Genomic DNA, 72,089 nt, shown 5'->3' with positions numbered 1-72,089 from the left:
TTTTCATATGTTTGTTGATAGATTGTAATTAAAATAGAAATTGTCACTTGCATTAACATGGATAAATCTGAGAACACTATGTTCAGTGAAATAAGCCTGGCACAGTAAGACAAATAATACATGTTCTCACTTACATGTAAAATCTAAAAAGGCAGAACTCACACATGTAGATGATAGAATAATGTTTACCAGACATGGGTTTGGAAGTAATAGGGAGATGTTGTTCAAAGGGTACAAAGTCTCAGAAAGGAAGAGTAAGTTTTTGGAGATCTACTGTATAACATGGTAACTGTAGTTGATAATAATGTACATTTCAAAATTGGTAAGAGAGCAAATTACAAATGTTCTCACCACAAAATCATCTGACATGATAGCTATGTTAATTAGTTTGATTTAATCATTCAATATGGATATGTAAAGCATCACTTGTACCTTATAAATGCATACAATATTTTGTCAACATGATCAAAATAAAGCTTTTGAAACAACATTGTCTGTGCCAAAGACATTGGTTAGGAAAATTAACCTGTTACCCTTTATAAATATGGAGGTAAAATATTTGATGGAAAACATCAGAGAAGGAGAGGTGTAGTTGAAAACAAAAAAACAGATCAGGAGTTGAGATATCAGCACCCCTTAAGCCTAAATGTTGAATAGCCCTACATCCTTAATCTGGGTCCAAAGTAGGTCTCAGTAGACTGAGCAGAGCTCTGGGCCCTGGGAACCAGAGGAGAAAGAGGCACAGGAAAAAAAGTGTTTTATTTATTTCTGTTCCCTTGTCCAAGAGCAATTTATTTCCTTAACTTAAATCGACCTGACTCCATGAATTTATTTAAATAATAAAACCTTGGGGGGAACGTTAAATTTTGAGAAGCTGGTATTATTTCTATGCAAAACAGGATTATACCTTTCATTATACCTTTCATTGGAACTATCTTTCAGTAATTTCTGGAGCAGGCACAGTGGAGATCAGAGTCAAATTCCAATCACAGAACCAGAAGAGGAGCTGTTAACTCTCATATTTCAAATTAAAAATTATTACAGGTGTAAACAATTGTCTTGAAAAATTTAAAAACTACATTTGTTGCTTACTTTTATTGTCTGCATAACAGAACAGACATTCTTATCAACTGTCTCTAAAATATTTCAAAATTATTTTTTCATTATTTTATGAGCAAAACCAACCTTCTACAAGCCTCAATATGTGCACTTGAAAAAAACATTCAGAAACAGAAACCAAAGGTAGGCTAAAATATCTAACATATTTATTGAGGTAAAAATTCTCTCCCAAATAATTGAAATAAAGACTTTAAAAATTGAAATGACAATCATATGTAGTAATTAATGACTTATGCCCCGAAACACAAGACACCATCTAATACACCTGAAAGATTCTCGGATTTCAGTTCATCTCCTGAAGTGTGGATTAGAATAAAAATTAAATGTAAAAAAAAAGGAAAGAAAATGCGCGTGCGTCCTTAGAAGCAGAACTTTGGTTGCTAAGGGCAGCATCTCTGCCCTCCAGCTGGTTCTGGGCCTGGCAGGGTGAAGTCCCCGGAACTCAGTCCAGTGTGGTCTCTGTCCCCTGGGTGAAATGGGGAACAGAAACGAAAATCAGGCTCCAGTGGGCGCTAAGATAAAACTGCACCTTCCACATAACATAGTTTTTCATCTCGCATTTGGCTTCTGTTGCCTCACAGACAGCTGCAGGTCCTGCCTCATTACGCATGAACCTCCGACCTCGGAGCCCCACTTGGACCGCTCCAGCCCAGGCCAGAGCACAGCTTCTGGGGACGCAGCTCCTCTCCCAGATTCCGGCTCCGCCTCGCGTAGGCCCCGCCCCTCCGAGGCTATGACTCCGCCCTTGGCGAGCGGTCCTGCCCCAGACTCAAGCGCAGTTGCCTGCAGAGTGGGAAGTGGGTCCTGTGGCGACCTTCCCCTGTTCAGTCTCGGTTTTCAGCTTGACACCTGCCCCGCGGGCCCCAGCAGCGCATTTGCTTCAGATGGGCCAACGGGATTCGTAGGCCAGAGCCCGGCCTTCCTGAGTCCAGCCGCGGGTGTAAGTCCACGCAGGGTGGACGCCCCTAGTCCCTGCAGGGCTGGAGATCCGATGGAGGAGAGCCGAGCAGGACGGACACGGGGAGCTGGAGGCGACCGGGCCCTGTCGGGAGAGAAGGGAGGGACAGGCAAAATGAGCAGAGACCAGGTGGATGGAAGGAACCGGGCGAGATGGCCAGCACAAGGCGTAAGCGGAGGTGATTGCATGTAGTACATGAAGTTGGGCAGTACTGATTGGGCACCGCGAGTCCTTTAAAATGTGTTAGATTGTTTCAATCTCGCCGAAGAAAATGAGAATTGCAAAAACAGTTGTGTGCGACGACCGCACTTTGTACCACTGTGTTGCTGCAGAGGGCTATGCCATTGCACCCTGTTCAGCCAGCTGGCAGAGGTAGTGCCCTCGGTTCAGGGCTCTCTTCCTTTCCTCGCTTGGAAGAGGAGAGTGTAAACTAGGAAAGATCTCTGACACCGCCGGTACTTTTTAAAAGGAGTATTACATGTTATACCTGCTCCCCGCCTCCCGCTTTTTGTGACTCATGGCATTCTTTTCTAAATTTGATGTTTCAATTTAATCCTGGAATTTATTGATTTTAAAAGAGAGTTCCAAATTATTTTCCCTCATAAGTGTATTGTTCAGATGATGAAATTTAAATGCTTTCTACACTCTCTCATATACTGAAACTATTCTTTGATATCTGCTAATTGATTTTATAGTGTTTCATTATGCATCTGTAAGGATGTTGATAATCATTAACACTCAAAACCTAGTTAACCATTACTTTAATATTCAGTGTCTTTCTTCTCTTATGTAATCTTTTAATTAGCCAACTCTGAACTAAATCTCCAACTAAGTAGGTGTTTTCCCTTGAATCCTCTTTGTCCTTTCTATGCAGAGGTTGAAGGGCTGGATTAATGTGTAGTTTTCTTCCAGCAGAGCCCATCTGCTGGGTTTCTGAAAGCCCAGAGATTGCTCAGAGCTAGTCTTCATAGTTGACCTGTTTTTATGCTTTCCAGGGATAATAGCTATTTGTAATTTCATATTTTTAAACATTTTTCTGGAAAAAATTAAATGGTTGAGATTGATTAAACTCACAAAATAGAAGCTTCTCTTATTCAGGAATATGAAGGAAACCTTTTGCACTGCCCTATGCAACTCACCCTTTCGGAATGTAGTTACATCAAGTTCTGATCCCTCAACTTAGACCTCTTTGGGTGACTTACTGAAGGGACTCCCTTCTCTGAGCCTCAGTGTGTCTATCTGAACAGTGGGTAGAACAGGAATTCTAAGCCTGAGTGAAGGGCATCCCTGAAGTATTTTCAAAATTGGGTCTGTCTGCGTGTGGCTCTTTTTTGAGGAAGGTGTCCTGGATGATGGGAATCTTAAATGACTCTCAGTTCTCCAAAAATGATGAAAACCATTAGGAAAGAGGCAGGGCCATAGGCTCAGAGATAAGAAATCTGCCTCTCTTTCAGTTTCTCCCTCTCTTTCTCTTTCTGCCTCAGAAATAAGTCTAAAGTTTGTGTCTTCTCCTGAAACTGAATTCTTTTATGGTTACCCCCATGCCCTCTGGACAAATCTAAACTCGATATGACTGTGGCAAAGAGCTGTGGAACTGGGTTGACTCTTCAGAATTGGTGCAAAATGAGGGAAGTGATCAGGTTTTTGTATCCTGCCTTGAGTGGTCATTCCATGTTCAAGCAGAGGTCATGAACTTGGAGAGGCAATTCCTTTAGCTCAGTGCCAAGTAGACAACAAAAGGGTGGAACCTAGTGTGAGTTTCAGTGGAAGGGGGAGGGTTTGGATTGAAGAAACTCACTTATTAATCTCATTGTAGGAGTTTATTATCCCTGAATCATTCCTCTTACAGTAAACAGCATAGGATCATTTTTTCTCATATTAAGTTTCTCCCTGTGTGTTTATTTTCAACAAAGGAAAGGGGCAAGTGTGTTCTAAGCATTAAGCAACATATATTTGACACAAACTAATCTTACCTGAGAAACAATACCAGAAGAAGGGGGTAGGAGGAGGAGGAAGAGGAGGAAAGGAAGAAAAATGAAAAGAAAATGGCTATTTCCAGGTATAAATGATTGTGGTTGGTTGTTCTGTCTTCTTCCTGAAATGCCAGTTTTTGGACTTACTAGTCTTCTTTGACTCTCAGGTGTCCAACGGTACACATATGCTCACACCCAGAACTTTCTTATCTCCATGTAGATTCCATTTTACAATGACTTAATGTGGCACTTGGGAAAATGCTCCATTTAAATAATCATTCTTCATAGTGTTTGCATTAGTTTATTTTCAGTTACTATAATGAAAGGGTTTCCCCCCATTTGGGATAACACTTAATGATACATAAAGTTCTCTCTCCATTGAATCATTCTATAAGGTAATGTTTATTTTGTTTTTTTAATCATTTTTTAATTTTTTTATTTTTTATAGACCACATTTTGATTCATTGTACACAAATGGGGCACATCATTTCATTTCCGTGGTTGTACACATTGTAGATTCACACCGTTCGTGTAATCATACAGGTACATAGGGTAATGATGTCTTTCTCATTCCACCATTTTTCATAAACCCCTTCCCTCTCATTTCCTTCTGCATAAAGTTCCTTTATTCTTTTCTCAATCCTCACTCCCCACCCCCATTATATATCCTCATCCACTTATCAGGGAAAACATTTGCCCTATCAAGGAATTAATTGGAAATGGGTAGTAAACTCCATGGTGTCAGGGATTGTGTTGAGACCCCCATCTGTATGCCCTGACAGCTTTTCATGAGACAGGATTAAAAAAAATAATAATATATGTAAGCTCACAGGCTGTGACTGAAAGTCATAACTACTGACTGAGATCGGCATGTTGACTGTTGAGTCCACTGCTTTTGTTCTTGCTTACCCAGGTGATGTAATCATGCTCATTCCTTCATGTAGCATGACAGTATCAGGCCTCTCAGGTATCAAGGAGCAGGGATGGTCAGGCAGTCAGTTTACTCTCCCCCATGGGAGAACCCATTAACCATGGATCTCATGGTGCTGCACCTAGCTTGTGGGAGGAATGAGACGGGAAGGGTGGGACAGTCCCTACGTATTTTAATGTGTCTACTTTCTGTGCTTCCACAGGGCTCTAAACTCATTTGCATTCCACAAGTCTTGTAAAGATGTTTTTGCCCATGCATGACCATTAAAGCACTTTTTCTGTGGGGTAAAAAGTGCTAGGCTCTGTCAATGTATCATCCTACTGAGGTCTTTCTCTAAACCATAGTCTTAACTTTCAGATCAAGAAAAAATGCAAAATATTACAGAACTTTTGGAAACAAAACAAAATCACAACAACCCAAAACTTATGAGATGCAGCAAAAGGAGTGATAAGAGGGACTTTTAGTTGTAAAAACATAGAGTCATACTTCAGTATTGGTGGAGGATTGGTTCCAGAACTTCTCTCTAATACCCAAATCTGAATTTTTAAGACCCTTTTACAAAATGGCAAAATACATTCATCCCTCTGTGCCATGGGCACTATATTGGTGGATTCAGCCAACCACAGGTGGAAAATATTCAAAAACTGTACCTGTACTAAACTTTATAGACATTTCTTTTCATGCATGTGGAACTATGGGTACAGAGCCAACTTCACATACTAAAAAAATAAGAAATATCTTAATTTAGTAATCTGACTACACTTTAAACTGCTAAAAAGAGCACAATAAAATAGCTAAAGGAAATAAGAAAGATTAAAGCAGTGATAAATGAACGAGAGATGTACATCACTGCCTAGTGGGATTTATCCCAGAAATGCAAGGATAGTTTAACATAAGAAATCAGTTGCTGAAATATATCACATATGTAGAAGGAAAGAACAAAAATACACGATCATCTTAGTTAACCAAAAAAAGCATATGACAAATTCCATAACCTTTTGATAATAAAAACATTCAAAACTAGAAATAGAAGAGAATTTCCTCATTGTAAAAAGACCATAGGTTAAGAATTCACAGCTGAGATAGTCCTTGGTGAAGGAATGAGAAGTTACCTCTAATATCAGGAACAAGATGAGGATGTCCCCTTTGGCCACTTCATTTCCCTTGAGTCAGGCTTTTGAGGCAGGAGGATTGCATGTTTGAGTCCAGCCTCTACAATTCAACAAGCAGGATGAAAATAACCTAATTAAAAAATGGTCAAAAGATTTCAATAGACTTTTCCCCATAGAAGATATTTGAATACCCTGCAAGGATATGAAAAGTTGTACAGCAGACTGAGTCATCAGCAAAATCAAAACCAAAACCACAATGAGATATCACTTCACATCCATTAGGATGGCTGCTATAAAACAGAAAATTATTTGTTTGGGTAAAGATGGAGAAATTAGAATCATGATACCTTGCTGGCAAAATGGAAGAGTCACTTTGGAAAATAGTTGGCACATCCTCCAAAGTTAAACTGTGTGACCCAGAGGTTCTCCTCCTGGGTATACTTAGACTCAAAAGAATTGAGGACTGTGATAATGGTACTTGTACATGAATGTCCACAGCACTATATACAGTAGGCACAAAAGGTAGAAACAACCCAAATGTCTATCAGTGGATGAATGAATTAATAAAATATAGTGGAGTCATACAGCAGAATATTATTCAGCCATAGATATCAATATACTACTGATACGTGCTGTATCATGAGTGGACCTCACAAACATTCTAAGTGAATGAAGCTGAACACAAAGTGTCACATATGAATTCATTTATGTGACCTCTCCAGAATCAATTCAGAACCAGAAAGCAGATTAGTGTATTCCAGGGACTGTGGGGTTTTGAGAGTGACTGCTTATGAGATCTAGAATTTCCTGTGGAGCTCACAATGTGTTTTTGAAAATAGAGGTGATGTTTGCACAACATTGTAATGTGCTAAATGCCACTGAATCATACACTTTAACTTGAATTTTACCTCAGTTTAATATAAAATAAGGGACAAAACTGCTCATATTATCTCACATCAATCAGTCAGAACACTCATCCAGACAAGTCAATCCTTACATGAAGATTTAAAATCTTTCATGTCCACTTGGTGAAATGTGTTTCCTTTCCAGGGTCTGCTGACATTAAGGGATGTGGCCATATATGCTGATGCTTGCCTGTAATCCCATTGACTCAGAAGGCTGAGGCAGGAGTATTGCAAGTTTGGGTCTAATGTCAGCAACTCAGAGACACCTGGTCTCAAAAAAAAAAAAAAAAAAGGTGTGGGCATGTGGCTCAGTGGTAGAGCACCCCTGGGTTCAATCCCTGATACAAAAAAACAAACAAATCCTCACATACTTAGTTCATAAGTTACTTTTTAACCAAATGTAGCAGACAGTTAAAGAGCTTATACCTTGACAAAATCTTCTCCTAAATGGTTTCTCTTTCATAGCCATCCTGTGGCTGTGTGTCATCCATGGCCACCCATGGTTACCCTCTGTTGCTGTGCCTTTGTATGTTTTTTTTTTGTATCCACCTTTTTACACAGAGTGAGTTCATCTGTTTTTGTGATGTCCATTTCCAGGTTTTTACTGTGGGTCCTGTTAAGAACTTTCTTACTGTCTTCTGCACTGTAACCTTGGGGATGTGCTTAGAAATGGGATTCTGTGATATTGACCTTGACTAGTGGTAAAGCAACCACTGCAGGGACTAGGGAGATGAGAACCTGCCATCGGGGCATCCACGTTCCCTTCCATGCTAATCCCTTCCACTAGGGCCCAGGAGCATGGCCTGCTTCCCACAGGCTGGCTCAGTATCCAGCCACCTGCCAAGTCTCTTCCTCTTTCTGAGGTGGGGTTGTAGCTGTGGCAGCACAGTCCCTCCATGGACTCCATAGGCTCCATAGGCTCTGCTCCCAGGTTGCCTCACAGTCCTTAACTCTTCACTTTTGCTCTTTTGATTCCCAGTTTTGGCCTTTCCTCGAGGTTTTGTTGATCTAAATGGATTACACTCGTAACTCCTAGTGTATTAATTTTTAAAAAATTTTAAATTTGTTTTAATTAGTTATACATGACAGAATGCACTGTGATACATCATACACAATGGAGTATAATTTCTCATTCTCCTGGTTATATGTGATTTAGAATCTCACCAGTCATGTAGTTATATATGTACACAGGGTAACAATGTCTGAATCCTTCTAACTATCCTTCCTATCCCCACACCCCCTCCCCTCCATTTACTCCCCTCTACTTAATCTAAAGTAACACTATTCTTCCCTTGTCCCTCACCATGGTGAAATAACATCTACTTATCAGAGAAAACATTCTGTTTTTGGTTTTTTTGGGATTGGCTTATTTTGTTTAGTGTAAGCTCGGGGGCACAGCTTGTGGCCAAATAAAAATTGGTCAGAAAGCGGCCAAAGTAAACTTTATTGGAATTTGGCTCTCGGGTGAAATTCCCAGTCCCCTGGGTTATAGGAAAGGATAGGGAGCTGGATAAAACCGCACGAGGCACTGGCTGCCCAGGGTCTTTATTGTCCACAATGAGTGGGGGTCCTGCTGATTGACAGGAGGCAGTAAGGTTCAATGGAGTTTTCCTGCCCATTTGATTGGTTGCCATGTGGAGCTGTGCCCTTTGCCTCAGTTCCTCCACTATCCATTTTGTAGTCACCCAAATTCCAAACTAACATCCAGAACTTTTGGTGATATAGGGTACCGGAGTCCATCTGGTTACTTCCTTCATGTTAGGGGGAGTCATGGGGAAGGAAAGGTTCAGGTTCTAGGTTGGTGGGGAGGTGACTATAAGAGTGTAGGAGCATCTGGTTGTAGGTCATCCTGGCAACCTCACTCATGTGGTTCCAGGCAAACCTGAGAAGACATGGAGCAATCGTTAGCAGAAATCCTATCACAAATAGGGGAGTCAGGGTAGGGGTCAGCCAGGTGACAAGAGTGGAGTTCAGCCATCCTGGCCAGGGGTCATTCGATTCTTCTTGCTTCAGCCTTTCATTCAGATGTCTGAGAGTTTCAACGTTTTTTTCCATTGATGCAGCAACAAAATTCTTCTTTTAGGAACAGCCTTTTGTCAGATCCAGGGCTCGACGGTTCTGCAAGGAAACTTGAGCAATAAATGTTATTCATCTTTGCAGGGATGTCAGGGGGGCAGCAGATGCCTCTACTGCCTTCTGGAGTTGCTGTTCTAGCTTTTGGTTGGCAGTGACTGCATAACCAAGTCCTCATGTTGGTATAACCTGTTTAGTAGAGATCTCTACATTCCTGTGACTTAGGGCTAGATAATCATACTAGCAAGCATAGATTAAGCCTACCTTTGTAACTTAGGAGGATCTGTGGGCCTTAAACTGTCTAAAAACTCCTGATTCTGGAAGTTTCTCTTGATACTTAGCAGGTACATCTGCCTAAGAATCTCTCTGTTGTAGCTTCCAGTCTTTATTTTTTCTAGGAGGGGTTAACACAAGTGTACATCTTAGGTTGCATTTAACTATTTTTTCTTTTAAATGCCCAAGAATGGCTATATTTCTGTTTTAACTGTTTTGCTCGGTGTTTAAGACCAAGTTGGTCAAATTGACCTGTTCCTGTCTGTTAAGAGTCGACTGAGTTCCCACAGGGGTCACTCATAGGGAACTTAACTGCAGTTTCTTAGCTCCATTAGTGCCGTCCATCAGGCAGGGTCTCCTCAATGAGTTGGCTTTCCTTGGAAGAATCAAATCCCTTTTTCAATGACCCTCCTCTGCAGCAGGTGCACTGATTGGCTTTTCATCCTCCAGTGGTCTCATCAGTCTCCCTGATTGGGAGTTTGTGTGGCCCAGAGTTGCAAAGCCCCTTAGAGAAGTTCTCTTGTTCCCTGGATTCAGGCTGACACTGAGGGCAAGATCTAAATACTGGCTTTTCTGGGCCTCTGTATTTAATCTCAATTTCTAAGTTTGATCTTAAACATCCAGCAAGTTAGTCTCACCAGTCATTAAGTAAGAGTCCTGGGCTTTAATTTTAATGTCTATGACTTTACAGTTATTCACCCCCTTTTATCTAATTGAGGTCTACATTATCTGTCCTATTGGTGATGCCTTACTATTTCAAGTTAATTCACAGTGTTTGCTCTTGAAGCAGTACTTCTGCAAAAAATTAATCAGGCAACAGTTATAGAATTTACAAGGAAAATGCAAAATGGAATCACCAACAGTAAAACATTGTTTGTGCAATAGCTATCTTGAATTTTGACTGAGTTATTCATTAAATTCCCTGTTTGAGATCACAGTAATCTTTACAACAAACATCAAACTTTGAACACAACTTCAAATGAGTTAAATTCTGTCTTACTTTGGATCCATTCTAACAAGCAGCAGGATGAGAGACAGAGCCTTATCTCAGGTAAGGCAGGGCTCTTCACAAATCTTAGGTAAAATGTCCTAATTGTGAAGCTAATTTTTGCCTCTTTTCCTATGACTAGCATGACCAAATTCTCAAGTTCAGTGAGTTACAAAGAAGGATTAGAAAATAAAGATTTATAAGCACAGATTTTGAAGATTAAGCTGAGATCAGATGGAGCTCTGTTTTCTGATGGAAATGCAGATCTAAAAAGAGTTATGTTGGCAATCTTTATTTATATATATCTTATTATCAGGTTAAAGACTAAGCATTATTCTTTGATTTCAGGAAAGTTACAGAGACTAGGACATCTATGTAACTTTTTCACAGTTGTAAAGTGCAATGTTAGGAGCTCCGTGTAGCTCTCAAGAAAGTCCACTGTTCAAAGTTGCTGTAAGGTGAGCAGGAACCAGAGAAGGGAGCTGATTAATCACTGGTTATCTAGCAAAAGAATTCCTTCCTGCCCAAGAGCTGTGTGCCTGAGATCAATGCCAGAGCTGATAGGACTTCTGCACAGAGCCTCCCCAGGAGGGTACTGCCACAGCAGTTAGGCATCTTGTGCCCCTGCACAGGAACACTCCCAGGCACCATGCATGCCACCGGCATGAGGTCATCAGAGACCCCAATTTCAGTTACTGTTGTCCCATTTTCCTATACTACCCTTCACACTCTTTCTTAAATGTCATTTTAAGAAGTTTATAAAGAATAAATCTTAACAGACACAATATCAAGGGTAAATTAGTGTTTTTAAAGGAATCCTTGTTATTTTAACATATAGATTAATCTTTGGTTTATATTAGCGCATTAGTATTTCGCCTTAGGAAAAACCTTAAATAGCTTTAACTGATTGTCTCATGTACATATAACCAACATGCAAAGTTACATGCAAAAGTTGTTGAAAAATTTGCCCTTTTCTTACACACAGACTTTCTTAGCACTTGCTTAAACCACACCAAGACTTTCTTACCCAGAAACATTTTCTTTTTCCTTCTACTGAATACATTCCCATACTTAGAACATTCCATTTTTCTTTCCTATCTGGTGACCGCTTTATGGTGAAAAATCCACACTCGTTCCAAATAGCCAAATGTGAGGGAGCAATCAAGAAGGCATATTTGGAATCTGTATAGATGTTAACCTGTTTACCTTTGGATGGAATTAGTGCCTTAATCAGAGGAAATAGGCTTTTTTGGAAGTGGTCCCTTCTGGAAGGCATTTGGCTTCCAGAACTGAGGCAGGGGTGACTACTGCATAAGCAGCTCTACACCGTCTATTGGGACCCAGCACAGAACTGCCATCTACAAAAATGGTTAGGTCAGGTGAGGAGAGTGAGTAATCAAAGAGGTCTTGACAAAGTGAACATAGGGCCTCCAGCACCTGTGGGAGTGGAAGGGATTTATGGCTTAGGAGGTCCTGTAGTCAATGGGTGTAAAACATAGTTTTTGGTTGGAGTAGGGTGAATTTTAGAGCTTCCTTAGTTAATTCTGCTGCTGCAGTCAGTGCCCAGAGACATGGTAGCCACTCAAGAATGGTAGAATCAAGCTGCTTGGAGAGATATGCCACCAGTCTGTGGGAAAGTCTGGTTGGTTGTGCAAAGAGACCAGTAGTAACACACTATAAATTAATTAGGTGTTTCCAAGAAACATATTTGAATAATCCCACACATGTCAATCCTTATTTTACTGTAAAACCAAGATATCAGATAGGTATATTGAACAGTATTTGTGGTCTCTTTTCTGTTGGAGACAAGTTCTAGAAACAAATGATTAATTCCATTGCAATGTAACAGATACTCAAAAACTACTCAAAAACTTGAGTTCAATAAAAGTAGGACTGATCAAAACATCAATGTTATGAGCTCAAAAGTTATAGAATTTAAGAAAAAATAAATAAATAAAGCAAGAGTCCTGGAAAAAATGATATGGCCATTAATTATTACCTTGTTGGAGTTCTGGTAAATGGATTTTTTTTTTGCACCTATGGGGAGAGTCATGTTTGTTAGGTGGACTTGGTTAGCAAGATCTTGTGGTGCCTGTTGGATACAGGGTGGTTAGTCTGGGGTGAGAGTGGAAGAATGACATGCTAAGTGAGATCATAAGTTTGGGAAAGATATCTAAATTCCTTAATACAAGTAGAGGAATCAGCAGAGAAAGACCCTAAACATTTCTCAATCTGGGAAAGATCCTGGAGTGAGAATGGATCTTGGATTCACACAACACTGTCTTCACCAGCCACCTCCAGAGGAGAAAGAAGCTCTGGGTTAGAATTTTGTAAGGTCTGATGAGATCCTGTGTGAGTGCTAACAGAGGAGGAGAGAACAGAGTGGGTGGAGGGATATTCTGGAGGAGGACAAGAAGGGGAGGTGGGAAAGCTCTGAGGAGGAAGAGGAAGTAGAAGGGGGCAGGTTTGCAAGAGGAGGACAGGAAGAGGAGGGGAATTTTGGCCAGAGCATGGAGGGGGTGGGGTTTGGGATCACCCCTGGAGAGGAGAATTTGGGTGGTGGAACAGGTAGAAGAAGGGGTGGGGCGAGCACCAAATTACAAAAAGATAAGCTTGCAAATGGTCTTGAGTGCACTTTGGTGGCCATCTTGAGATCTAAGACTGAGGCCAGACCATGTTAGAATTAAAAACTAGCCTTTTATACCATAAGTCTTGGGGGAGTCCCAGTTTAGCAAAATTATGGTAGAGACAGCCCAAAGGAGTTTGGGGGTCAAATGAGTTACCGGTATTTCCCATTAGCCATCCAGTTTTACCCAGATATATGTACAGAAGCACAAAAAGGTGTCTGAATTTTAGCTTATGTACACCAGAAAAATGGTAGATGGACCAAAAGTCAAAATGTCTTTCAACTTTCATGTTTCTGGAACAGAATAAATGGGGGACTAACTGGAGGCTAGGATGTCTCCAAAACTACCAGAGCCCAAACAGAACGGGTGTGGGGGTCTGTAGTGTATGCAATGGACAGACCCCATGTGGATCAGATGGTAAAGATTGGAAAGACAAATGGTAAAAACCCCAGGGAACTTACCCCATCTGTTGCCAAATAAAGGGAAATGGGATGGAGCAGAATGGAGCAGAGCTGAGTGGAATGGAACGGAATCTCCTGGTTCTTCTGAGGGAGGGTATGGACCTCAACCACGATGGGGGAAGCCCAAACACCCTCCCAGGTTTCCGCATCTAATGGAAGCTTGGGGGGCACTGCTAGTGGCCAAATAAAATCGGATAGAAAGCGGCAGAAGCAAGCTTTTTTGGAATTTGGCTCTTGGGCAAAATTCCCAGCCCCCTGGGGAACAGATCAGGGTAGAGAGCTGGAGAAAATTGCATGTAGCCATGGCTGCCCAGGGTCTTTATAGGCCAGAATGGGCAGGGGTCCTGCTGAGTGACAGGGGTGGTAAGGGTCAGTGAAGTTTTACTACCTGTTTGATTGGTCGCCATGTGGCGTGCTGCCCTTTTTGCCTCAGTTGCTCCGCTCTCTGTCATATAGTCACCCAAATTCATACCTAACACTTAGCATGATATTCTCCAGCTCCATCCAAATTTACCAGTAAAAGTGAGCACCTCAGAAACCCAGTTTTCGTAAGACCTACTGCTTCCTGCACAGCACACACTTGAAGGAAAGAAATCTGCTCCCAGGCTGAACAGACTTAACAGGAAGGAAACCTGATCTAGTCTACCACATCAATGTGTGCAAGATTGTGGTGCCTCAAAATCCTGTAACCCACTGGGTGGCGCCATTGCCCTAGGGAATCAGCTCATGTCTTGTATTTCTGGAAATGTTTCTCCTGCACTGTATTTGCATGACCTGCTGTAATTCTACTGCTCTGATTGCAATGGTTTTTCATGTATATGAACAAGGCATCTCAGCCTGCTTACATGTTCAGATCCTACTTCTATGTCTGGATTCCAGATGAGGTAGGGATGCATATATAAACTTATTGGGCCTTTTGTTTTTACATGAGAATGTGTGATAATTTGCAAAGAACTTTTTAGTGAATTAATGCAGGGAGACTGAGGTGGGAGGGTTGCAAGTTCTAGGACAGCCTGGGCAACTTGAGAACCTGCTTAAAATAAAAAATAAAAAGGCCTGGGTAAACCTCAGTGGTAAAGTACCCTTGCTTTCAATCCCCAGTACCCTGGAGATGGAAAAGAAGTCAACTTTGAAGCCAGACAACAGGAATCCTGATTCAGGGACTTACTGGGAAGTGACTGAATGCATCTCTTTCCTGTGTTCTCGTGAGTATGAGCAACAACACTTTATTCCGTTGAATATTCAGTCACCATTTGTGACTCTTCTCAAGTGTAAAGGATTATACGTATGCAAGCAAACATAAGGGGAGGATCTTGACTGTCGGTTGCCAGAGTAAGCATCACACAAAATTCACATTCTTACAAGATCCTTTGGTTCTGGATGAGTTTCTGCATCACTGGGAACCTCAGAACAGCCTCCAGGCATTTGGGGATTTGTTAGAAGTAAGTTGGGATCCTGGGTACTTTATATCTTCATTTGCCTTCCTGGAGGCTGGTTAGCATCCATATGCTTGTGTTCAAGCACCTGACCTCAGCCAGTTCCAGGCTGAGACTTCACCCCACCATCTGGCTTCACTCCAGTTCGTTAACTGAGTTAGACGTAACTTTTTCACAAGGTACCTACTTTGTACTAATTGTTTTCTTGATGCAATTTTATATCAACAAGTCTCAAAACAACCATAAACTTGTGCATCCCCTGGAGTACAAGGGAGAAAAATATATTAGCCTGTTTAAAATGTGAAAGAAAAAATATGGGAAGAAAAATTTATATATAAAATGTTTTAGAGCCAGGTGCAGTGGCACATGCCTGCAACCCCAGTGACTTAAGAAGCTGAGGCCGGAGGATTTCAAGTGCAGGGTCAGTGTGGGTGGCTTAGCAAGATCCTGTCTCAAAAAGTAAAAAGAGATTCAGTTCAGTGGTAGAGTGCCCCTGGGTTCAATCCCAAGGACCAAGAAATAAAGATTTATTACAATTGAGAATAAATCCTATAACAATGCTTAATGCCATTATTCAACATAAAGCACTTTTCAGTCATTTGTACTGTTGCACACTTGTAATCCCAGTGACCTTGGAGGCTGTGACAGGAGGAGCATCTCAAATTCAAGATCAGTGTGGGAAGGAAACAGATAAACTTTTTTTTTTTTTTAAGTTTAAGAAAGGCAGGGAAGGAGGCTGTGAATGTAGCTCAGTAATAGAGCATCCTGGCTTCAATTCCCTGTACTACTTAGTATACTCTAAAAATTACCTCTTTTATATTCTTTGGAAGTTGCTCTAGTAAAATTGTGCAATAATGTGTAATAGCTAATAAATATTTCAACACATTAAAGTTTCATAAAATCAGTGTGAAAACAGGGAGTATATCTATACATTATTTTACAAGCATTTTTACACTTATATTGTGCAGTGAAACCTGAGAGTATGGCATGAAAAGGAAGGTACTAAGTGAATGGCATAAGGAAAACTCTTCTTTCCAACCAAGAATTCAGGAGATCCAAGAGTAAACATCCAGGATCGTGAGAGAGTCTGGCTCCAATTTTTGGTGTTTGCTACTGGCACCTCTTTAGCCTCACTCTTTCCTCCTCTCATTTACCCCTATGGGAAGCTGAGAAAAGCCTTGTCTTTACCCTCTTTTGGCACCAGCAGGAAGATGCAATCAAATGAAGCCCACACCCATTCCCTATAACCACAGCACCAAAGTCAGGCCCCATCCATGAGTGTGTTTTAGACCAGGATTAGGAGGTCTACACTTCTCTCCTCAGAAAAGCTCATTTTCATTTTCCAGCATTATGTAATTACACCAAAAAAGATTTTTATCTTTATTTCTAAACTTTTCTTTCCAAATACATTTCATATACTTAATCACTGCATGGAAATCAAGGTATAAACAAGGAATCTTAGCACATTTGGGGCATAAATGTTTATTATTGGTATATATTCATGGATTATTTTCTCTATTAGGATGTAGTGGCTTTCTTGTCTTTTTCTGATTATTTTTACTCAAAATCTGGTTTGTCAGATAAGGGAATTGCTACTTCTACTCATTTATTTGTACTATATGCCTGAAATATTTTTTGCCATTCTTTTACCTTCAATCTGTGGGTGTCACTGCCTATAAGATGGATCTCTTATAAACAGCATATTTTTGGATCATGTCCTTTTATCCATTCTGCTAATCTGTGTCTTGTAATAGGGAAGATGAAACCACTAATGTTCAGTGTTAGTAAAGATGTGTTTGTAGTTTCCTGCCATTTTCGTTTTTTCTATATTTATCCCGTCTTGATTCTCACTTTGTGGATTATTCTTCTGTGAAACTTCCTCTGTTTGGGAGTATTGCAGTTTAGTTCCTCTTTGTGCAGTTTGTCTTTGACTATTCTTAGTAGTTCTGATTTTGTGTTTATGAATACTTTTAGCTTTTTCTTCTCATGAAAAGGTTTTTATTTTTGCTTTGAATTTGAAACTGAGTTTTGCTAGATACAATAACGTTGACTGGCAGTTGTATTTTTTTTAGGTCTTCAAATATTTCATTCCAGGCCCTCCTTGATTTTAGGGTCTGAGCTATGAAATCAAAAGTGAACCTTATTCATTTGCCTCTAACTCTGACCTAGTATTTCACTATTGTGAATTTTACTATTCTCTTTATTTTCTATAGGCATTTTGATAATGTTGTGTCTTTGAGAGCATCTTCTTTGACTACCTCTATTCAGGGTCCTGTAAGGCTCCTGTATGTGAATGTCTATCTCATTTCTGATATGAGAAAAGTTTTCTATAATTAACTCATTGAAAATGTTCATGTATTTCATTTGTATCTTCATGTTCTCTCCTATCCCCATGATTCTAAGGTTTGAGCTTTGAAAGACTGTCTTATAGTTCCTCACTATTCTGGTCATGTTCTTTAATTTCTTTCCATTTATTGCCTTCTGTGTATTCAAGATCATATACCCTGTCTTCAACACCTGAAGTCCTGTCTTCAAGGATCAGATTCTATTTTCTACATCATCCAGTTTTTAGTGATGTCTTCAAGTGAATTTTTAATTTGATTGATTGTGTCTTTGATTTCTAGGAGTTCTGCTTGGTTTCTTCTCACCATTTCAATTTCTTTCCTAAAGTGGCATTTCATCTCCTGCACTTGCTATTTTAATTACTTCCTTTGATCTTTTAATTCATTGAGCATTTAATAATCATTTTTTTGTAATCTTTCTCTGGAATTTCATCTACTTTGCTATCAGTTGGATATTTTGTTGTGTGATTGTGGATTTTGGGAGGAGATTTGTTTGCCTATTCCTTCATGTTTTCAGAGGTCTTGGACTTTCACATCCATTGAGGTGTATTTCCCTACCACTTTTTTGTGTATGCCCTTTTGTATGTAATTATCTTATTTTTTCTGTGATTTCTCTCTGTTTTTGATATATGAGATAGGACCCAAGGTCCCATTGTGATTGTTCTTCCTTGGCTCCTTGTTGTTTTGGGGCTTTTTTCCTTCACTTCTTTGAGTTGAAGTAATGTCAGATGAAGTAAATTGTGGGCTTAGTGAGAGTAGCTGTTGCTTATTTGAGATGTAAGTACTTCTCAGTTGCAGGATGTCTTCTTTGTGATCAAGAATTATCCTAATCTCTTTCAGGCTCTTCATGAGGGAGGAGAAGCAAGGAGTGACCCTAACATAAGCAAGAGATGTAAAGCATTTTGATAAATGTCCAATATGTACTTTAATGTCTATAACACTATTTATCATCTACATAAGATGGTGGGATCAGCATTTAATGGTAGTACCAATAATAAAAAACTGGTAATTAGACCAAGAATTCAACAGCAGTTGTCTGCTATGTTGTATAGTATATTATTGGCCACTTCAACTTAAATAGGGTGGAGATTACAGAGTTTAATCATTAGTTTTGGTTTTATCTTTTGTATTCTCTGTATTAAAGTGCAGCTTAATGTTGAGTGTCATTAATTTATTTGTGGAGTAAGGTGTACTCTCTTTTGGTTGACTTTAGTTCAGCAGTTTATTCTCTAACCTAAAAACTTTCAAGTTCCCAGCACCTCACACATAGGATCAGATAAACAAGAGTAAAAATAGTTGCAAACAATTCACAGCTTGAAAGTAAATACCCAGTTCTTACTATGACTTCAATATTAATTAACACCAAAAAACAGGAAAGGTGTAATCAGCAGTTGTCAACAGTAAGAACAATAACCATAAACTAGATCTGGCTTTAAAACAGCAATTGTCAGCTATGCCATCCAGAGCTGTAATGATTGCATCAGCTTTAGTGGTAGTGGCAAGATTTATATAGACCAATCAGTTCTGAAAAGTTGTAAAAGTACAGTTAATCAGGAGAAAATAAAATGTGTTAGGAACCTAGGAAAGAGTTTACAACTTCAAAAAGTGATCAGAGAGAATGCAGAAGAGGAGTGGCAGGTGATGTTTATGAGGAAGGAGCTGAGCAAAATAGGAGGAGCAAAGTAATGGGAGAGAGGAAGAGAGAACCATAGAATTTGACCATTAGCAGGAGAAGAATGAGAAACAACTTAAAATAATACCAAACAAAAGCAAATTACACAGAAAAACCTGAAACCTCAAAAGAAGAGGCAAGACTAAATACATTTTAAAATAAAAGAAAAAGGAACAACTGATAACAGAGTTAAAAAGTAAGCAGATGTTTTATCCTGGGTATTCCATTTTGGTTTTGAAGTTGAAAAACTTTTAGAGATATGCTGGGTAACACTTTGAATATATATAACATTAGTGCACCAGTATGTATGGTAATTAAGATGACAAATTCTATATTATGTGGTTTTTGACAACAGTTAAAATTTTAAAATACCCAAAAGAGACATATTATTACAGAAAGTGTCAAGGAGCCCCTCAAATCACAAGAGTTTTCTGGGCTTATACAAATATAGATTCATCAATTACATGGTGCAATTGACAATAATAATGAGATGAAATATTAAGATGGGAAATATTCTGCCATGTGGTTTTGTTTATAATTAAAATTTAAAATACTAAAAGGAAATATAAATTTATGTAATTTTCAAAAGATAACTCCAATCACAGAGTTTCTCTCATAGAAGTGAATATGGATTCTTCAATGGGCACATGTGGAATCAAGAAAATTTATTAGAGGACTTGCCTAGACAGGAATGATCACCATCCATGAAAAGAAATATGCAAGTCCTGATGTCAGGGAACCAACACCAAAAACAGAAATGGAACAGCTATTGATTTTTTTATGTGGATTTTGTATTTTTTTAATTCACGGAATTTGTTTACCAGCTCTAGAAATATTCTAGTGGAGTTTTTGGATCTTCTATATACCAGATCATAACATCTGCAAATACAGATAATTTTACTTCTTTTTTCATATTGTTATCCTCTTAATTTCTTCTCTTGTCTATTTGCTCTGGTAAAGATTTCAAGAAATATATTGTACAAAGGTGGTAAGAGTAGATACCATTGTCTTATTCCTGATTTTAGAGAAGATGCTTTCCTTTATCCTCTTTCAGAATCATGTGAGCTTTGGTTTTGTCATATAGAGCCTTCTTGATGTTGAGGTAAATATTCCTCATTTTTCTGATTTTTACATGAATGGATCAATAATTTTTTTTGATATTTATCCTGCATCAGTCAAAATGATCACAGGAATTTTTATTTTAAAACTTATGTGATGAATTACATTTATTGTTTTGCATATGCTGAACTAAACTTGTATCCGTGGGATGAAACTGACTTGATCATAGAGTACAGTCTTTAAAGTGTTTTTGAATGTGTTTTGCTAATATTTTGCCATGGATGTTTCATCTACTCATTATAAATATTGTTCAGTTTTCTTTCCTTGATTTGTCCTCATCCAGTGTTGGAATCATGGTGATAATATAGTGTTTGTAGAAAAAATTGTCCCCTTTCTATTTAAAGGAATAATTCAGGAAGGAGTCACTTAGTTCCTGATTAAAAGTCTGGAAGAACTCAGCTGAGAATCCACCTTTTTCTGCCTTTTTAAAAATATTACTTAGAAGTTGATAGATCTTTATTTTATTCATTTATTTATATTTGGTGCTGAGATCTGGACACAGTGCCTCACAAATGCTAAGCAAGTGCTCTACCACTGAACCACAGCCCCAGTACCTGTCCTGGCATTTTCATTGTTATTGTTGAAAGGATTTTTGTTATTGCTGATTTGGATACCAAGCACCAAAAGCAATGTTTTGGGGGTCAGAAGATGTAGCTATGTTGTACAGTGGGTGATCATCATGTGTGAAGCCATGGATCTAATTCCCAATATTATCCCGAAATATTGAAGAATACCATGAAACTTTAGGTATTCAAACACATTGAAGAATGATGTTTCCAAATGTTTCACCAAAAATTTAATGATTTTTTTAAAAAAAATTATTTTACAGACTGCATTTTAATTGTCCACAAATGGGGTACATCATTTTGTTTCTATGATTATACACGATGTAGATTCATACCATTCCCGTAATCATACATGTATATAGTGTAATGATGTCTGTCTCATACTTACTGATATTTTCAAAACTATATTTGATGAATCTATGAAATCATTGGAATTAAAAAATACTGTAACTAGTGTAAGCAAATGAAACAAAGGAGATTATACTGGGACCAAGTGAATCTCATATAAGAACTGCAATAATTATTGCTGTTAGGAAATATGTAAGTATAATCCATCCCTTTATGAAGATAAGTTGAGAGACATGATTGTCTGGATAGATGCAAGCAAAGTGATATGGCAGTTCTCATGTTCAGAAGGCAGCATGGAAGGAAAAGTTGACTTATTATTAGTATCAAATGGCAGTTGACAGACTTCAATGAATCTTGTTGCATTTCCATGGTCTATGAAATTCTAAATTTGCATTCTCATGTGCCCAAAAATGATAAGTTCATGAGCTGGTAAGTATGTATAAATTTATTGCTTGATACTTTCAAAAATGTATTCATAGATTAAAACATGACATTTTCTCCCCAAAATATATACTATTATTTGTTGAAAATAAATATTTCATGTTCAATACCCATCTCAAAAGCAACCATTTAAATACATAATCTGCATTGAATCATCCCTGCCTTAGAGCTTTCATTTTACATTATGTTTCTATTTGAATATCTTTGTGCATCTCACCTTGTTGCTAGCTGTTTTAATTAATTTTTGCATTAATTGTTGAATATGTAAACTGAGTTTGTAAACTCAATCTCTAACGTCTGTACTCTATCATTGGCTACTGACATGGTTTAGGGTGTCAGAAAGTACAATGACTGCTCTGGTAGGAGCTGTTTTACAATGTTTCCTGGAATACAAGCAAATGTGTCACTCTGTGGCTCTGGGATACCTCACATTCATTAAAGCCACTCTGATCATGGGGCTGCTACTTGTAAATCTTTACAGAAATCAAATGATTTATCAAGATCTTTTAAGATTTAATTTTAAATGATAATGGCTGATAGGATTATCATTTACAAATCAATACACCTTTTTTAAAGCAAATATAAAATTTTTATGTAAAATGTATGCATGTGTTCAGTAAAATTAAATATATATATATATATATATATATATATGGATAACTGGAGAAACTCTACAAATGAGGTTTGATAGTAGATCATGATGTTTCAATGCCCCCTTCCAAATTAGCCCATGATACCCCAACCAGTGTGGATTTGAAAAAATCGGATATCATCTCTTAGGTTAAATATCCCTCATCTTTATAGTGAAGTACCTGTCTCACAGAATGTAAGAAAATGTAAGAATGAAAAGGTTATATACATCTTTTCTTTATAATGGTTTTTAACACTTTTCAATATATTAAACAACAGATGTTTTAGTGATAGAATCCTTTTAATAATAGAAACACTTTTAAGTATGTGCTCTTAATTGTGAACTAACAGTAAGTGCAAGCAATGCACTTTAGTTGACATCTTAATTGTAGCCCTTGCCTCTTGTCCTCATGCAGGCTCCTGTGACTCTGAATTAGTCTGTGAGAACTGGCAAATGGCCCCAGGATATTTGAAGATGGGTGTTATCTTCTTTACCCAGACTGTGGTTGGGATTCTGGGGAATTTCTCTCTCCTTTGCTGCTATCTCTCCCTTGACTTCTCTGGGTGTAGGTTGAGATGCACAAATTTGATTGTTAATCACCTGATTGTAGCCAACTCCCTATTCCTGCTCTTTAGGGTAGTCCCACAGACCATGGCAGCTCTTGGCTTTAGACATTCTATCAGTGATCTGCGTTGCAAATGTTTTTTCTATGTTCACAGGGTGGGCAGGGCTATGTCCTTCAGCAGCACCTGCTTCTTGAGTGTCTTCCAGGCCATCACCATCAGCTCAGGGACTCCAGGTAGGCAGAGTTCTAAGTAAAAGCTCCCAGATACACTGACACCTCCATATTCCTGTGCTGGATTCTCCACCTGCGGGTAAATATCATTTTTCCTATGTATGTGACTGACAAGGTAATAACAATAGCATAAAAAGAAGAGATTCTGGATATTGCTGTGGTGGTGATTATGACAAAACTGGAGAGGCAGTAAATATAACTTTGTTGTCTTTCTCTGATGGGGGATCATGCCCTGGGCCAGTGGCTAGATGGTTCTCATTCTGTACAGGCAGGAGCAGAGGTTCCAACACCTCCATGCAACAGTTCAACCCCAGATCCTCCCAAGTCCAGATCTAATTAAACCATTCTTCTTTGGTGAGTACCTTTGTGTTTCTGTATACTCTCCCATTCACCTTGCAAGTTTGGTGGACTGTTTCTAGTAATCACAGTTGTTGGTGAACATCTCTGACTCAACCAATATGTGATTCTCTACTCTCAGCCCCTTTACTCTTATGAGCAGACACACCAATGTGTCTCTGCTCTGCTGAAACAGACCTTCTCCTAGTGTCCTCAGAAACATGTGACATGTATGCACCTGTAACATGTTCTGCTGGTTATTTACACATCTCTCTAGAACCATAAATACAATCATGTCAAAATCAGAGCATAAAAAATTGTCAGTGTACACACGATGTATAATTGTGTTACTGTTTGTGTGCATGTATTATTATATGTAAGTAGGCATATCTTATGAGACCTTTCTTATCAAGCAATATTGAAAATTTACATGTAACAATTTAAGAAAATATGAATTATATCAATAATGAACTGCTATATTATTTTGCACTTTTATTTCACATATATACCAACTGTGGTTTCTGATGAATGGCTAATATCTCTTCAAATATTTGACTGAAAATATTTGTTCTCTACAGTAAAATTTTATGTGTTAAGTAAAATAATGGAAATAGTTGGAGGTAGAGTTATCAACTTACTGTGCTTTTTGTTATTCCTGCTATGTTCTTTTTAATCTTAACCTCTTTTACTTTCAACTCAACAGAATCCTACATTTCAGATATTTTTATTTGAAGGTGTATAATTATAACATGTTTAATCTAGTAAATAGCTTATTATAAAACATGATAAAAATATTAAGGAATTTTATACCTGTCGATAATGATAGTTTTACTAATTACACTATTATAGTATTTTTATTTTACTTCCTTTCACTTTAAATAAATTCTGACTTGAATATAAATATTTAACAATCCATGCACAGATTGCTACTGAAGAGCACAGTGGAATTTTCATAACTTAGCACAATGCCATTTGAGTGTTTTCTGGAAAACATCAGTATATTATCAGCTCAGAGTTCTTCATGATCCTTGCTGGTCACTCTAATCAAGGGTGACTACCATTTCTGCACCATCAGCATGGAGCACTATAACTGCTTTTTTAATTTGTGTAAATATCCAGCAGGAACTCCTATTTTTGTGACTTTAAAATCTATAGGTTGTTTTAAATCCACATCTCGTTAAATATAATTCCCAGTCCTTTTACAGCCTGAATTCCAGTGTTATGTCAGCTTCATTGTTGTTAAGTATCTACTGCAGATGCACAAGTGAGTGTTTTCAGTGGCCTATTAGGAAGAATGCTGGGTTGATAAATTCTAGAAAGTCTTTCATTGACACATAAAAAAACTCGCTGCCCATACACATAGCTGTGGAAGTGGTGTGAAGATGTTTAAATGTCTTTAAATGTTAGGTGACTCTGCCAAGTATGTTTGTAAAAGGTTTGTATGAATGCCACTCAGTTTCAATGTGTACTTCACAAAATCGGGACTGCAAAGAACTGACGGAGCACCCATGGATCCTGCATGTTCCTTCCTCACTGATGCTGAGGACTAGATTCCATTCCAGTAGGAACTGAATATCACATTGTTGTCCATGTATATCTGTCACAACAGGAATATTAGCAATATCACAGCTCACAAAGTCATGGTAAAGATTTATCCCACACAAAGGACTGTGAGGAAAATAGAATGGAGAGCTGACTGTGATATGTAGGGGAGAAGATTTATTTTTAAAACTTAATTTTGTTCTGGAATTTAGATCAATGGTAGAATGCTGGCTCAGCAAGCCTAGCGTACTGGATACCTTCCCCAGCAACACACACAAAAAAGTTATTCTTGATTGAAATAAGAGGTTATAAATACACAAATAATTGGAAACAGATGCATTAGGCAAGAACATCAGATGCAAAGTTTGTAAGTTCAAAATATATAAGATTACAGAAGGAAAAGTGAGTAAGTCCCAAGTCCTAGGACAGACTAACCTGAGATACTGCCTTCTCTTCCTCTTCCTTCTGTTCCTGGTTTTCTTGAAAAATCAATACTTCCTAAGGCTCTGCCTTTAAAGTCATCAGCAAACCTCTTCACCTCCTCCAAACACCCACTGTACAAGGCCCTCACAAAAAGAAAAGGCCTCACTCCACTTTCCTTTTTTACAAGAGAGGTTCAGGAACAGTGAGCTCATATATGGGGACCAAAATGGGAGCTTCTCTTTCCTGCTTTCAGGTTTACTCCATGCCAGCAAAAGGAAGATTTCTGCTGCAGTAGTGAAACTATGGGCTATACTGACTTGCACCTAACACAGTTAGGCAGAGAAGGTCCTGTTACCTCCCTTTGGAAAAAGGTCTAAACTCATCTGTCATACATAGCCAGAAACCCTCATGGTTGACTCTTGGTCTCACTTTGAATTTCTCTGTGGCAGTTAATTAAAACAACATTGATATTTCTACCCAAATTAATATACTGAACCTCTGGTGGTAAAAGAGGAGAAAGTATTTTCTACAAATGATCATGGGATCCTGATTGGGACCCTGGATTGAGGCCACTTAGTCAAGTCTTGCCCCTGGAACTTCCATGTACTTATTAATCACTTGATATCCTCAGCCCTCTCTAAGAAATTGCAGTTCTGCAGACTTGGAGTGAAACCCATGAACTGGTTTCTTGAAGAACTTCCCTGTTGATGGCAATGTTCTTCCTGCATTCATGCTTTGGCTCTAGTGAATGCGGGTGTTGCACACAGTATTCCCCTCTCATAAATATATTACACCAACAAAAATGCTAATACCATTGGATCCCATCAAAGAACTTCAATTACCACCCTGAGTGGTAATTTATTTAAAAATAATAAAAGATGGAGAAGGAAGTTGCCTGGAAAATTTTCATTTTGAACAACAACATGTACATGTACACTAATGCAATGTTAATAAGCTGTACTATGGTCACAAGTATGTTACAGTATCATCTGCTACAATCTGTTATATTCTGAATTAATCTACTACGGGGTGTGTACTGAGTGTTCCATAAATTCCACAAGTATTAAGATGTTAAGGTCCACCTTTTCCTCCTTTCTTAGTTCCTTATTATTGTTTTAAATAAGTTACATAAAGTAAGAGATAAGAAAAAAATGGTGCTAACAAAACTGGAATAAAATATGTAGAGGTATAAAAATAGATCCCTAAATTTCACCCTGTACATAAGTCAAATCAAAATGAATCTAAGATTTAGGAATTAGACAGAAAAGTTTGCAACTATCAGAAGAAAACATAAGGGGATAGAGGGGATAAACAGTGTGTGTTAAAAATATTTACTGTAATATGCTCTTTAGGCTTACATCTTCAACTTCACTCCTGAGTACTACCAAACTTCATAAAAACTTCTCTCAAACCCCCATGCTGTCCACAAAAGCAACATATCATGAACTTGGAATATTAAATCACATATGATTTTTTACTCAATAACATGAAAGTAGACAAATATAGGATTTGCATGTAGAGATTCTGAACCCTGAGACATTGTGTGTGGGAGAAATTAATCTCTTGCAGAATAGTATACACCTAGGAGGTTTCTAGTCTTCTAAAATCTCTATTTTCCTTTGTTCCAGATAGCAGATATGTGCAAAATTATACTGGGTAAACTTCATAAATATGATATAAACTCAGAATATATGGAATCAATTATGCTTCAATATTATTTTTAGCACTCACAATGCCCTCTTTAAAAATTTGACTGATTTGAAGAAAACTCTCATTTGAATTCCAAGAGGTCTAAAAATAGGAATACAACAAAAACTACTCCACTGTATTTTACTGACATGAGGGTATAAGCCTTTGAAGTGATCTGTTTGCAATAGACTGAAATAAATTGGGAAGGTTTAATGTTGGTGAAAAATAGTATTTTCATTGAAATTCATGTTAAAAATTAAAACACATTGATCTTTATTAATGAAAAAAGGTAGAGTCTAAATGAAGGATGTTAAAATCCACCACATGTGGCCTTGTGAAAATTCAGATCACTAGAACTGAGGAAACATTCATTTTCTTCTACCTTAAGGATGTTGCACTTCTGCATTCTCCATGTTGAAAGAACAAGGCTAAAATGATATTAAGTGTCAAGCTGAAATATATTAACTTTTGCAAGAAGCATTTTCGAATTTCTATGGTGACAGGTGAAATTTTTCATTCATCTAACATTAAATAATATTGAAGACTTCAAACACACCCCACTATGAATATTTATCAATATTTTCATGCACTGAAGAGTTCCTTTCTTCTTCAAGAATGATCAGTAAAATGATTCATTTCAAATACTCTGAACTTTTCTCAATTTTATGATGAAGAATGATGCCCTGAAATCAAACTCCTGACTGGTCTGAATCCTACCATAATTCAAACACAAAGCAAGCCCACCGATGGATGGTCTTCATGTACTTTACACTTTAACTTAATTGGTCATGAAAACGAAAATTAATGATGCCTCTCTATTATGCAATGGCCTCTTCAACCTCTGATGCAACAAACTGACGTTGAGAATTCATGTACTCATCAAGAAATAAGATGTAGCCAGGGCATATTTGAGTGTGAAATTAATCTCCAATATATACAGTTTGAAATAGCAGATATTGCGCAGACAAGAAAAAGGTATCTGTTTGATATAATTATACAGAAAAACTTGTCTTTGATTCTTTGAAACAGAAAAAGTCATGCAGTTTTTATGACTTTACATTCTTCTAATACTCTAGATGAGCATAAGATAAGAAATTATCAGTGCCTTAGTCACTTTTAGCATACCACTCTCCTTGTGTGTTGACATTTTCTGCTTGATGAAATAATTCCACACATTTATTATATATAGAAAGTTATTTTTCCTATGAATCTACTGACAATCTCTTCTTTGACTATTTTATGAGACCTTTTCACCTGCATTTCCGTATGGAGATGTCTAATACGATTTCTGTGACATTGTGTGTGGTGGGAAAAAATGAAGTTTTTTTCCCAGATGTTTACCCTTACAAATTTTCTCCCTAGTATAAACTGTCTGATATCAAATAAGGTTTGACCATTGATTAAAGGAATTTTCACATTATTTGAAATTGCAGGATGTGATTCCAATACACATTCTTTAATGATCCCTAAAGTGAGATGTGAGATGAAATGTTTTGCCACATTCTTCACATTTGTAGGGTTTCACATCTGTATGGATTCCCTGATGCACAACAGGAAGTGAGAAATGAGTAAAGGCTTTTCCACAGTGTTCATATTTTTAAGGTTTCTATCCAGTATGAATTATCTGATGCACAAAAAGATGTGAGGCACAAGTAGGAGCCTTTGAATAACGTTCACCTTTGCATGGTTTTCCTCTATCATGACTTCTCTGATGCCTCAGAGTCTTGAAGAAATGAAGGCTTTACCACACTCTTTACATTTGTTGGGTTTTCCATTGGTATGCATTCTCTGATAACAAGTTGAAGAAAAAACAAAGGCCTTTTCACAATGTTCATATTTGTAGGGTTTCTATCCTGTATGTATTCTCTGATGCACATAAAGTTTTGAGGAACAAATAAAGGCTTTGCCACACTCCTTACATTTGTATAGTTTCTCTCCAGTATGGATTCTCTTATGCCTACGAAGTCCTGAGGAATAAATGAAGACTTTGCCACACTCTTCACATTTGTAGGGTTTCTCCCCAGTATGGATTCTCTTATGCTCAAGAAGTCCTGAGGAAGAAATGAAGACTTTGTCACACTCTTGACATTTGTAGGGTTTTTCTCCAGTATGGATTCTCTGATGAGTACCAAGTTGTGAGGAACAAATAAAGGCCTTTCCACAGTGTTTACATTTGTAAGGTTTCTCTCCTGTATGTGTTCTATGATGCACATAAAGACTTGAAGAAGCAGTGAAGGCTTTTCCACACTCTTTACATTTGTAAGGTTTCTCTCTAGTATGGATTCTCTTATGTTCAAGAAGTCCTGAGGAATAAATGAAGGCTTTGCCACACTCTTCACATTTGTGGGGTTTCTCTCCAGAATGGAATCTCTTATGCATAAGAAGTCCTGAGGAAGAAATGAAGGCTTTGCCACACTCTTGACATATGTAGGGTTTCTCTCCAGTATGAATTCTCTGATGAATATAAAATTTTGAGGAATAAATAAAGGCCTTTCCACAGTGTTCACATTTGTAAGGTTTCTCTCCTGTATGTGTTCTATGATGCACATAAAGACTTGAGGAAGCAGTGAAGACTTTGCCACACTCTTTACATTTGTAGGGTTTCTCCCCAGTATGCATTCTCTTATGCCCAACAAGTCCTGAGGAAGACATGAAGGCTTTTCCACACTCTTTACATTTGTAGGGTTTCTCCCCAGTATGCATTCTCTTATGCCCAACAAGTCCTGAGGAAGACATGAAGGCTTTTCCACACTCTTTACATTTGTAGGGTTTCTCCCCAGTATGCGTTCTCTTATGCCCAAGAAGTCCCGAGGAAGACATGAAGGCTTTTCCGCACTGTTTACATTTGTAGGGTTTCTCTCCAGCATGAATTATCTTATGTACCACAAGATGTGAAGAACTAGAAAAGGATTTATTACAATCTTCGACTTTATCACATTTATCTCCATTATGTATTTTCTTCTGTTGTTCAAGATTTGAATATAGAGTAAATGATTCATTATATTCCCTGATTTTCCATGACTGTTCTTCAGTGCATATTGTATTATGTCCAACTTGGTTTGATGACTCATCAGAGGATTGTCTATATTTGTCATCTCTATGTCTGCTGGACATTTCTCTAGTATTAATTTTCTCATGCTGCATACACACTGAGGACTGACTAAAGAGTATGCCATATTTCTTACATTCATAAGCCTTCTTTGTAATCTGGACATTTGGATGGGTGAGAGGTTTTGAGCACTGATCAAGTACTTCATCACATTTTCCCCACTTCTCATGGCTCTCTGTAAAATGAGAGCTCTGAGGTTCAGGGTCATCTGATTCATGGTTAGAGTTTTCCCATGATTTCTTGTGTTGATGAGTTCCCTGCCTAACATAGGTATGCTCACGTTTACTTAGGTTAGATCCCTCAGCAAGGACCACCCCAGTTTCATCATGGAGGTCAATTTTTTCACCATTACCAATGAGCTCACATTTTTTAAGAAACATTTTGCTGACACTGGCCATCTGATTTTTATGTAAACTGCTGATATTTGAACAAGGTTGAAGGAAGTGTTGATGGGGGAATAACAGGCATTTGTTAACACAACTACCACTCAAATCACATTGAGATTTTTCTTCTGTGTTTTGAGGTATCTTGTCTTCAGAAATATTTGAATGAGAGTTAAAGCCAATTCCACATTCAAAATGACTCAGTTGATCCTTTGCTTCATAATCTACATTTCTTTGCTGATTTGCTAAATTGTTATTCTGAATAAAGCAATGTTTCCAAAGTGGACGTACATGTTTACTCACAGACGTACCTGAATAAATTCCTGTCTCAAAGTCATTTCTTTGGGGAGATGCCTGATGTTGATCTTCTCTCCCAGTTCTGTCAGAGGGAGATGCTGCATAGTGGATAGTTCCATGACCATCTCCTCTCTCTTCTTCACACTCACCCCTAGTCCCATGTTTACTGAATTGTAAATTCTCAAGATTCCTAATTTCATATCTTCTATTTCTTACTTTCTGGAATGAATCTTGGATATTATCTTCTGGTAACCATCCATGAGTTTATAGGAAGACATAAGTAAAATAAACCAATATTAGAATGTATCCTTCTTACTGGATTCAAGTGAACAAACATACTTTACAAATACAATGTACAAAATTCTACCAAACAGAATACTGAGAAGATGAAAAACAAAATATTCACTCCTTTCTCCCTCCATATTTATAGAAACTGAAAAGCTATACATTGACAGAATTGCCTGTATATAATCTCCAGACATTGAGTTTTCAAGACTGCAGGTGATAACACACTAACAAAAGCCACAGAAGAAAGGAGAGTTGGATCCATTTCCCCACCACAGCACCTCCTCCTAAAATTAGCATGGTACAACTAGCAGAGCTGCCTCCACACCTGTCTTGTTCCTCAGAAGATACAGAATTCTGGAAAATGGGTCTAAATTCTTGCTTACATGGAAGCTTTCTGCAAACGATTTCCCTGACCTGTTGTGCCAAAGAAAATGGGTATATTTTGGAAGATGTGTTGAGTCAGGTAAGACTTGAGACAACTGGTTATAACAACAGAGATTCCCATTTAAAGAAGTTGATGCAGACAAAATGAGAAAAAGTTAGACCAGAAATAGGCAAGCAGGTAAAGGGTCTCAGAGAAAGAATCAACAAAGTAAGGACTGGGAAATCAAGCTTCTGCACTCAGCTGGGGCTAGCCACAGTGACAGTTCCTTACCAGCTCCTAGACATGACCAACTCTGAAATACAATTCCTCTAGGGTCAACAGACACTCATATTTATCCCTGTGTTAATACAAATTAGAAATCACTTTTCTCGAGGCTGGCTGAAGGAGAAATTAGAGTTGATTGTCCCTTTATGAATCCTATACTTAATCAATAACCTATATGTACAGATCAAACCTATTAAAATCTCTAGATAACAGACACACATTAAAATCTTCTCCTTGGACCCCTCCCACTTTGAGAACTTTTCTTTTTTTGTTTTTTAATTTATTTTTATTGTAAACAAATGGGATACATGTTGTTTGAGAGCTTTTCTTTCTTTTTTCTTTCTTTTTTTCTTCCTTTCTTTCACTTAAGTCCTGTTACTATGGTCTCACCCCTTGTTACTGTGGATATCATTCTTCAAGTTTGCAAGACAAAGATTCCACCCAATATTCACACTGTTACAATAACAAAAATTTATATACATTGCCCTATGATGATGGAAAAAAAATGCACAGATAGAGTGAAGATACATCATGAGATGAGGTGCAAAAAGTTCCAAAAGCCTCTAGCATGCCAGATTGTCGTCTTATTACTGTGGATGAAGACATTTTCTAGATTATTACAGGTGGCTCTTTGGTTACTTACTTATTTTTCCATTGACACATAATAAAAAATATATGTATTTTTCAAGTATTGATTGATGTTTTAAAGCAAAAATATCTTGTGCAGTAATGAATTTATTTTGTTATCATACATATTCCATCACATCATTAACATAGCATTTTTGTGGTGAGAAGGCTTCAGATTCATTCTCTTACTACTTCTCCACATGAAAACATGTTGTTAATTCTGGTAAAACAACTCTCTACATTTTATTTCTAGTTTCATGCTGCCATTTTTTGTCCTTTGTGACAAATCTCCCAAAACCTCAAACCCATCAGTCCTTGTGACTAATATATTCTTTATGTACATGAGATCATTATTTTTATGTTCCAAATAAAAGTGAGATTATGTGATATTTGACTATTTATATCAAGTTCTCTTCACTAATCCTCATGTCCTTAAAGTCTGTCCATGTTACCAAAAACAATAGAGGTTCCTTCTTAATGACAGCATAGCATTTCATTCTATGTTTTTGTATGTGAGTATGTGTGTGGGGGGTTGCATGTGTGATCATCTTCTATTTATCAATTTATCCTTGATGGACATGGGTAAATTTCATATCTTTGGCATTGTGAATAATCATTCAATAAGCATGGGAGTGCAGACATCTTTTCAACATTCTGTCTTCATTTCTAGTTGATCAACTTAGTTCTGGCTTTCCTTGTCTCTATAGTAATGTTCTGTTAATTTTTTAAGTATTGGTCTATGGTTGAATGCTTGACATAAACTCCAGGTACAGTTTTTTATATGACTAAAACTCACCAACAGTTAACAAAACATTCAAAGAGAAAGGCCAATATGGCCCAATTGATGTAACAAAATAAATGTCCAGAATTAAATTCTAAAAAATGTGATTGATGAAATTTCTGAAGAATTCAAAATGAATGTCTCAGTGATGCCTGTAAAGTTAAATGAGCAAGGACAACAATAAAACTGGAAATCAACCTATCAACTAAGAGACAAAGACTACGAACAGAAAGAAATAGTAATGTTCATGCTGAAGAATGAAATCAGAAATAAAGGCTGCAAACTTCTTAGATTTAGAAAAAAATTAGACATTATAATCTAAGAATTCAATTCATTCAATCTAGAACAAACAGACACACAATGAAATAAAGTTGCACAAATCAAGCTATGTGCATGCTTGAATATATCACAATGTATTCCAATTTCATATGAGTATGATGCACAAATAAATTAAATAAATATATTAATTGAAGAAAAACTTAAAGAGTAGAGGATGGGTATCGGAGGATGGAGGATTGAAGGGACAGGGAATTAGTTGGAATTGAAATGTAGAAAATTCATTTATATAAACTTATGCATTACACATTGCTGGTGGGAATGCAAACTGTTACAACCTTTATGAAAAGCAGTGTGAATATTCCTCAGAAAACTTGGAATGGAACCACAATTTGAACCAGCACACTCCTTGGTTTACTCACAAAGGACTTAAAATCAGCAAACTACAATGATGCAGCCACATCAATGTTTACAGCAGCTCAATTCACAAAACAAATTATGGAACCAAATGAGGTGCCCTTCAACAGATGAATGGATAAAGAAAAAAATGTGGTATAGATATGATGGATTACTCCTCAGCCTTAAAAAAGAATAAAATTATGGCATTTGCCAGTAAATGGATAAAGCTGGAAAATATGCTAAGATAAATAAGCCAATCCCACAAAAAACAAAAGCAAAATATTTTCTGTGTTATGTGGATGCTAATTAAGAGAGAGGGATACTAGGGAAGAATAGAGGTACTTTAGATTAGGTAGAGGGTATTGAAGGGAGGGGAGGGCATATGCAGATAAGGAAGAGAGTAGATTCAATCAGACATTATTGTCCTATGTACATATGTAACTGTATGAGTGGTGAGATGCTACATCAAGTGTAACTAGAAGAATGTGAAAAGATACTACATTGCTTATGATTTATCAAGGTGCATTCTACTGGCATATATAACTATTTAAAGCAAATAAAATTCCAAAACCCAGAAATGAATCAAAATGACAGGGAATAAAACTCATATTTCAATAACAGCATTGAATACAAATGAATCAAAAGATATAGAATGGCAGATTAGATTAAAAATTAAGGTCTACCAATATGATAGCTCTAAAAATTTCACCTGATAAGCACATATAACCCAAAACTTAATATAAAAGAATGGGAGAAAGCATTTCACATGGATCTGGTAAATGAGCAGGAGTTTCTACACTCATATCAGATAAAGTGGACTTCAAGTCAAAGTAAGTCAGAAGGCATCGTGAAGGTTTTTTCATGCTAGTTCAGGGAATTATACATCAACAACACACAACAATCACAAACAGTGGAGTATCTACGTAAAGCAAAGAAACCTTCTCAATTATGAGACTCAAATAGACCACAAAACAATAATAATGGGAGATTTTAACATGTCTCTCATCACTAGATACCTCCTCGAAACAAAAACAAAATAAATAAGGTATGGAACCAATAAATACAATTAATAATTTAAACTGAACAGATATATATGGAATATTTCCTCCAACAAGGACTGAACACTCTCATCTCAGCAAAACACAGATCCTTCTCTGCAACAGACTATATCTTAGGACACAAAGTAATTCTTAAGAAATACAGAAAAATAGAGATAATACCTTGTATTCAATGAGATCATAATGAACTGAATATAGAAATCCAAAACAAAATAAAAAATAGAAGCATCTAAACACCTGGCGAGTAAATAATATGTTATTGAATGAACAATGGATAGAAGAACAAATAAGGGATGAAATAAAAAAAATGTTTAAGGGTATATGAGAACAGTGATAGAACTTTTCAAAAATTCTGGGACACTACGAAGACAGTGCTAGAGGAAAGTGCATTGCATTAATCTTATTAACAGAATAGAAAGTCAAAGAATAAATGATCTAATATTACATCCTAAATCCCCACAAAAAGAACAAAAGCACTCTAAAAAAAATTGAAATCATCCTAAGAACCAAAGGAAACAAGGATGCCCTCTTTCACCACTTTTATTGAAAAACATCCTTGAAACTCTAGCCAGAGCAACTAGACAGAAGACAGAATTTTAATGGAAATGAATAGGGAAAGAATTCAAACTCTCACTATTTACCAACAACATGATTCTATATTTGGAAGGTCTAGAAAATTCCAACCAAAACCATCTGGAACTAGTAAGTGAATTCAGCAAAATAGCAGGATATAAAATTAACACACAAAAATCAAGTGCTTTCCAATACATCAGTGATGAAGCTGCTGAAAAAGAAACTAGAAAACTACCCCATTGCCAATAGCCTCAAAAAATAAAATATTTGGGAATCGATCTAAAAAAGAGGTGAAAGGCCTCTACAAAGAAAACTACAAAAGTCTAAAAAAGAAAATGAGGAAGACCTTAGAAGATGAAAAGACCTTCCATGTTCTTGGATATGCAGAATTAACATTGTCAAAATGGCCGTACCACCAAAACATTACAGAGATTAAATACAATTCCTATTAAAATTCCAATGGCATTCATTCCTTAGAGAATTTCTAAAGGCATTCATCAAATGCATTTGTAAAAATAAGAGAACCAGAATAACCAAAGCAATACTTAGCAAGAAGACTGAAGCAGGAGGCACCGCGATACCATACCTTATGTTATGCTACAGAGTTATATTGACAAAAACAACATGGTGCTGGCACCAAAACAGACAGGTAGACCAGTGGCACACAATAAAAGACACAATGACAAACCCACATAAATACACTTCTGTCAAACTAGACAAAGGTGCCAAAAATAATACATTGGAGAAAAGATAGCCTCTTCAAAAAATGTTTGTGGGATACCTGCAAATTCATATGTAGCACAATAAAACTAAACCTATTCAATGTGGATCAAGGATTTTGACCCTAGAACAGAAACCCTGCGCCTACTAGAAGAAGTAGTAGACCCAAAATTTCACCATGTTGACCAAAAACCTGACTTCCTTAACAAGACCCCTAAAGTGCAAGAATCAATAAATGGGATGAATACAAATTAGAAACTTTTTCTCAGCAAGGAAAACAATAACATGAAGAAAGAGCCTACAGAAGGAGAGAAAAATTTTACCACATACACCTCAGATAAAGCATTAATCTCAAGGATACATAGATAGAACTCAAAATCCTTACCACTAAAACATAAAAAATATCAGTAAGTGGGATAAAAAGCTGAACAGGCACTTCACAGAGGAAGAAATAAAGTCTATCAATGAATACATGAAAAAGATGGTCAATATCTCTAGCAATTAGAGAAAAGAAACTCAAAACCAGGCTGTGATTCCATCTCACTCTAGTCAGAATGGCTATTGTTAGGAATACAAGCAAGAATAAGTGTTGGTGAAGGTGTGGGGGAAAAGATACACTCATACATGACTGATGGAAATGCAAATCAGTCAACCATTATGGAAAGCAATTTGGAGATTCCTCAGAATACTTGGAATGGAATCTGAATTTGGCACAGCTTTTGCAGTCCTTGGCATAAAACCAAAGGAATTAAAATCAGCATAGAACAGTGATGCAGCCATATGGATGGTTAAGACAGCTCTACTCATGATAACCAAGCTATGGAATGAATCTAGGTGCCCTTGAATGTATGAATGGATAAAGAAAATGTGGTCTATTTACACAGTGGACTATCACTCAGTCTTAAAGCAGAATGATATTATGGCATTTACTGGTAAATAGATTCAACTGGATACCACATTGCTAGGTAAAATAAGTCTCCCCCAAAAATCTAAAGGTCAAATGTTCTCTCTGATGTGTGGATGCCATTTCACAACAAGGGAGGGTGGGGAGGGTATTTGTAGAAGTTTGTTGGAGTACACAGTGGGGAATGAAGGGAAGGGAGGGGAGATGGAAATAGGAAAGCCTGTAGTATGAAACAAACATAACTTTCCAATACTCATATATAAATATTTGACCAGTGTAACTTCATATCTTCTTCAAACACAACAGTGGGATCAATATTGTAGTGGATTGCACCCCATGTATGCATAATATGTCAAAATATACTTACTGTCAAGTATATCTAAAAATAAAATATATAGCATATATGAAAAAAGATTTTAGAAAGTATAAATCCATTACCATTGTATTAGCAATTTTATTTCATGCTTTTAATTTTCTCAGCACTATCTAAAATATTAATTTTAAAATTTTAGGAAGTTTATAATCGAATTGTGCCATGAGCTAAAAGAGGAAAAATAAATGAACCAGTAGACAATATAAAAAATGAAAAATCATTTCAAGAAAGAGACAGATAAACTTAAAAAGAATTAGATAGAAATACTGGAAATGACTCAGTAAGTTAAATAAAAAATTCACCGAGCATATCCAATAAATAAGACAACAGAGAAGACAGTCTCAGCAAATAAACACAAATAATCTTGAAAATAAAACCAACAATAAAATTAAGAGCAACTGACAAGAAAAATAAAATTGTGGTGTATCATTGAGACCAAATCTAAGAATCATGTGTGTAGAAGATGGTACCAAATTCAAATTTAACAGTTGTACATTGTTTTCAATGAAGTAATATCAGAAATTTTTCAATGCCTCAGATATAATAAACATTTAGAACCGTCAAATATACAAGATCTAAAAGACCTCTCCAAGACACGTATGCCTAACAGAGAAAAAAGAACTTTAAAAGCTACATTTAGAAGTTCACAAATTCATATTTAAACTTGTTTTGGAGATCATACCCTAAAAGCCAGGAGGGCTTGCAGTAATATATATCAAGCCTTTAAGGGAAGTTGATGCTAACCAAGACTACTATACCAAGGAAAACTGTTCTTCAAAATTTTAAGGGGAAAGAAAAATCTTCCATGAGAAGCATAAATTAACAGAATTCAAAATCACCAAGTGTGCACTGCCAAAAACACTTGATGAAGTATTTTATACAGAAATGTGTAAAACTAAAGAATGAAATATCAATATAGGGATGAATTTCACAAGAATAACCAATGAAAGGAGAATCAGGTCTAGAGTAAGCATTAGAATTAAATCAAATGGCAGGAAAAATCACCTTAGTAAGATTACAGTAATGGCATAAATTATCCAACAAAACAACACAGATTTCTAGAACGGATTAAAAATAAGACAGCTATATATTGTTCAAAAGAGACTCATTCCACAGGCAAAGACATACACAAGCTGCAGGTGAAAGGTTGGTATCATTGTACCACAGAAATGAAGCAGGGGTAGCTCTTCTCATATGAGACAAAGTAGACTCAAGGAGAAAATAAATCACAAGAGACAAAGAAGTTCACTTCATACTGGAAAGGCAATCATCTACAACTGGACATGATGAGTATAAATAGTTAAGTCCTAAACATTGCTACATCAACATACATTAGAAGAACCCTACTGAATATAATGAGTCAAATAGGGTATAATAGAATGCTACTGGGTGATTTCAACAGATTTCTCTCACAACTAGATAGCTCATCCAGGCATAAGCTAAATAGTCACTTCATAAGTAACAATATGATCAATCAAATGAACCTAACATATATGTAAAATAGTTCATCCATCAAAACATGAATTCACTGTCTTCTCAGCAGCATATAAAACTGTCCAAAATAGGTTATATTTTAGGACATGAATTAAGTCTTAGCACATACAGGAAAATAGAGAAAATTTCTGGCACCCTAACACATTATATTAGAAAGAAATTAGAAATCAACAAGATAAAAAAGAACAGAGAGGAATCTTTCTAACACCTGGATATGAATGAGGAATGTTTCATTGAAGAAGTCACTGGATAAGCAAAAGAATTCTCAGAAACATGAGAATATGTATCAAGATCTCTGGGAAAATATGAAGAGAGTTCTAAGAGGAAACTTCATAGCACTGAATTCGTACATTAACAAAATGGAAATGAAGCAACAGAGCTGCAACATGGTGGGCTGAATTGTGCATTGCAGCTGCGTGGAGCCTACCCATACCATAACAGGACAGAGGTATGGCAAGCCAGGGCACCCTGACATGTCAAATTGAGGCAGCCTGGCATGGGCCCAGTGGAGGTGTCCCCTCCCCTCCACATATTGTGACAACTGGATCCCAGAACATTTATAATTGGTGAAACTTGACATCTTGAGGGACAAACATGAATTGGATAGCAAGCACACTAATGAATTTCTAGTGCTTCCACAAATCCTGATTAACATCGATTTGGAACAATAACATTAGTGCTTTTCCAAACCAAAAATTGCATAAAATTGAATCAATAGCAGAGGTAGTTTTCCAATAACTGATTAGCATAAATTTGAACCAATATCATTGACTCAAAATCTATATAAATCTCAGATTAGCACACTCAGGGGGCAACCCTTATTGGAGACCCCTCTTGTCCCTGGAAGAGTTCTATTACTATTCTTCACACTTGAATACAACTTTCTACTTTCATTCATGCCTTTCCCTCTCCCATGAATTTCATTCTTGGAATTTGTGAAACAAGAACCTGGATAGAAGTTGGTGGTGAGCTATTGGAGCCTAGTGCAACACTGGAGTTGCACAGCCCCTCTTTACAGCTGCAATACTGAGAACTGCAACATGCCACTCCCAGTAGTGGAGAAGAATTTTGCTCTGCTGGCGGCAACCCTCGGAACAGATAAAAGCAGGCATCTATTGCTATGATTAGCTGCAAAGAACACAGGGGCTTACTTGGCTGCAGAGGCCTGCAACTTTCACAGGCCCCACCAAAAACAGAAGAGAATTGAGTTTCATCTCACACACTGGTTTCATTTTTGGAACCCAATAATGGACTCTTCAGAAGCATTAGTGAAAAGAACCAACAGAAGTATCACTACTTTTCCTCAAATTCTCAACTCCTTTTAGAAAAATCAGTTTCTATCAAAAAACACTAGGCACATGTTGGCTAATTAAAAGTGATTTACATGATACCTGATCTAAAAACATGAGTGACAGGCTTACTGGAGGAGGCTTGATAAATCCCCTTCATCTCTGATAGAGGAATGTTTGTTAAGTTTTGCTTCAGTTTCTCTCTGAAACATGAAACAGGTTGACAGTTAAGTTCAAGAATCTGTTTCCTGTTTTCACTTTCTAACTGACATGACCTGATGGTGGAGGATGACCTCACCTGTTGTATCCTGGATCTTCAAAGTCTTACTGTGACTTGAGGTCTTTGGAAAAGGGGTGAACTACTTATCTACAGAGTCTGAATGAAGCATTTTCTGTCTCTCTCAACTCCACCTCTCATGTGCACTGCAGAACCAATGTAGACCCAGGGTTCTTATGCCCTTGAAACCCCAAATCTTTCACTAGGACACACAAATAAGGTTATTGGAAATCTAGAAGTCCCTGAGTGCCTTTTAGGACCCAAACCTATTCTTTACCCTGGTGTGTTACCAATCACAAAGAGAGTCCCATTCCCTGGATTTCCATTCCTCTCAATTTCTCTAGGAGGAAAAAAAAAACATGGATCTCATCATTGTAATTGTTCTAAGATATTCTGTCCATTGCCTCCCTACCCACTAGGTTAAATATGGCTAGCTGAACCTGTCATCTACTTCTCTCCTCTGAAACTCAAGTTTGGAGCCTGTTACATCACTGGTTCTTCCTTCATACATGAATAGAGGCCCTAATTATGCATATTATGGCAAATACGGATATCAGGCAAGTCTAAGAACTTGGCTACCATACATAACACTCTAGAACAGGTCTCTCCCTTAGTGCAATAACTGAGCTCCTCCAGGCACAAAACCCCCTTTACATTGCTTCCAAAATTGGTGGGGGGAGCTTAAACACAATAAGATTAACCAGGGTTTCTTTTTCTCTTTCTTGTACCTGGAATTGAACCCAGAGGCACTTCTGTGACATCCTCAGTCCATTTTATTTTTTTTTATTCTGAGACAGGGTCTCACAAAGTTGCTGAGCCAGGTATACAATTTAGAATCCTGCTGTCTCAGTTTTCCCAACATTGGGGATATAGGCAAGCACCACCAAGCCCAGTCAGGTTTTATTTTACAAGAAAAATACCAAAAAATAAAATGGAGATCTGTAGTCATATGATAGTAGGGGCATCTAATTCAACCAGCCCAAATCCTAGTGAGCCCTCAATACGTGGTTACTCATGTTTTGAGGATCTCAGGAAATAAGGGACTGCATAATCTATGTTGGTAAAAGTGACTAATCCAAGTTGTAGCCCTCAAGGGGTGGTTACCAATCATTTTGAGGTCTACAGTTAATTAAGGGATGACTTGATTTTATTCAGACAATGGAGAGATTCCAAGGAACACCATCTTCCCCTAATGCTTCAGAGGGCTAATACTCCATCTGGCACAAGCACTCCTACATCATGATTCCTTTTCTTTTAGATCCTGGGGTACATTTATATCCATAAATATAACCTAAGTAACTGATGGTGGACATGAAGCGATGGCCACTGAAGGAAAGAAACTAACTTATCTCACAAAACAATTTGAAACCAGGAAAAAAAAGCATTACATTTAAATACAAACTACTATAAATCTTTCTTGTACCCTGGGATCCTGCACTTTTAGTAAGTTCTACCTAAATGCCACAGAAAGGAGGAGAAAAAGGGAAAGGGCTACTCTGATCCAAAAGTACTCTCTGGTCTGATAAGTATGTTTCATGTGCTCCTTTACTAGAGTCACTAGGACTGTTTCACTTCTTGAGGGAAAAACTGGACTTTTTTGAGCTGCTTTTCTGGTGAATTTACCTTTCATCCTGTGACCCTAATTTTTCCTTATCAGTCTTGTTTTGTCTAACTGTAGATTCGATTTTTTTGCTTTTTTTTTTGTTTTTAATTTTGGTGATGGAGGAAGTGAATATATACCCATGTAGGATGAGTGGCTCTGACCCTCGGATCTCATTGCCCACCATGGCTGGTTCTACTCCTAACACCTCCAACTGCACAGTCACTCCTTATGTCTGAATCATACTATAAAACTCTGTCACAGACTATTTTAAGTTCTAGAGGGTTCTGACGGACACTGTGTAATTTCTTTTGTGTCAGATGTGTAGAGACAAAATAACTGGTGAAAAGATACCAAACTTTTGTTTTCTGTGTGTGTAAATTTGCAAAGACCTTTGTATTAGACATCATGTCTACATATATGCTCTTGTCTATATAGCAATTACATGATATCAAACTTGCACATATACTTATAAAATGAATTCAAAGGCCTTTCAGCTCGTGTGACCTAAATAAAAGTCAATAAGCATGTCAATATAGGGGGGGAGATCCAAGATGGCAGACTAGAGGGAGACTACGTTCCTTGTCGCTCTGTAACTCTGATTTCAAGCAGAGGATTTCTGTTTCTTGGTAAGGCAGTTTTTGCTGCTTATCAATCCCCTGCTGTTTACCCCATTGGTCTGCTGTGATCACCTGCAGTCAGCCAGCAAATCAACACCTTTTTTGAGTGATGATAGTGTCAGGCACCTATCATCTGCCATTTGCCTGCCTCTTGCCTGTCCATCGACTGACTTACACCTATCCATCACCCAACGCATGAGGTTCAACTACGGATCATCCGACAACAGTCAGCAAACTGATCGCCAACCGCCATTGGAGTACCAGCTACCTGCTGTTGGCTGAAAGTTCACTGTTACAGTCAGTACCTGCAGGTTTGATTACACGTGGCTGCCGCCATTTTGAGACAACAGCCAGACACTGAAGGACCCCTGGCTGGACTGACTGAGCCCCATCTCCAGGATCCCTCAGCCCGACCTATCACTCCCTGCCTCTGGGGCCCTCACATCGACTGACTGCTCCCTGCTGCCAGGACTCCCAGACCAACTGACTGCGCCCTATCACCGGGACCCCAGACCAATGGATTGCAACCGGCTTCCAGGATCCCACAAGCACACCAAACACACCCAAGGTCCAGGACCCCTGCCTGACCAACCACATCCCGCCTCCAGGACCTCCTGCTGACCATGGCCACACCCTGAACTGCAGCTCCCCATTTACCCACACATTTTGAAACCAGAGCAGCCATCTTGGATAATCCTGGAAGACATAGCTCCAATCTTTAGGTGGGGCAAATCCCATCCTGAGACGCCTGCTGGAGGCTTGAAGCTCAATGTCAGGTACCTCTCATGCATAAAGCCACTGAACTCTGGGAGGATTCTTTACTACATGACTGTTATACTGCAGAATTTCTTATTTCTCCTTATTGGAAAAGTTTAAGTTTTTATTTCTTTACTTTTCTTGCTCTCTTTTCTTTTTGTTTGCCTGTTCCCTCAGAGTCTCTTTCTCCCTTTTTTCATGCTAACATTCAATTTCTTTTGATTATACTCTCACCCTTTCCATTATCTAGAACTTCTGTATATTCTTTTCTTATCCCATTAACAGCCACATTCTACATCCCTCTGCATCCTCTTTGTCCTCCATTTGAAACTGAAGACCTTATTGCAACTCTGTTTGTTTTACTGAAGATAATATTTGAACTCATTCTGGTTATTATGACAATTGTGTTATTGTCCTCATAGGGGTTATTTGGTCTTTTATTGCATGGTGTCTGAATTGGGCACTGCTAATATTGATCTCCCCTTAAAGAAAGGGTTTTGGAAACCTAAAGGGCCACTATAAGCCTATAGGGGGAAATCCGCAATACCCCAGATCTGCACTGCTAGAGGGGAAGATACATGAACAACATGAAAAACAAAGGAAGAAAATGACACAAACAAATGTAGATTCTATATTAATAGAATCCTATGACAGTATGTTAGAAGAAATGTCAGAAAAGGACTTCAGATTATACATGATTAAAATGATTTGTGAAGCAAAGGATGAGATAAGAGAGCAAATGCAGGCAATGAATGATAATACCAATAAGCTGAAAGAGCAAGTGCAGGAAGCAAAAGATCATTTACACAAAGAGATTTAAAAAGAAATGGAAATCCTTGATATGAAGGAAATAATAAACCAAATAAAAAACTCAATGGAAAGCATGACGAAAAGACTAGACAATTTGGAAGACAGAACCTCAGACAATGAACACAAAATATTTAATCTTGAAAATAAAGTTGCCCAAACAGAGAAGGTAAGAAATCATGAACAGAATCTCCATGAACTATGGGACATCATGAAAAGACCAAATTTAAGAATTATTGGGATTAAGGAAGGCACAGAGATACAAACCAAAGGAATGAACAACTTATTCAATGAAATAATATCAGAAAATCCCCAAACCTGAAGAATGAAATGGAAAATCAAATACAATAGGCTTACAGAACACCAAATGCACAGAATCACAACAGATCCACACCAAGGCACATTATAATGAAAATGCCTAACATTCAAAATAAAGATAGGATGTTGAAGGCCGCGAGAGAAAAGCATCAGATTACATATAGGGGGAGACCAATACGGATAGCAGCCGACTTCTCAACCCAGACTCTAAAAGCTATAAAGGCCTGGACCAATGATTTCAAGATCTGAAAGAACATGGTTGCCAACCAAGAATCCTATACCCAGCAAAACTAACCTTCAGATTTGAAGATGAAATAAAATCCTTCCATGATAAACAAAAGTTAAAAGAATTTACAAATAGAAAGCCTGTGCTAAAGAATGTTCTCAACAAAATATTCTGCGAGGAGGAAATGAAAAACAACATTGGAGGTCAGCAAAAGGAGGAACTACCTTAGAGAAAAACCACTCAAAGGAGAAAGCAAGCCAAATTAAAAACCAAAAATAAGCCAAATGACTGGGAATACAAATCATATCTCAATAATAACCCTGAACATTCATGGCTTAAACTCATCAACCAAAAGACATAGACTGGCAGAATGGATTAAAAGAAAGACCCAACAATATGCTGCCTGCAAGAGACTCATCTCATCGAAAAAAAAGACATCCACAGACTAAAGGTGAAAGGATGGGAAAAAAACTACCATGCACATGGACTCAGTAAAAAAGTGGGGATTTCCATCCTTATATCAGATAAAATGGACTTCAAGTCAAAGTTATTCAGAAGGGATAAAGGACATCTCATACTGCTTAAGGGAAACATAAGTCAAGAACACATAAGAATAGTAAATATTTATGCACCAAACAATGGTGCTTCCTGGTACATCAAACAAATCCCTCTCAATTTCAGAAATCACATAGTCCACAAAACAATAATTCTGGGCGACTTTAATGCACTGCTGTCACCACTAGATAGATCTTCCAAACAAAATCCAAACAAAGAAGCCATAGAATTCATAACACAATCAATAACCTAGACATAATACACATATATAGAATATTCCATCCATCAACAAGCAGATTCACTATCTTCTCAGCAGCACATGGAACCCTCTTGAAAATAGACCATATGTTATGCCACAAAGCAGCGCTTAGGAAATGCAAAAAAAAAAAAAAAAAAAAAAAAAAAAAATACAGATACTACTTTGTGTTCTATTAGATCATAATGGACTGAGAGTAGAAATCAATGACAAAATAAACAGAAAATACTCCAACAACTGGAGACTAAATAATATGCTATTGAATGAAACATGGATAAGAGAAAACATCAGGAAGGAGACAAAAAAATTCTTAGAGGTCAATGAGAATGACGATACAACATATCAAAATCTCTGGGTCTATATGAAAGCATTATTAAGAGGAAAATTCATTGCATGGAGCTCATTCCAGAAAATAATGAAAAGTCAACAACTAAATGACCAAATATTACAGCTCAAAGCCCCAGAAAAAGAACAGAATAACAGAAAAAGGAGTAGAAAACAGGAAATAATTAAAATCAGAACTGAAATCAATGAAATTGAAACAAAAGAAACTATTCAAAAAAATGAGAAAACAAAAAGTTGGTTCTTTGAGAAAGTAAACAAAATAGACAAACCCTTAGCCACACTAACAAAGAGAAGGAGAGAGAGGTCTCAAATTACTAAAATTCATGATGAAAAAGGAAATATCATAACAGACACCACTGAGACACAGAACATAATGAGAAGCTACTTTGAAAATCTGTATTACAACAAAACAGAAACTACTGCAGACATTGACAAATTTCTAGAGACATATGCTCCTCCCAAACTGAACCAGGAGGACATACACAATTTAAACAGATCAATATCAAGCAATGAAATAGAAGAAGACATTAAAAATCTACCATCCAAGAAAAGCCCAGGACCAGACGGATTCGTAGCCAAGTTCTACAAGACCTTCAAAGAAGAACTCCTTCGAAATCTTCTCAAAGTATTCCAGGAAATAGAAAAGGAGGGTACCCTACCGAACTCATTCTATGAAGCTAATATCACCCTCATACCCAAACCAGGAAAAGACACATCAAGGAAAGAAAATTTTAGACCACTATCCTTGATGAATACAGATGCAAAGATACTTAACAAAATATTGGGAAACCGTATCCAAAAACATATTAAGAAAATTGTGTAACACGATCAAGTGGGGTTCACCCCTGGAATGCAAGGACGGTTTAACATCCGTAAATCAATAAATATAATCCATCATATCAATAGACTTAAGGATAAGAATCATATGGTTATTTCAATTGATGCAGAAAAAGCATTCGACAAAATACAACACCACTTCATGCTCAAAACACTAGAAAAAATTGGGATAGTAGGAACATACCTGAACATTGTAAAGGCTATTTATGCTAAGTCCATGGCCAACATCATTCTTAGTGGAGAAAAACTGAAACTATTCCTTTTAAAAACAGGAACAAGACAGGCATGTCCTCTTTCACCACTTCTATTCAACATTGTCCTCAAAATTCTAGCCAGAGCAATTAGGCAGACTAAAGAAATTAAAGGGATATGAATAGAAAAAGAGGAACTTGAGCTGTCACTATTTACTGATGACATGATTCTATATTTACAGGATCCAAAAACCTCCAGAAAACTTCTAGACCTCATCAATGAATTCAGCAAAATACCAGGATATAAAATCAACATGCATAAATCTAAAGCATTTTTATATGCAAGCAATGAAACATCTGAAAGAGAAATAAGAAAAAGAATTCCATTTGCAATAGCCTCAAAAAAAAAAAATACTTGGGAATCAATCTAACCAAAGAGGTAAAAAATCTGTACAATGAAAACTACAAAACATTGAAGAAAGAAATTAAGGAAGACCTTAGAAGATGGAAATATCTCCCATGTTCTTGGATAGGCAGAATTAATATTGTCAAAATGGCCATGCTATCAAAAATGCTATACAGATTCAATGCAATTCCAATTAAAATCCCAATGACGTACCTTACAGAAATAGAGCAAGCAATCATGAAATTCATCTGGAATAATAAGAAACCCAGAATAGCTAAAGCAATCCTTAGCAGGAAGAATGAAACAGGGGATATCACAATACCAGATCTTCAACTATACTACAAAGCAATAGTAAAAAAAAACAGCACGGTATTGGCACCAAAATAGACAGGTAGATCAATGGTACAGAAAAGAGGACACGGACACAAACCCAAATAAATACAATTTTCTCATACTAGACAAAGGGGCCAAAAATATGCAATGGAGAAAAGATAGCCTCTTCAACAAATGGTGCTGGGAAAACTGGAAATCCATATGCAACAGAATGAAACTAAACTCCTATCTCTCATCCTGCACAAAAATCAACTCACAATGGATCAAGGGACCTTGAAATCAGACCAGAGACCCTGCATCTTATAGAAGAAAATGTAGGTCCAAATCTTCAACTTGTTGGCTTAGGATCAGACTTCCTTAACAGGACTCCCATAGCACAAGAAATAAAAGCAAGAATCAATAAGTGGGACAGATTCAAACTAAATAGCTTTCTCTCAGCAAAGGAAACTATAAGCAATTAGAAGAGAGAGCCTGCAGAGTTGGAGAGTATCTTTGCTACTCATACTTCTGATAGAGCACTAATTTTCAGAATATATAAAGAACTCAAAAAACTCTACACCAAGAATACAAATAACCCAATCAACAAATGGGCTAAGGATATGAACAGACACTTCACAGAAGATCTACAATCAACAAACATGAAAAAATGTTCACCATCTTTAGTAATAAGAGAAATGCAAATCAAAACTACACTAAGATTCCATCTCACCCCAATTAGAATGGCAATTGTCAAGAATACAAGCAACAATAGGTGTTGGAGAGGATGTGGGGAAAAAGGTACACTCCTACATTGCTGGTGGGGCTTCAAATTAGTGCAGCCACTCTGGAAGGCAGTGTGGAGATTCCTCAAAAAACTTGGAATGGACCCACCATTTGACCCAGCTATCCCACTCCTCAGCCTATACCCAAAGGACTTAAAATCAGCAGAGTTCAGAGACAGAGCCACATCAATATTCATAGCTGCTCAATTCACAATAACTAGACTGTGGAACCAACCTAGATGTCCTTCAATTGATGAATGGATAAAGAAACTGTGGTATATATATACAATGGAATATTACTCAGCTATAAAGAATAATAAAATTATGGCATTTGCTGGTAAATGGATGAAATTGGAGAACATCATGCTAAGTGAGATAAACCAATATCAAAAATCCAAAGGACGAATGATCTCACTGATCAGCAGATGATGACACATAATGGGGGGTGGGAGGGGTGCAAGAATGGAGGAAGAATGGACTGTATAGTGGGAAAAGAGGGGTCGGAGGGGTGGGGGGGAAGGAGAAAATAGCAGAATGACTCAAACATCATTACCCTATGTAAATGTATGATTACGCAAATGGTATGCTGTTACTCCATGTACAAACAGAAACAACATGTATCCCATTTGTTTACAATAGAAATAAATTTTTAAAAAAAGAATGTCAATTTAAATTGGTTGAAGCAAACATGTCTTTGAATTATTTAATACATGCTTTTCTAGATAGTCAGCCAAATGGTGCAGTGTTAGTTACTACATAAAATCTTTAAAGTTGTCGAGTGTGGTAGGGCGGAAACTCAGGAGGCTGAAGCAGTAGAATAGCCAGTTCAAAGCCAGCCTCAGAAACTTGGAAACTCCCTAAGCAAATTAGCAAGAACCTGTCTCAAAAAAAAGGGGGGGGGGCCTGTGGATGTGGTTCAGTGCTTAATGCTCCTGGGTTCAATTTCTGGTAGCAAAAGAAAATAAAAGTGTGGTATCATTTGTTTGAAAGGATTTTTCTTTGGCAGAAATAACTGACTTAAAATGTTAACTAGGTTTGTCTATTATATTGGTTTTCATGGGTAATGTGAAGTTCTTAAACATTTATTCACAAATGTTTGTTCAAGGAGACATCCAGTGATTGTTTATCAAGATAATCTCCATGTCTCTTGGGTTTATAACTTCGGAAAAGTAAGTCTTTCAAAATTAGGGTTACTTTCTGCTTCAAGGTTTTTTAAACACTTATAAAATTGGTTAAATAAGCCACTATTATTTTTGGTTAGTACTATATAGTTGAGACCCTAAATATGTATGGCTAAAGAAAATATATATATCTGAGAACTGAATGGTTGTGGAAAGTGTTATGTAAAAGTTTGCAAAATAAAATCTTATGTAGGTCCAGTACAGGCAAGTTAAAGCATGCTGTAAGTTACACATTGTCCATTTTAAACCCTGACTTACATCTGGTTGCTTGGAGTTACTTTCTAATTGTTGCATGTTATTGTTTAGCAGAAGTACTACTTCTCACAAATCAACCTAAATTAAGACAATAAGCCATCACCTGTAGGACAGATAGGATATAATGCTGACTTCCAGTACTGCTACTGATCCTAATCAAACAAGTGTTAAAAGTACAATTTTAGAGATTGAAGTTAAACCCCCCACTTCAAGACTGGTGAAACTGTCCCACTCAATGTTGTAAATCAAAACTTAGAGAGCAATATCAAGGGAATAAAAGAGTTAAGGAAAAAGCAGCAAACAGTTTGGTCCTTGCCCACTAACGTAACTTGCAACTTGAAACATACACTTCTTCAGTTCCCTTGAGTTAGTAAAACAGGGAGGTTCTAAAGGGAAGGTTATTATGCAAAAGTGCCTGATAACTATCATGAAAGCCTCTGCCAGAGTCACAAGTTGTCGGGGTTTCTAGGGCCCCCGGCCTTAGGCATGGTCAAGATGGCGCCTGACGCTGAGCCAAAAGCGGCCAGCTATACAGTAAACAACCAGCGAATTCCAATGATTGGCTAGTTAACGATGTGACTAGAGCATGCCCCCCTCGTGTACCCATCCTATGCCTGCAGCTGTCCGCGTTTATCTCGTGTACTCTCCCCTGATTGGTTGAAGTGTATATAAGCCTGGTGGGTGGGAGAGCGAGGGGGCGGAAGAAGAAGGAGAAGCGGAAGAAGCGGCGAAGGCGGAGGCGGAGGCTGAAGCCAAGCTGGAAGATGGGAGTACGCGGAAGCTGGAAGAAGCTGGGAGAAGGGAAGCTGGGAGTGCACAGAAGCTAGGAGCAAGAGAAGTGTAGGAGAGGGACTGTGCACAATAAACTTCCAAAGCTTCAGACATTTGTCGTGTCTCTCTCTGCGGCCAGAGGGGACACGATAACAAGTTTGTTCTAAGAAAATTTGAGACAGAAAAATTTTCCTCACCTTCTCCATAGGTAAGCTCAATATTTCTGATATAATTATTCATTCCAATTATTTATCTAGAATAAATTAAATGGATACAGGGAAAAGGGATGTGAATAAGGAAGAACAGTAGAATTAATCTGACTGAATTTTCCTATGTACATACATGAATATAACACATCAAGTATATTTACAATACACAAATTTAAAAGTAAACTATAAAAAATAAACTATAAATTGCAGAAATATCATTAATGTAAAGAGATGGGAGGAGGGGAAAGGATAGAGTGGTGGGAAGTGCTAGAACTGAATTCTGAAATTATATTCCATTCTTTTGTGATAATGTCAAAATGTATTCTAATGTTTTAAAAAACTAGAAAGAATTTTTAAAAGGATATAATGGGATATATATATATATAAAAGTCCTTGTCACCCTTTCCAAGAGTGACCCACATGACACAGCTAAATGGAATCCCTCTACTAAACAGGTAACATTAATAAAAAAAAAACATATTTTGGAAAAATTAGAGAGTATTGTGTATCATAACTCTAATGTTTCCAAAGCCTTAAATGACCTTCATAAAACTAACCCCTAAAGTAGCACACTCGGGGTACCACTGCTATTGGGATCTCCCCTTACCCCTGCAAGGGTTCTGTTTCTTTCTTCACACTTGAATACCATGTATTGCTTTCACTCATACTTTCCATTGTTCCATGAAATGTATTCTTCGATTTGCAAGGCAAGAAGCTAGAACGAAGCTGAAGGTGAGCTGCGGGAGTTCACTGCACAATGGCAGGCACAGTCCCCAATTTACAGCTGAAGACCTGAAACACTCCACTAATGGGTAGTGGAAATGGATCAGATTTTGCCAGCTGTGACCCTCAGAGTTGATGCCAGCAGGTATCCCCTACTGAAATTAGCTGATAACAATATCAAAGGTTTTCTTAGCTACAGAGGGTTAAAGCTTGCACAGGCCCTCCAGTTTTATGTCAAACTCTAGTTTCAGAAAGATCCCAATTAAATAATCAATAGTTACATCACAGACTTAGAAGAAAAAACTACTTGAAAAATCAAAAGAAAAAATAAAAGTGAGAGCTAAAATTAATGAAATTAAGAATAAAAAAATCAGTAGAAGTGCTAATGCAACAGAAAGTTGGTTCATTGAAAATATAAACATTTAAAAACCCTTTGAAAAACTAACCTAAAAAGAGATAGAAAATCCAAATCAGCAACTGGAGAAAAAGGAATTATTACAAACACTTCTGAAATTAATGAGATCTTCAAAAAGTCTTTTAAATAAATATATATTCTAATAAAGTGGAAAATCTATATGATATTGACAACCTTTAAACACATATGACCAACACAACATTACCCTTGAGGATAAATTGACCCAATATCAACAAATGAGATTCAAACATCTATTAAATGCTTTTCATCAAAGAAAAGCTCAGGACCAAATGGATTCCTAGCCAAATTCAATTAGGACTTTAGAGAATAGTAAACACCAGTTCTCCTCAAATTTTTCATGAAACATATAGAAAATTGATTCTCTTTACACAATTTCACCCTGGTAACAAAAACAAAATAATCAAAGAAAGAAAACTTCAAGCCAACATCCTCATCAATGTAGATGTAAAAATAAAACTTAATAAAATATTTTAAAACTGCATTCAAATACACATTAATTAGATAGTACACCATAATCAAGTGGGTTTTATCCCAGGGATGAAAGTTCGACTCAACAGGCAAAAATCAGTTACTATTAATTTAACAAATAGATTTAAGAATAACATTATCATCTCAATAGATGCAGAAAAAGCATTTGACAAAATCGAGCACACATTCATGATAAAATCACTAGAGAAACTAGGGATAGAGGAAAATTTCCTCAACACTGTAAAGATGATATATGAAAATCACAGGCCAACATCATCATACAGAAAAAAATAATTGAAAGTGTCTTTACAATTAGAATGAGACAAGGATGTTGACTCTCATCACTCCTGTTCAATGTAGTTCCTGAAAGTCTAGCCAGAGAAATCAGGCAAGAGGAGAAAATTAAAGGAATATCAGCACCAAAAAAGAAGTCACATTACCTCAGTTTGTTGAAGACATGATCCTATATCTAGAGAACCAAAAAACAGAAGATATCTAGGGCTGAAAAACTTTCAGCAAACTTGCAGGTACAAGATCAATATACATAAATCAAATACTTTCCTATATTCCAATAATGCATCTGCATAAAAATAAATAAAACTATTCCATCACAATAATCTCAAAAACTATGTTATTCTTAAGAATAAATCTAACCAAGGAGGTGCAAACCTCCATAGTGAAAGTAAAAGATAACTGAAGGAAGACATTGAAGACTTTAGAAGTGGGAAACACCCCCATGTTCTTGAATAGGCAGAATTCATATTTAAAGAAGGCATTACTACCAGAAGTTTCATACAAATTTGATGTTTTCCATCAAAATACTAATGTCATTCTTCAGAAAACTAGACAAAAATTTTTCTAAAATTAAAGTAAGAGACCCATAATAGCCAAAAGAAATTCTGATTTAGAAAAGTGGTATGGGAGTCATCACAGTGATTGATGTCAATTTGTACTATAGAAATAGAGAAACAAAGTCAGAAAGGTAACTGGCATCAGAACAGATATGTTAACAAACAGTAAAATAGAAGATACAGACCCAAATCATGAATGCAGTCATCCAATATTTTACAAAGTTGTGAAAACAAAACTTTTGAGTAATCTTAGACTTCTTAACAAATAGGGCTTTGGAAATGAAAATCCAAAAGTGGAGAGTGAATCAAGGGCCCTATCTTTCACTCTTCAAAAACATCAACTCAAAGTGGATAAATAATCTAGTAATTATACCAAAATCCTGTAACTGCTAGAAGAAAATATAGACTAGCCATTCTAACACTGAGACAAGATACAAAACTAAGTAAGAGGATGTTAAATTGAAAATCTGAGGGGTTTTAAGATGGTGGACTAGAGGGCAGCTGCATTTCACGTTGCTCCAGGACGCAGGATTCAAAAGAGATAGTGAGAGACTTGGGACCAACTCAAAGCTGCCGGGTGAGTCTCTCCTGTTGGGGAGGCATCCCAATGGGGCAGTAGTCCCGGAACGCAGGGAACTTTGTGAAGTAGAGTTGCCCGGTGAGACACCCCTCCCCCTGCTGGAGCAGTGAAAACAGACAACTGGGAACATTGTAGAGGTGGCTGCTCAGGACAGCGCTTGGACTCGGAGCAACCACTGGGGCTCTGGGTGGCTGCCTGAGGAGGAGCTGCATGGCGAGCTGTTTGGACTCAGAGCTATCGCTTCTGAACACCGGGGGGTTGCCCGGAGGAAGAGGAGGAGAGCAGCGGGTCACTTGGTCTAGGAATGACTGCATCAGAGCTAAAGGCGGTTACCAGAGGAGGAGCTCCGTGGCAAGTTGTTTAGACTCAGAGTGACCGCTTCTGAAAACTGGGGGGCTGCCCAGAGGAAGAGGAGGAGTGCAGCAGGTCACTTGGTCTAGGAGTGACTGCATCAGAGCTCCGGGTGGCTGCTCAGAGGAGGAGGCAAGTGGTAGTTGTTTGGACTCAAAGCGACCGCTCCTGAACACCGGTGGCCTGCCTGGAGGAGGAGCACGGTGGGTCGCTTGGTCTCGGAGTGACTGCTCCTGGCCACCTGGGGGGCTACCCCGAGGAGGAGGAGGAACAGGGCTGGTCACTTGGACTCGGAGTGACTGCCCAGGGCTACGGGCGGTTGGTGGGAGGAGGAGACGTGAAGTGAGTTGCTTGGATTCCTAGTGACTGCGTCGGAACACTGGGCAGCTGTCCGGAGGAAGAGGTGTGTGGCGGGTCTCTGGGGCTCGGAGCTATTGTACAGGGCTCCAGGTGGTGGCTCAGAGGAGGGGTCACATAGCCAGGCTATTAGGTGCAGAGCAGGGTCCCAGACCTAGGCGGATTCTTGGTGGAAGAGCCACACAGAGACGCACTTAGGGCAGAGCGAAGTTTCCAGGACTGCGGGAAGATTCTCTGAGGAGAGGCAGCCTAAGGAGACTCGTCTGCAAAGGGTGAGGCTCCCAGGCCCAGGAGGTAGGTCCGGGTCCCTGGGAACATTGCAGAGGAAGGCAGCCCAGCCCAGGCGGTAGTTGTAGATTGAGGGGAACCTCTAGGAGGGGAACTGACCAGCAAGAGCTCCCCATCGGGTGAGTCTTCCCCGCTGGGTGAGGTTTTCCCACAAGGACAGTAAAACCAGAGACACAGGCACAAACAGGCCTTCCTCAGCCCGCAGCCTAGATTCCCTTTGGATGACCATTGGTCAACAAGTGGAGGCACCTCTGCCCACTAACAGGGAATATACCCCACCTGAGGGTCACCACACCTAGAGAGGCAACTTCCTTGTGGAGCACCACATTATCAACTTCCTCCAAGATTTCAGGCTACTGAAGGATAAGAGGGGATATACTAGCAATCTTCAGGGACATTATACATCAATAGAGGAAATCTGCAATACCTTAAAATCCACTGATTCCTGAACAATATGAGAAAACAAGGGAAGAAAATGCCCCAGACAAATCTAGATGTTGCATCAATAAATTCCAAAGACAGCATGGCAGAAGAAATGACAGAAAGGGAGTTCAGAATGTACATAATTAAAATGATCAGAGAAGCAAACAATGAGATGAAAGAGCAAATGCAGGCACTGAATGACCACACCAATCAACAGTTAAAAGACCAAATACAGGAAGCAAAAGATCATTTCAATAAAGAGAGATATTGAAAAAAAAACAAACAGAAATCCTTGAAATGAAGGAAACAATAAACCAAATTAGAACTCCATAGAAAGCATAACCATTAGGATAAAACACCTGGAAGACAGAACCTCAGACATTGAAGACAAAATATTTAATCTTGAAAACAAAATTGGCAAAACAGAGAAGATGGTAAGAAATGATGAAAAGAATCTCCAAGAACTATGGGATATCATGAAAAGGTCAAATTTGAGAATTATTGGGATTGAGGAAGGCTTAGAGAAACAAACCAAAGGAATGAAAAATCTATTCAATGAAATAATATCAGAAAATTTCCCAAATCTGAAGAATGAAATGGAAAATCAAGTTCAAGACGCTTATAGGACTCCAAATACAAAAAATTACAACAGACCCACACCAGGGCACATTATAATGAAAATAACTAACATACAAAATAAAGACAGAATTTTAAAGGCTGTGAGAGAAGAGAAACAAATTACATTCAGGGGGAAACCAATACGGATATCAGCAGATTTTTCAATCCAGACCCTAAAAGCTAGAAGAGCCTGGAACAACATTTTTCAAGCTCTGAAAGAAAATGGATGCCAACAAAGAATCTTATACCCAGCAAAACTTACCTTCAAATTTGACGATGAAATAAAACCATTCCATGATAAACAAAGCTAAAAGAATTTACAAAAAGAAAGCCAGCATTACAGAACATTCTCAGCAAAATATTCCATGAGGAAGAGACAAAAAACAAAGAAGCAAATCAGCAAAGGGAGGAATTATCCTAAAGGAACTGTCAAATAAAGGAGGAACCAAGTTGTGTCAAAAAATAAATATATAAATAAAGTTAAAAAAAAAAAAGAACCAAATGACCAGGAATACAAATCTTATCTCAATAATAACCCTGAATATTAATGGACTGAATTCATCAATCAAAGGCATAGACTGGCAGATTGGATTAAAAAGAAAGATCCAAAAATATGTTGCCTGCAATAGACTCACCTCATAGAAAGAGATACCCTTAGAATAAAGGTGAAAGGATGGGGAAAAACATACCATGCACATGGACTCAGCAAAAAAGCTGGAGTATCCATCCTCATTTCAGATAATGTGGACTTCAAGCCAAAGTTAGTCGGAAGGGATAAAGAAGGACATTTCATACTGCTTAAGGGAAGCATAAATCAGCAAGATATAGCAATCATAACATCTATGCCCCAAACAGTGGCTCATCCATGTATGTCAATGAATCCTTCTCAATTTTAGAAACCAAATAGACCATAACACAATAATACTAGGTGATTTTAACATGCCTCTCTCACCACTGGACATATCTTCCAAACAAAAATTGAACAAAGAATCCATAGATCTCAATAACACAATCAATAATTTAGACTTAACAGACATTTATAGAATATACCATTCAACCAAGAGCGAATACACTTTCTTCTCAGGAGCACATGGATCCTTCTCTAAAATAGACCATATATTATGCCACAAAGCTAATGTTAGCAAATACAAGTAGAGACACTACCTTGTATTCTATCAGATCATAATGGATTGAAGTTAGAAATAAATGAAAGAGTAAAAAACAAACTACTCCAACACCTGGAGACTGAACAATATGCTATTATATGATGAATGGATAACAGAAGATATTAGGAAGGAAATTAAAAAATTCTTAGAGGTAAACGAGAACAAAGAAACATATCAAAATCTCTGGGACACTATGAAAGCAGTACTTAGGGGAAAATTTATTTCATGGAGCCCATTTCATAAAAGAAGTAAAACTCAACAAATAAATGACCTAATACTACAGCTCAAAGCCCTAAAAAAGAACAAACCAACACCAAAAGTAGTAGAAGACAGAAAATAGTTAAACTCAGAACTGAAATCAACAAAATTGAAACAAAAGAAACAATACAAAAATTGACAAAATAAATAGTTGGTTCTTCGAAAAAATAGACAAAAATCGATAAACCTTTAGCCACACTAACAAAGAGAAGACGAGAGAAAGCCCAAATTACTAAAATTTGGAATGAACAAGGAAATATCACAACAGACACGATTGAAATACAAAACATAATTAGAAGCTATTTTGAAAATCTATACTCCAAAAAATAGAAAATTTCGAAGACATCAACAGGTTTCTAGAAACATATGAATTGCCTAAATTGAATGAGGAGGACATACACAATTTAAATAGACCAATTTCAAGTAATGAAATAGAAGAAGTCATCCAAATCCTACCAACAAAGAAAAGTCCAAGACCAGATGGGTTCTCAGCCGAGTTCTACAAAACCTTTAAAGAGCAGCTCATTCCAATACTTCTCAAAGTATTCCATAAAATAGAAGAGGAGGGAACCCTCCCAAACCCATCCTATGAAGCAAATATTACCCTGATACCTAAACCAGACAGAGACACATCAAGGAAAGAAAATTTCAGACCAATATCCTTAATGAACATCGACGCAAAAATTCTCAACAAAATTTTAGCAAATCGCATACAAAACATATTAAAAAGATAGTGCACCATGATCAAGTGGGTTTCATCCCAGGGATGCAAGGTTGGTTCAACATCCGAAAATCAATAAATGTAATTCACCATATCAGTAGACTTAAAGTCAAGAATCACATGATTATTTCAATAGATGCAGAAAAAGCATTTGATAAAATACAGCACCTCTTCATGCTCAAAACACTAGAAAAAATAGGGATAGTGGGAACATTCCTTAACATTGTAAAGGTCATCTATGCTAAGCCCATGGCAAATATCATTCTAAATGGTGAAAAACTGAAAGCATTTCCCCTAAAACCTGGAACAAGGCAGGGATGCCCTCTTTCACCACTTCTATTCAATATCATCCTTGAAACTCTAGCCAGAGCAATTAGACAGACCAAAGAAATTAAAGGGATACGAATAGGAAAAGAAGAACTCAAACTATGCCTATTTGCTGATGATATGATTATATACTTAGAGGAACCAGGAAATTCCACCAGAAAACTTTTAGATCTCATAAGTGAATTCAGTAAAGTAGTGGGATATAAGATCAATGCACATAAATCTAATGCATTCTTATACATAAGTGATGAATCTTCAGAAAGAGAAATTAGGAAAACTACCCCATTCACAATAGCATTGAAAAAAATAAAATACTTGGTAATCAATCTCACAAAAGAGGTGAAAGACCTCTACAATGAGAACTACAAAACACTAAAGAAAGAAATTCAAGAAAACCTTAGAAGATGGAAAGATCTCCCATGTTCTTGGATAGGAAGAATTAATATTGTCAAAATGGCCATACTACCAAAAGTGCTATACAGATTCAATGCACTTCCAATTAAAATCCCAATGATGTACCTTACAGAAATAGAGCAAGCAATTATGAAATTCATCTGGAAGAATAAAAAAACCCAGAATAGCTAAAGCAATCCTTGGCAGAAAGTGAAGCAGGGGATATCGCAATACCAGATCTTCAACTCTACTACAAAGCAATAGTAACAAAAATGGCATGGTATTGGTACCAATATAGAAAGGTGGATCAATGGTACAGAATTGAGGACACGGACACAAACCCAAATAAATACAATTTTCTCATACTAGACAAAGGTGCCAAAAATATGCAATGGAGAAAAGATAGCCTCTTCAACAAATGGTGCTGGGAAAATTGGAAATCCATATGCAACGGAATGAAACTAAACCCATATCTCCCACCATGCATGAAACTAAACTCAAAATGGATTAAGGACCTCAGAATCAGACCAGAGACCTTGCGTCTTACAGAAGAAAAAGTAGGTCCAGTGCTTCAACATGTCAGCTTAGGACCAGAGTTCCTCAACAGGACTCCCATAGCACAAGAAATAAAAACAAGAATCAATAACTGGGATACATTCAAACTAAAAAGCTTTCTTTCAGCAAAGGAAACTATCAGCAATGCGAAGAAAGAGCCTGCAGAGTGGGAGAAAATCTTTGCCAATCATACTTCAGATAGAGCACTAATCTCCAGAATCTATAAAGAACTCAAAAAAAAAAAAAAAAAAAAAACTCTACACCAAGAATGCAAATAATCCAATCAACAAATGGGCTAAAGAAATGAATAGACACTTCACAGAAGAAGATCTACAAGAAATCAACAAACATATGGAAAAATGTTCAACATCTCTAGTAATAAGAGAAATGCAAATCAAAACCACCCTAAGATTCTATCTCACCCCAATTAGAATGGCAATTATCAAGAATACAAGCAACAACAGGTGTTGGCGAGGATGTGGGGAGAAAGGTACACTCATACATTGCTGGTGGGGCTGCAAATTAGTGCAGCCACTCTGGAAAGCAGTGTGGAGACTCCTTAGAAAATTTGGAATGGAACCACCATTTGACCCAGCTATCCCACTCCTTGGCCTATACCCAAAGGACTTAAAATCAGCATATTACAGAGATACAGCCACATCAATGTTCATAACTGCTCAATTCACAATAGCCAGACTGTGGAACCAACCTAGATGTCCTTCAATTGATGAATGGATAAAGAAACTGTGGTATATATATAGAATTGAATATTACTCAGTCATAAAGATTGATAAATTTATGGCATTTGCAGGCAAATGGATGAAATTGGAGAATATCATGCTAAGTGAGATAAGCCAATCTCAAAAAACCAAAGGACAAATGATATGGCTAATAAGTGGGTGATGACACATAATGGGGGGTGGGAGGGGTTAGTGTTAGGGTTAGAGTTAGGGTTAGGGAGGGGGCAAGAATGGAGGAAGGAAGGACTGTATAGAGGGAAAAGAGGGGTGGGGGGGAGGGGAAAAATAACAGAATGAATCCAACATTACCCTATGTAAATTTATGATTACACAAATGGTATGCCTTTACGCCATGTACAAACAGAGAAACAACATGTATCCCATTTGTTTACAATTTTAAAAAAAGCATAAGGAGAACCAAAATAGAATTTTAAGAAGAAAAAATTAATCAAGTAGTATTCACTGATGACTGAAAAAGAAGATATGCTATATAGGTCATATATTAGATATGTTAAAAGACACAAGGTATTGTGTAAGATTCAAGAAGTACCACAGAGAAAAAATTGATAGTGGAATAAGATTCTTCATGAGAGTGAAAATATCTAAGAATAGATGAAGAATTTACATTAGTAATTCTCATGCTCCCTCTAATGAGATACCCTAGAATACACAGAAACTAATTCTAACAAACAAAATTAGACTTGTCACAATAAGGACCAGAAAACAAGGGGGAAAATGCTATTAATTTAGGCCTGAGTTAGGGCAGTAAGTTATTTTTAAAATTCAACTTTATGTTATATACAAATAAAACATGACATAAAATCATTAATTTCTACAATGTGGTTATAAAAATGTAAAATATGCATTAAAAATGGAGAGATATATGCCAAATGTTAAAAAAAAAAAAAGAAAATCTGAACTGCAAGGTAAATCATTAAGAGTGGGAAGAGAGAGCTTAAGAATATGAGAACATCTGTTACAACTATTCCTCTAACAGGATTAGTAAACAAAATGAATTAAAAACTCAAAAGATCACCGAGAAAACAAATAACCCAATCAATACATGAGTCAGTATACCAAATAGACATGTCTCAAAAGAATAAATACAAATAGCAAAGAATTGTGTGAAAAATGATCATAATCCCTGCTTATTGGAGAAATACAATTCAAAACTGCATTAAGATTTCAACTCATCCCAATTAGAATGGCAGTCATCAAGAATACAGAAAAATAATAAATATTGGTGTAAATGGAAGGGAGAGTATTCTGTGTTATTCCTTGCCGGACTGCAAATGAGTATAACCACTCTGTAAAGAAGGAAGGACACACCTGAAAGATAAGGAATTGAGCCATCATATGATACCACACAACACCTTCATATTTATCCCCAAACCTAAAATTAGCATTCTGTAGTGTCACAGACTCTTCAATTTTTATAGCAACAAAAATTATGATAGCTGTATTATGTAACCAGTCCAGATGTCTATGAGCACTTGAATGGATAAAGACAAATTGGTATACATACACAATGGAGTTAACACAGTAAAAAAAAGGAAATCATTGCACTTTTGCATTCATGTATGGAACTGGAAAATAGGCTAAATGATGTAAGTAAAATTCAAAATCAAAAGTAAAATATTTCATCTTCCATATGAAATCAATAGTTAAATAAGTGAAAAAAGAGATGGAACTGCTAAGTATAAAAGGGAGGTCAACAGAGTAGAAAAGTGGGATGAGGGGGATGAGGGAGGAAAATGGAAAAAGGAAAGAACAGCAGAATGCAACTGATGAGATTATTTTATACATATTTGAATATACTCCAGTAAAGCTCATGTTGAAGTGTATCTACAAATCGCCAATCAGAGAAGCACAGATAAAGAGATGCAATCAAGCAAGGTGGAGAAAGGGGAATTGGATTAGGGAGGAGGGGAGGTTAATTGGATCTACTGGGGATTACAATGAAGAAAATTAATTATGCAATTAAGATTATATCAAAGTGTATCCCATTTTATGTATAATTATAATGCAGTAATAAAAACCCTTTTAAAAGGTGTGCAGAAATGGAACTTGAAGATGTGCACCATAGTATCATCTGCTAAATTTCTCCCATTTCCAGAAATGTAGAATGAAGTGCACATATCATGATCAAAATGAGTAGGATAAAGTAAGATAAGATGAAGAGATTTTCAAGTAAAAGAATTACCAATTTTTAGTTGAAATAAGATATCTGAGATGCCCTAAGTAAAAATAGACTCTCCTATAAAATACTCTGAAAACCAGGCAGTTCCCCCGAGTCAATCAGGCATTTTGAAAGAAGGTATTCTCACCCACAAAGACCAGGTTATTGTAGGTCTCCAGCATCACATTCTTGTACAAAGTCTGCTGAGCAGAGTCTAGGCTCTTCCACTCCTCCTGGGAGAAATCTATGGCCACATCTCTGAATGTCAGCATACCCTGAGAAGAAATCACACTTTGGTCATGAGTTCTGGTACAGAGATCTTTAGTGCCCAACATGAGATGAGACGATGAAAGAACTGGTTACCATGTAGGATCCATGTTTTGACTTTGATATCAAATGCTTCCTCAACTCCTGTATTTCAGGGTGTAATATACAAAGCAGCAGTGTTCAAAGTGGGGTCTTGGTGATGTGACTGGATCACTGGGGCTCTACTATCAAACTGGTCCACTGATGGTTTCAAAATTAATGGGAAATATGGAGATGATGGAAACTAAGGAGGTGGGGGCCCAGTTAGAAGGATGTACCTCAGGTGGTTCTGTGAATTGTATACTTGTTCTGGCCCATCCTTGCTCTTTTTATTTCTCTGTCCATGGACCATGAGATGAGCTGCTCTGTTCTACTATGACTCCCTTCCATGATGTGCTGCCTCATCACAGGTATCCAAGCAGTGGAGCTGAACATGCACTGAGGCCATGAAAGAGTCAAATAAAGCTGTCTTCCTTTCAGTTGATGTACCTCAGGTATTTTCATTTGGTAATGGAAAGCAGGCTACCACACTGACTTTCCTGAATAATTAAAAAGATGTCTTAATGCAGAGTGTCTAATGTACTAATAAAGACATGTAATGGGGATGGTATCCCATCTTCAAAATCAGCTTTAATCCTATATGCTTATGAAATATCAGATATAAAACTAAGACTTCAACACAGGAATATATTACTTGGGGGTTATTTTCATATCATATAGGATAGGTTGTGTAGGTGGAAAAGACATGATCAGTTAAAAGTGTTGTTTACTGGCATCCATTCATGTTCAAAACACTAGAAAAGCTAGGAATAGAAGGATCATCCATCAACATTTTAAGAGCTATGAAATTAAAACTAAAGCCAATATCATTCTAAAAGGAGAAAAATTGAAATCATTCCCTCTAAAAACTAGAGCAAGAAAGGAAAACCCTCTTTTACCACTTCCATTCAACATAGTCCTTGAAACTCTAGCCATAGCAATTGCAAAAAAAAGTAAAATTAAACAGATATGAGTAGGAAAAAGAGGTCAAATTATGTGTCTGTCAATGACATTATTCTATATTTACAAGGCCCAAACCCTCCACCAGAAAACTCCTAGAACTCTTAAACAAATACAGCAAATTAGCAGGACATAAATATAACACTTATAAATTAATTGCATTTCTATACTCCAAAGATTAAAGAGGTGAAGGAGAATTTAGAAAACTATCCTATACAAATAGTCTCAAAAAAATTCTTAGGAATTGACTGAAAATAGAGGTGAAATACTACAAGGAAAATAATAGAACAATAAAAAAATATTGAAGAAAATCTTAGAAGATGGAAAGCTGTCCCATGTTCCTGGATAGAATTAATATTGTCAAAATGACCATACTACAAAAAAACATCACACAGATTCAATGCAATTTTTATTAAAATCACAATGACATTCTTCATAGAATTAGAAAAAGCAGTAATCAAATTCATTGGAAAAATCAGAGACCCAGAATAGACAAAACAATCCTTACTGAGCAAAGTGAAGCAGGAGGTATCACAATACATGACCTTAAATTAGACTAAAAACTTATAGTAACAAAAGCAGCCTGGTATTCACAGAAGAATAGACATGAAGTACAATTAAACAGAAGACACAAACAAACCCACATAAACACAGTTATCTCATACTAGACAAAGGTGCCAAACATAATGTGGTTATTAGTTAACCAAGGGGACCAAGAGAACAGATTTCAGTACCAATGTTTATCAGGTTTTTTTTTTACTGTTTTTGAGTCTTTTTAAAATCAGAGATAAACTATCATGAATGGCATCTGAGTGGTTACTATAGAAACAACAGGTCTCCCCTAAGGCTATACATAATTTTTTTATTTTAAAAACAGCAAATTTAACCTTTTATTTTATAGAACTACTTCAGCAAGTGAATCAAGGAAAATTTCTAATCGACTTACAGAGTTTTCTAACTCACAGTGGTTCTACAGCTGTGGAACCAGCTATACCTATTCCCACCAGGAGGGGAACTAAGACAGGGCTGCTTGTTTAGATATTAGTCCCATGTGTTTTCTTCTTCCCTCTTTATGATAATAGTACACCTGGGGAATGATGTGAACAGTAACAGAATTTACCCCAATAGGTAATCTCAAAAAGTTGAAGGGCTAAGCATGGAATTATTCCTGACATAGTCCAAGCAAGAGAAAAAAAACATTATTAACATTTTTTCCATCTTATCTTTAGACAGTGGTTGGGGTCTCTGAGGCCTGTCCACTTTTCTGTTGTCTTAACTCAGATGTGATCAGTCCATGTTGTGAGTAAGGTCCCTACATTTCAGCCAGGCAGTAGTCCTTTTTGGCACCATTTTATGTAGACATAATCTGCTGACTGAAATGGGTGTTGGAAATCAGTGGTCTCTTGGGACTGGTTCTCTCATAAGTTTAACCTGTTGGAGAGACTTAATAGGTTAGAACAGGAGAAGGTTCTTGGTAAGGGTGGAGGAAGGACACTGAAAGCATTAACGTTTTAATCTCTCAGAGATCATTTGCCTCCATTTTCTGGACCCAAACTGACCCTTATTTTTGTGATTTAACCCAGTTTACTTATCTATATCAACTGTCTTTTTAAAAAATTTTTATTATTACCCCTCTAATTTTAGGGACTTTTTACTGCTATAAGGAAAAAGGTTGATGACCGGTCTTGCTGCTTCAGGCTGAGAGGGGGCGATGTGGGGTGGGGCAAGCAGTAGAAAGTTCCTTTCTAGGGGTAAAAGTCTTGTTCTATGAAAGAAACAAACAAACAAACAAAAAAAAAATCAATGAGTACAAAATAAATAGCATCTGGAACATGTCAATGAATATCATAAAGCTGATAGAAATTAATAATCTCTTACCAGGAGGTGGAAGAGCTGAGATGTTGTTTACATAAAAAGATCTAATGAAGTCTAACAAGACTGGAGATAAGGCCTTAATTGTAAATCTTATCACTCTTGGAGTTATCAGGAATGTAAACACAACACTTAGTTACTTAATGTTATCTGATTTTTGTAAAGTATCTTTTACTGTCATGATATTTTTGTTTAGTAGAGATCCCTTTATTTTTGTTACTCAGGGTTAGAGAATCATACTAGCAAACATTGATTAAGTTTACATGTATAAGAGATTAGAAAGATCTGTAGGCCTTAAACTGACTAAAAACTTATTACTCTGGCAGTTTCTTTTGAAAATTATCAGGCATTTTTGTCTAAGAATCTTTTTTGTTACCTTTAGTTCTACTTATTTTGGGGGTGGATAACACAAGTGTTCATCCCAAGTTACATTAAAATAACTATTGTTTAGTTTTTAAAATGTCCAGGAATGACTGTGTTTTGGTTTTAACTGTTTTGCTAGGTGTTTAAGATCAAGCTGGTCAAATTGACCTTGTTCCTATCTGTTGTTAAGAGTCAGCTGAGTTCCCACAAGGGTCACTCTTGGGGAACTTCAGAGCAGCTTCTTAGCTCCTTTAGTGCCATTCAACTGGTAGGGTCGCCTTGATGAGGTGGCTTCTTTTGGAAGCATTAGGAATGTCTCCCTTTCCCAAGGACTCTCCTCTGCAGCAGGTGCACTGATTGGCTTCTTATCGTCTAGTGGTCTCATTAATCTCCCTGATCAGAAGATTGTGTGGTCCAGAGTTGCAAAGCTCCTTAGAGAATTTCTCTTGTTCCCTGGGTTTAGGCTGACTCTGAGGGCAAGAGCCAAATATTGATTCTCTTGACCCCTTTATTTTAATCTCAATCTTCAAGTTTTGATCTTGAACATCCAGCAAGTCAGTTTCACCAGTCATACAGTAAGAGTACTGGGTTTTAACTTTAATATCTATGACTTTATAGTTATTTTCCAACTTTTATTAAACTGGGGTCTATATTATCTGTCCTATAGGTGATGGCTTATTATCTCAAATTAATTTAGATTGTTCTTGAAGCAGTACCTCTGTAAAACATTAATCAGTCAACAGTTACAGAGTTTACAAGGAAAATACAAAATGGAATTAAACAGTAAAACATTTAGTTGTGTAATAGCTATCTTAAATTTTGACTGAGCTATATATTATATCCCCTGTTTGAGATTACAGTAATTTAGAACAAAAAACCAATCTTTTCAATATAACTAAGTGAACTAAAGTCTGACTTATTTTGGAGTCACTGTAACATGTAGTAAGGTGGGAGGCAGAACCTTATCTCAGGTAAGGCAGGGCTTTTCATAAATATATGAATGTTAGTTAACACAGTATATTACACCTAAAGTATGAATCAAAGAAAGCTGAGAGACCTTTTAATTTTCCTTTTGTGTAGTAAAGTGGCAAAATGTTTTTTCTGTTTCATGATATTAACATTTAAATAGATCAGACTCTTATTATCTTTTAGAAATACATTTACATTTTTATCCCAGTGTAGAAGGTAACATAAGGTTCAGGTCCAATTATAAAACACTAAATGATATAAATAAATCCAATAAAATTTCTTATTCTAGTAAGTTTAAAATTACCACTACAACTTTAGGTTGGAGAACACCAGCTTGATAAAATGTTCTTTTAAACCTTTTAAAGACTTGTAAACCTGCAAGATATTAAAACATTTAATATATAAATAAGAGTATTAGAATCATAATTACATTGATGTTTTTTATATTAACCATGTTTAACTTTTAAAGAAAATTTAGACTTTGTAATGTAGTACAATACTCTAAAATAACAGTTGCTGTTTAACCAGAATTGTACAAACCCTTAATTTTTAAGACTAATTGCTCTACAGAATAAAACTTAACAGATACAATGTTAAGAGTAAATTAATGTTTTAAGAATTATTGGTCATTTTAGCAAACAGACTGAAATTTGGTTTATATCAGTACATTAATATTTGACCTTAGGGAAAAACCTTGAATGGTTTTAACTGTTGTGTTACTTATATATACACATAAACCTTTCAAAATTTACCCTTAATTAACACTTTTTAATCACTTAGACATTCTTGTTTACTTAGATGTATTATAGCCTTATTTTATCACATAAAGACTTTATCTAGAAACACTTTTATTAAATATATTTTTATATCTAAAACCTTGTAATGTTTCAATCTGTTGATCCCCTTTTTAAAAATTATATTCTGAAACAACCTTTATAAATTTCTTAATTCAGATAAATTACTCCATTTTAATCTGACAAAAAACATTGTTACTTATAGAACTATATTTAAATATAGTTGAAACTTTTGGACCCTTTATATAGAATAATACCTGTTAAGACTTTTAGTAATCATGTTTTTAGTGATAAAATAAATTTAAACCCTTTTTTATTTACCAATTTATGAAAACACCAAAAATGTTTTAAGTATGTTACCCTGTGGAATTTAAGGATTTAAGAGTACTTGATGATATATTTAACAGTTAGCATTTTAACTTTTTAAACCAATCAGATGTATCTAACAAACATATTCATGATCAATCCCATAAATGTTAAATCTAAGTTATTTTTTTAAAAGCCAAGATATCAGAAAATTGTATTGAGCCATATCAGTCATTTCTTTTCTGTTGAAGAAAAACCTAGAAACAATGGATATTAGACATTTTATAAAATTAACTATTTTTTTAACCACCTGGAAACAAAACTGTGTTAGTAACTTGAAAGCCGTATTTTTGTTTACCCAATTTAAAAACCTTTTAAATTATGTAAATCAAAAGCATTTGGATCCATTTTTAAAAATTTTAATTTATGAGCTCATATGTCAATTTTGGTACCACATATATGTAGACATGTCAATACACCAGTGTACATATACATAAAATTAACAGAAGGACAAAGGTCTTATAGTTTATTTTTTAAACCCATTAGATTGACAGTTAACCCTTGTAAACTGGCCTCTGAATAAAACAGAGCATTAAGAAAACCTTATAGTTGGATAAAATAGGTCTGATAAAAAATTAACTTAGGCTCACCAGATCGAAATTGTGAACACAAAAAAATAGAATTTTTAAAAGTCTTTGGCTTCCATCCTGATGTGGTCCCTCTCAGAGATGAAAAGGAATTAAGAGAATGTAGACAATGGCTATGCCCTATCCCTCCCTGAAGGAGCTTCCCGAAGAGACAGCAAGGGAGCTGCTTCCATTGGTCTCCTTGGGAGAGACCCCTCAGGTTGAGGTCTTGTTCTAAACCAGTTTTTCTCATCTCTTGGATACCAGCCATCAAAATTTTAGCCTGACATTTTGGTGGAGCAACTCCAATAGTTGGAAGTTCCAATTGGCAGCAGTTTACATTTTAATGCAAGCATTAGTGAACATGGTTAAAAACCTTTTTAACCATTTTTTTTCCAAATTTGACTACAAATATTTGATCAGAATGTTCAGGATGCCCAAAAACAATTTGGTGTTCCCCTGAGGGGGCCATCTGACCTCAAAAGTTGTTCATTCTCTCTCACAGAATTTAGAGAGAAAAAAGACACTGCACTGGGTTCTGTAGTCACTGGCTCTCTTCTGGAATTCCTGGAAATTAGTTAACATGCACTGGAGGGGAGTACATGACTGATGGGAGGGAGACTGACCCATGCTTACACTTAAACGCAACAACAACAACAACAACAAAAAGAAAAACAAAAGGACAAAGAACAGATGAAACACCAAAAACAGACAAATGGCCACTCCAGATTCCAGACCAGAGGAACTGAGCAATATCTTGCCAGTCCCAGACTTGGGAAGTAATGTTGCATCCAGTCTTCCTCAGAGTCCCCAGATGTGGATCCGCCAGAAACAGACTTACTGGTCCCCCAGGGGTGCAGAAACAGGTGACTCTCTCAGAGAATTTAGTTCAGTCCTGGGGCGGGGCTCCACAGACCGTGCAGCCTGGGGCTGAGGAACGTCTCTCAGGGGCCTTCCCTAGGAGCACCGCTGTGGCCTCTCCCCTCTGCAGGAGTTCCCAGGTCAGTGGTGAGCAGTGGCTACCCACCAGGCAGAGAGGATCTCGCTGGGGCCTCCAAATGTTACGGGGCACAACTTAAGAACAGACCAATCACCACTGAGAAGTCCAAATTTCAAAGTCTTTATTAAGCTGGCCAGCTACTGTCTCACACAATGCCCCAAAAAAATGGCTATTGGGAGAACAGCCCCAACCACAGGGTTGTAGGGGTTCTTATACCAAAAATCACATTAATCACAAGTGTCTGTTGCTATGATTTGAAATTACAAACTAACATCATGAGATCAACAACAGAGGGGGAAGTGGGTCAAAACGACCCTTACCTAGGTACAAACTAAACAATGGTTACTAACATCCACACAATCATCGTTCACATGGTTCATCGTTTAGGAGCAATAGGAATCAAAAGAGAGCAATTCTTTACTACATAGGAGTTGCCATTGTATATTATTAAACATGTCACACCAAGTAACTGATGATGGGCACAGAGGCAGGGTGTTCCAATGGGAGAAGCTTATTTCCTACATAACATGGAGTCTCAGAGCAAAATGGAGTCTGTTTAGTCATTTACCTTAGAGTCTGGCCTATAACATTCTCATGGAGTCAGATCTGTCAACCCATCACAATGCAATCCATAAAACAAGAGACAATTTAACCCATAAAATCCTGCATATTAACATGTGTTCTATATTAAAAGATTCTTAGCTGGGTCTGATTGCACATGCCTGTAATTCCAGCATATCAGGAGGTTGAGGCAGGTGGACTGCTAGCTCAAGGTCAACCTCAGCAAAACAGCAAGACCCTATTTCAAAATAAAAATTAAAAATGGATGGAGATGCAGCTCAGTGGTAGAGCACACCTGGGATAAATACTCACTACTAAAAACAATTGTCATGTAATTGCACTTTTCGACATAGCAGTTTCACCAGAAGCCAGCGTAGATTCTCACAGAATATGCAGACAATTGTCATAAACACAGGGGGCAAGCACTACTGCTGGGATATAAGTGGAAAATTTATATTAAAAGAATAAACCATAAATCACATCCACTCTTCAAACATCTGTTTTATGCAATGTTCAGGACAAACATCCATCATGAACTTTAGTGTTTACCATGTTTCAATATTTCCTCTTTCCTTATTACCTGAGAGAGCAGGTCTCTTAACTCTCCTATTTTCATAAATTTCTAAGTTATTCTATGCAGTAAATATCTCTTTAGTGTACCTTTTCATAAGACTTGAGGATCAAGAGCCCATAGAGCCAACACATGGAATCTACATATTAGGTGTTCACTCACCGAGGTCTGAGGACTCAACTCCATTCCTAGTAGGAGCTGGGTATCAATATATTTTCATTTTCAACTGCCCTACTAAAAGTATTTTAGCTCATGAATTCATGGTGATAATATGTCCTGAAAGAAAAAAGCTGTGCAGTGTAAGAGAGAGTAATAGCAGACTCTAGTATGTAGGGTAGAAGGTTTTCAATAGTTAGCTTGGAGCTTGAGATTTTCCTCAGTGGTAGAGGGCTAGTCCAGCACATGTGAGGTCCTGGGTTTAATCCCAATCTCTGCAATTTAAATAAATACATACATAAGTAAAAGAGGTAACACTTCACTGTAATGCAAAGAAAAATAAAAAGAAGTCATTGGAAGCATATATTAGGTAAAAATATCAGAAGGAGAGAAGTTGTGAATATGTAACACCACAGGAGGAAAATTGAAAAAGGGCCCCAAGCTGGGACAAACTAACCAGAGAGGCTGCCATTTCTTCCTCTTCTTCGTGGTGCTCTGGGTTTCCCTCTGAAGCAAGACTACCTTCACAAATCTCACCTTCCTCCTCAGATTCTTTTAAAGGCATCAGCAAACCCCCTACACCTGCTTCCACCACACCCACACTACAAGAACATTTTTGAGCAGAAAAGGCCTCACTCCCCTCTCCTATCTCACAAGATGTAGCTCCTCTGTAAAGAAAAAAGTGTAAATTTTACTTTAGTGGTTTCAGCTGTCCTCTCCTGCCTGAAAGAGCAAAAATTTCAGATACAAAAATGGCACTGTGGATTGTACAAGACCGCTTCCATCAAAGCCAAGCACGGCAAGTCCTATAACTGTTCCACAAAAGACATTTTAAACTCGAGTCCCCTAAATGTTGAAGGAAGCCCTCCTGTTTGACCCTGGCCTCAACCTGCCTTCACCTGGCAGTTAATTAATTAAATCAACATTGGTTGTTCTACCTGGGCTAATAGGTTGAATCTGTGCTAGTGGCACAGTTGAAACTATTTCCTACAATTGGCCATGGAGTCCTGATAGGAACCCTGACTGAGACCACTTAGGAAAGCTGTGCCTCCAGAGATTCCACAAGCTTTTCAATCATGTGGTGTCCATGGCCCTCTCTACCACGCCATGATTCTGCAGGTTTGGAAGGAAGCCCATAAATTGTTTTTGTAACAAGTTCTCTGTTATTGATGCTTTTGTCTCACTGGATTCATTGTCAATAGCATAAAACTAAACAAAACAGTCACAGTCAACATGTTCCCCCTTACCCAAAAATATGCTCTGAAGAAAAAGACATACTGTTGGTTCCCATTGAAGATCACTAGTCACCATCCTGAAATAAAACTTTGTTGGAACCTAAACTTCACAAAATGCTGGAAATGTCAATTTTGTCCAAGGAAGTGTGCTTTTGGAAAACCATCACAAATAAATTCACTAATGCAATGTTTTTTGAGCATGAATTGTATGA

At 37.2% G+C, this 72,089-nt stretch overlaps 1 protein-coding gene across 1 annotated transcript; it reads right to left on the bottom strand.

Annotated features, from left to right (window-relative positions):
- Positions 1 to 28,609: 28,609 nt before the first annotated feature.
- LOC124966206 (zinc finger protein 879-like) lies at positions 28,610 to 71,751 on the bottom strand. The gene is made up of 5 exons (XM_047527251.1): positions 71,744 to 71,751; positions 71,100 to 71,244; positions 62,268 to 62,394; positions 29,189 to 29,682; positions 28,610 to 29,104 (listed from the first exon to the last, which is right to left on the bottom strand). The coding sequence occupies exons 1-5, from the start codon at positions 71,749 to 71,751 to the stop codon at positions 28,610 to 28,612; spliced, it is 1,269 nt and encodes a 422-aa protein (XP_047383207.1).
- Between the last annotated feature and the right edge of the window lie 338 nt (positions 71,752 to 72,089).

The sequence above is a fragment of the Sciurus carolinensis genome, chromosome 16 (assembly GCF_902686445.1).
Source record: "Sciurus carolinensis chromosome 16, mSciCar1.2, whole genome shotgun sequence".
In the NCBI taxonomy this organism is placed as follows: Eukaryota; Metazoa; Chordata; class Mammalia; order Rodentia; family Sciuridae; genus Sciurus; species Sciurus carolinensis.
Note: the sequence above shows the minus strand (reverse complement) of the source record. Positions and strands in the feature narration are given on the sequence as shown.

Coding starts and splice junctions, on each gene's coding strand:
- LOC124966206 (XM_047527251.1), bottom strand. Junction 62,395..71,099: donor AAGAAATGGCAGCCTCTCTG/GTTAGTTTGTCC, acceptor ATTTCTTCTCAG/GGTATGCTGACATTCAGAGA. Junction 29,683..62,267: donor CAATAACCTGGTCTTTGTGG/GTGAGAATACCT, acceptor ATAAAGTCGAAG/ATTGTAATAAATCCTTTTCT.